This window comes from Mobula birostris, chromosome 13 (genome assembly GCF_030028105.1).
Source record: "Mobula birostris isolate sMobBir1 chromosome 13, sMobBir1.hap1, whole genome shotgun sequence".
In the NCBI taxonomy this organism is placed as follows: Eukaryota; Metazoa; Chordata; class Chondrichthyes; order Myliobatiformes; family Myliobatidae; genus Mobula; species Mobula birostris.
The window spans coordinates 26,271,916-26,344,004 of record NC_092382.1 but is presented as its reverse complement, the minus strand read 5'-3'; the positions used below and the strand labels follow the sequence as shown (position 1 = coordinate 26,344,004).

At 46.0% G+C, this 72,089-nt stretch overlaps 2 protein-coding genes across 2 annotated transcripts in view; both read right to left on the bottom strand.

Moving 5' to 3' along the window:
• Positions 1 to 554, bottom strand: part of LOC140207503 (probable G-protein coupled receptor 139) — a 2,383-nt gene extending 1,829 nt beyond the window's left edge. Inside the window, exon 1 of the mRNA XM_072276028.1 lies at positions 488 to 554. Coding sequence (XP_072132129.1) covers positions 488 to 554 — 67 coding nt within the window. The remainder of the gene's footprint in view (positions 1 to 487) is intronic.
• A 12,489-nt stretch (positions 555 to 13,043) lies between these two features.
• LOC140208618 (NACHT, LRR and PYD domains-containing protein 3-like) lies at positions 13,044 to 61,971 on the bottom strand. Its single transcript, XM_072277423.1, has 12 exons — positions 61,676 to 61,971; positions 47,434 to 47,530; positions 44,837 to 45,382; positions 31,741 to 31,833; positions 30,843 to 31,009; positions 29,753 to 29,924; positions 29,604 to 29,654; positions 14,566 to 16,303; positions 13,946 to 14,032; positions 13,620 to 13,790; positions 13,296 to 13,463; positions 13,044 to 13,131 (listed from the first exon to the last, which is right to left on the bottom strand). Exons 2-12 carry the CDS (start codon positions 47,441 to 47,443, stop codon positions 13,044 to 13,046), a joined length of 3,291 nt encoding a protein of 1,096 aa, XP_072133524.1. The 5' UTR covers positions 47,444 to 47,530; positions 61,676 to 61,971.
• Between the last annotated feature and the right edge of the window lie 10,118 nt (positions 61,972 to 72,089).

The following is a 72,089-nucleotide window of genomic DNA, read 5'->3' as shown; positions in this document are numbered from 1 at the left end:
ATTTGACATCTCCCGATAGTTCCACGTTTAACACAGAAGTGATGTCTACTTTTCTCCCCTCCATCTCACTGGGGTTTCGCTTTCCTTGTTCCCTTCGAGCTTGCATCAGTTTCTTTAAAATTTAAAATACGTTCCGCTGTTGATACAGAATAACACTATGTAGCCCGCAAGAGGTGACAAGCACAGTGGATGATGAGAATTTACTTTCACAGCGGCTTTCCGTTGATAAATCAAAACTGCCGGCCGTGAATCCGCTAAATGTATCCATGCCCCCGAGCTTCCACTCTACATCTGTTTCAAATGCCGGTCTACTTTCAGTCGAGGCTACCGATTAAACTGGAAGGGAATCGCTGAAGGAACACAGGGTTTTGTCACAATGGCTGCATCGCACTCACGGATACACCGGCATCACAACGCTGTCAGTAACCGAACGAGTCCAAAGACCGCGCACATGGATGAGTAAATGTTAATTCGCCTCTGTTCTTACCGGGAACACCAATGACGGCAATGACCATGAACCATATCTTTCTCACACGGTAAAATATTTCAAGCATGTTGTGTGAGATTCAACCTCTTGCAGCTGCCTGCGATCTCGGTGAGAAAACTTTAAGCTGATGAATCTCCGCGGTCATTCATTTACACTTGCTCCAGCACACTGAATATTCAATACTACACAAGGCTGACGTGTCTTCCAACAGCTGGGGTAAAAATAAACATGATCTCGTTAAAGTAAAATCCCAAATTGATGAAGAATTGCAAAATCTCAGACAGATGTCGATTCGGGAAGTCAGTGAATGCTGTTGTGAAACACTCTCAGGCTCACCTCTCACTTTCATAATTGTTATTGTTGATGTTGTCCGTTCCTAGACTCCATGGTGTTTGTCATCATAGACCAGTGATATATTAGACTACAAGACGTATGATCAGAATTAGGTCATCTGGCCCATCGTGTCTGCTCCTCTGTTCAATCATGACTAATCCTTTTTTTTCTCCTCCTCAGCCCCAGTTCCCCACCTTCTCCCTGTAACCTTTGATGTCAGACACAATCAAGAAACTATCAATCTCTGCATTAAGCATCAAAGTTGCTGGTGAACGCAGCAGGCCAGGCAGCATCTCTATGAAGAGGTACAGTCGATGTTTCGGGCCGAGACCCCTCGTCAGGACTAACGGAAGGAAGAGTGAGTAAGAGATTTGAAAGTGGGAGAGGGAGGGGGAGATCCAAAATGATAGGAGAAGACAGGAGGGAGAGGGATGGAGCCAAGAGCTGGACAGGTGATTGGCAAAAGGGATATGAGAGGATCATGGGACAAGAGGCCCAGGGAGAAAGACAAGGGCGGGATGGAACCAGAGGATGGGCAAGAGGTATAGTCAGAGCAACAGAGGGAGAAAAAGGAGAGTGAGAGAAAGTAAGAATGTGTGTATATAAATAACGGTTGTGGTACGAGGGGGAGGTGGGGCATTAGCGGAAGTTAGAGAAGTCAATGTTCATGCCATCAGGTTGGAGGCTACCCAGACGAAATATAAGGTGTTGTTCCTCCAACCTGAGTGTGGCTTCATCTTTACAGTAGATAAGGCCGTGGTTGGACATATCAGAATGGGAATGGGATGTGGAATTAAAATGTGTGGCCACTGGGAGATCCTGCTTTCTCTGGCGGAGGGAGCGTAGGTGTTCAGCAAACCGATCTCCCAGTCTGCGTCGGGTCTTGCCAGTATGTGGACAGGCCCACGAGGGGGGATGCCATGCTAGATCTAGTACTAGGTAATGAACCGGGTCAGGTCACAGATCTCTCAGTGGGTGTGCATCTGGAGGACAGTGACCACCACTCCCTGGCCTTTAGCATTATCATGGAAAAGGATAGAATCAAAGAAGACAGGAAAATTTTTAATTGGGGAAAGGCAAATTATGAGGCTCTAAGGCTAGAACTTGCGGGTGTGAATTGGGATGATGTTTTTGCAGTGAAATGTACTCTGGACACGTGGTCAATGTTTAGAGATCTCTTGCGAGGATAAATTTGTAAGGGATAAATTTGTCCCGGTGAGGAAGATAAAGAATGGTAGGGTGAAGGAACCATGGGTGACAAGTGAGCTGGAAAATCTAGTCAGGAGGAAGAAGGCAGCATACATGAGGTTTAGGAAGCAAAGATTAGATAGGTCTATTAGGAATATAGGGAAGCAAGAAAGGAGCTTAAGAAGGGGCTGAGAAGAACATGAAGCGCGCATGAGAAGGCCTTGGCGAGTAGGGTAAAGGAAAACCCCAAGGCATTCTTCAATTATGTGAAGGAAAAAATGATGACAGGAGTGAAGGTAGGACCGATTAGAGATAAAGGTGGGAAGATGTGCCTGGAGGCTGTGGAAGTGAGCGAGGTCCTCAATGAATACTTCTCTTCGGTATTCACCAATGAGAGGGAACGTGATAATGGTGAGGACAATATGAGTGAGGTTGATGTTCTGGAGCATACTGATATTAGGGGAGAGGAGGTGTTGGAGTTGTTAAAATACATTAGGACAGATAAGTCCCCGGGGCCTGACGGAATATTACCCAGGCTGCTCCACGAGGCGAGAGAAGAGATTGCTGAGCCTCTGGCGAGGATCTTTATGTCCTCGTTGTCCACGGGAATGGTACCGGAGGATTGGAGGGAGGCGAATATTGTCCCTTTGTTCAAAAAAGGTAGTAGGGATAGTCCGGGTAATTATAGACCAGTGAGCCTTACGTCTGTGGTGGGAAAGCTGTTGGAAAAGATTCTTAGAGATAGGATCTATAGGCATTTAGAGAATCATGGTCTGATCAGGGACAGTCAGCATGGCTTTGTGAAGGGCAAATCGTGTCTAACAAGCCTGATAGTGTTCTTTGAGGAGGTGACCAGGCATATAGATGAGGGTAGTGCAGTGGATGTGATCTATTTGGATTTTAGTAAGGCATTTGACAAGGTTCCACATGGTAGGCTTATTCAGAAAGTTAGAAGGCATGGGATCCAGGAAAGTTCGGCCAGGTGGATTCAGAATTGGCTTGCCTGAAGAAGGCAGAGGGTGGTGGTGGAGGGAGTACATTCAGATTGGAGGATTGTGACTAGTAGTGTCCAACAAGGATCTGTTCTGGGACCTCTACTTTTCGTGATTTTTATTAACGACCTGGATGTGGGGGTAGAAGGGTGGGTTGGCAAGTTTGCAGACGACACAAATGTTGGTGGTGTTGTAGATAGTGTAGCGGATTGTCAAAGATTGCAGAGAGACATTGATAGGATGCAGAAGTGGGCTGAGAAGTGGCAGATGGAGTTCAACCCGGAGAAGTGTGAGGTGGTAAACTTTGGAAGGACAAACTCCAAGGCAGAGTACAAAGTAAATGGCAGGACTACTTGGTAGTGTGGAGGAGCAGAGGGATCTCGGGGTACATGTCCACAGATCCCTGAAAGTTGCCTCATAGGTGGATTGGGTAGTTAAGAAAGCTTATGGGGTGTTAGCTTTCATAAGTCGAGGGATAGAGTTTAAGAGTCGCGATGTAATGATGCAGTTCTAGAAAACTCTGTTTAGGCCACACTTGGAGTATTGTGTCCAGATCTGGTCACCTCACTATAGGAAGGATGTAGAAGCATTGGAAAGGGTACAGAGGAGATTTACCAGGATGTTGCCTGGTTTAGAAAGTATGCATTATGATCAGAGATTAAGGGAGCTAGGGCTTTACTCTTTGGAGAGAAGGAAGATGAGAGGAGACATGATAGAGGTGTACAAGATAATAAGAGGAATAGATAGAGTGGCTAGCCAGCGCCTCTTCCCCAGGGCACCACTGTTCAATACAAGAGGACATGGCTTTAAGGTAAGGGGTGGGTAGTTCAAGGGGGATATTAGAGGAAGGTTTTTTGCTCAGAGAGTGGTTGGTACGTGGAATGCACTGCCTGAGTCAGTGGTGGAGGCAGATACACTAGTGAAATTTAAGAGACTACTAGACAGGTATATGGAGGAATCTAAGGTGCGGGTTTATATGGGAGGCAGGGTTTGAGGGTCAGCACAACATTGTGGGCCGAATGGTCTGTACTGTGCTGTACTATTCTATGTCTATAATATATAGGCGGCCAGATCGGGAGCACCGGAAGCAGTATATCACCCCAGCCGACTCACAGGTGAAGTGTCGCCTCACCTGGAAGGATTCTCTGTGGCCCTGAATGGTGGTGCGGGAGGAAGTGTAAGGGCATGTGTAGCACTTGATCCGCTTACAAGGTTAAGTGCCAGAAGGGAGATCAGTGCGGAGGGATCTGGGGGACGAATGGACAAGGGAGTCACGTAGGGAGCGATCCCTGCGGAAAACAGAGGGAGGGTGGGAAAAAGAACGATGTGCTTAGTGGTGGGATCCGTTTGGAGGTGGCGGAAGTTAAGGAGAATAATATGTTGGACCCGGAGGCTGGTTCTCCCCACTGATCTCCCTCCTGGCACTTATCTTTGTAAGCGGAACAAGTGCCCTTAGACTTCCCCCCTTACCACCATTCAGGGCCGCAGACAGTCCTTCCAGGTGAGGCGACACTTCACCTGTGAGTCGGCTGGGGTGATATACTGCATCCGTGCTCCTGATGTGGCCTTCTATATATTGGCGAGACCCGACGCGGACTGGGAGATAGTTTTGCTGAACACCTACGCTCTGTCCGCCAGAGAAAGCAGGATCTCCCAGTGGCCACACATTTTAATTCCACATCCCATTCCCATTCTGAAATGTCTATCCACGGCCTCCTCTACTGTAAAGATGAAGCCACACTCAGGTTGGAGGAACAACACCTTATATTCTGTCCGGGTAGCCTCCAACCTGATGGCATGAACATTGGCTTCTCTAACTTCTGCTAATACCCCACCTCCCCCTCTCACCCCATCCATTATTTATTTTTATGCACACATTCTTTCTTTCTCTCATTCTCCTTTTTCTCCCTCTGTCCTTCTCACTATACACCTTGCCCATCCTCTGGGTTCCCCCCTCCCCCTTTTCCTTCTTCCTGGGCCTCCTGTCCAATGATGCCCTCATATCCCTTTTGCCAATCATCTGTCCAGCTCTTGGCTCCATCCCTCCCCCTCCCACTTTCAAATCTCTTACTAGCTCTTCCTTTTGTTAGTCCTGACGAAGGGTCTCAGCCTGAATCGTCGACTGTACCTCTTCCTAGAGATGCTGCCTGGTCTGCTGCGTTCACCAGCAACTTTGATGTGTGTTGCTTGAGTTTCCAGCACCTGCAGAATTCCTCGTGTTTGCGTTTTAAAATCTCTGCCTTAACTACACCCAACGACCTGGCCTCCATAGCTGCACAGCTGCATGTGGCAACAGATTCCACAAATTGACCACCCATTGGCTAAATAAATTTTTCCACATCTCTGTTTTGAAGGGGCGCCCCTCTGTCCTGAAGCTGTGCCCTCTTGTCCCAGACTCTCCCACCATAGAAACATACTTTTCACATCTACTCTGTCTGGGCCTTTCAAAATTCGAAAGGTTTCAATGATATCCCCACTCATCTTTCTAAATTCCAGCGAGTACAGCCCCAGAGCCATCAAACGTTCCTCATATGATAACCCTTTTGTTCCTGGAATCATTCTTGTGAACCTCCTCTGGACCCTCTCCAATGTCAGCACATGTTTTCTAAGATGAGGCGCCCAAAACTGTTCATAATACTCAAGGTGAGGCCTCACCAGTGTCTTATCCTCAGCATCCACAGCATTGCTCTTGTGTTCTAGTCCTCTTGAAATGAATGCTAACACGGGGTTTGCCTTCCTCACCACCGACTCAACCTGCAAGTTAACCTTCAGGGTGTTCTGTACAAGGGCTCCCAAGTCCCTCTGCATCTCAGATACCTGGATTTTCTCTCCGTTTAGAAAACAAGCAGTGCTTTTAATTCTACTACCAAATTGCATGACCATGCATTTTCCAACATAGTATTTCATTTGCCACATTCTTGCCCATTCTCCCAGTCTGTCTAGTCCTTCTGCATCCTACTTGTTTCTTCAACACTACCTGCCCCTCCACCAATCTTCATATCATCTACCTTTGTATAAACCTGTCAACAAAGCCATCTATTTTATTATCTAAGTCATTTATGTACAGGATAAAAACAAGCGGTCCCAAGACCGACCGCTGCAGAACACTACTAGTCACTGGCAGTCAGACAGAAAGGATCCTTTCATTCCCACTCGCTGCCTCCCACCAATCAGCCAATGTTTTAACTATGCCAGCAACTTTCCTGTAATACCATGGGCTCTTAACTTGGTAAGCAGCCTCATGTCTGGCATATTGTCATTGGGCTGTTCGTCTCATTCTGGGAATTATCTCGGTATTAGATCTTGCAACAGAAATATTAAACAAAGAAAAAGTTGTTTCTACGTTCTTGCCATATAGTGAGGAGCCTTGAACTAACCAATACACACAAAATGCTGGTGGAACGCAACAGGCCAGACAGCATCTATAGGAAGAAGTGCAGCCGATGGTTCGGGCCGAGACCCTTCTTCAGGACTAAATGAAAGAAGAGTTAGTCCTCTGATTCTTCCTATAAATGTTGTCTGACCTGCTGCGTTCCACCAGCATTTTGTGTGTGTTGCTTGAATTTCCAGCATCTGCAGATTTTCACGTGTTTGAGCCTGAAACTAATATCACTTCCAGACTTAACGCATGCAAATCATTAATCAAATTAATCGTAATGCATACAAGATAAAGGAGGGACTCAACAGATCAGGAAATGAATAACCTGTCGACTTTCTCCCCGTCTCTCTCCGACGTCTTTCCACCTACCACTCATGTTTCGCCCCCCAACTCATTCTCCAATCTCTCTTCCGCCACTCTCTCCCTCCTCTGTCTCACGTCTCTCCTCTCTATCGACTTCTCTCCCACCTCTACTCTCTCCCCCTCTGCGCCCATCTCTCTCCTACCCTCCCCCTCTTCCTCACCCATGTCCCCCTGCTCTTCCTCCCTGTCTGTGTCCCCCACCTCCGCCTACCCCACACTCCCGCTCCCCTCTGTCTCCCTCTCCCATCACTCTCCCTCCTCTCCCCCGGCTATCTCCACCTCAACTCCTCGCTCTCTCTCTTCCCTTCTGTTTCTCACTTCTGTCCCATCTCTGTCTCTCACCTCTCACTCTAACCCCATTTCTCTCTCTTCCTCCCTCTACTCCGCTCTTTCCGTCTGGCTCTCGCCTTCTCCAAAGTCTCTCCGCCAAATTATGTCTTCCTTTCATCCCTTCCCCCTCCATCGCAGTGGTCTGTGAGCGGGGTGACGGTGATTTTTCTGGTGAACTGCCTGGTCTCCCTGGTGATGTCCGTCCTCACGGCCATCGTCAACTGCAGGAACCTCGAGTGCTGCGCCGCACGGCCTCCGGTGGTGAGGGGGATCTTCCTGTGCACGGCGGGGTGGACAGCGAAGGACAGGACATAGGTAGGAGAGGAGAGAGGGAAAGATGAAAGAAAGGTGGGAAGAGACGGAAGGGAGCAAGAAAGCGGGAGGGGTAGAGAGAGAGAAAGTTGGAGGCAGAGGGGAGAAAGGAATAAGAGGGTGGGGAGAAGAGGTGGAGACAACGTGGGGACAGAGAAGTGGGGGAAGAGATGGAGAGAGGGGGGATAGAGATGGGGACGAGAGGGGAGTCTCGGAGAAAGAGGCTGAGGGAGTGGGTAATGAATGACGCAGGGGCGATAAAGGTTTTACTCATCTCATCCCCTCTCCTCACCTTCTCTTTCTCCCCTCCCCTCCTCAATCTGATCCCTCCCACCCCCCCCCGCACCTATAGAGGATGGTAATGATCCACGCTAACTAGCCCGAACTGCCAGACCGCGCCTCCATCTTCTCCAGCAAGCCCGTGCCCACTCCTGCCTTTGACAGGCCCCAGTGACGACACGTTCCCCACGGGACAGCCTGAAGGATTCGGGCCGAGTGACACAAGGAGGGTAGCAAAAAAAAAATCGACGCGGGATTTTGGAGATGGGGCAGGGGGTGGTAAACAGTGCCGACTTCTTCCCGTAGCCAAATTCCTCCTCATGGGTACACCGCCACCCCACCAGTTCCAGCTCCCTTGTTACGATTCACCGTCTCCCTCCCTCACCAGCCCTCCACGTCTGAAACACTCCGCTGTCTGTCTTGTCGCTCTCCTCTCTATCATCGTCCATCTCACCCTGGCTGATGGCCATTTTGTGCTGGGTACCACGGACAATCACTCTTGCAGCATCACCGACTGAGTCGCACTCTTTTCCTCACCTTCCACTCGCTTCCTCCCTGTTTATTCAATCTCAACTCTCCGTACCTCCACTCATTTCCTTCGACCGCCCCCCTCCCCCCCACTCTCCCAATTCTCCATTTAAACTTCTGCCGCATGTTGTGACAGGGTGTGACCCTCCCTCTCAGTTCCTCCACCACGAAGTGTGTTACTCCCTCACACTCAACAGCTTGTCACCCTCCTTCCCATCCCATCACTCGCAAACCCCTTCCCTCCCTCCCCTCGCTTTCCTCTCCCCACCACCTCGTTGCTGTGCACTTTATACTTGGTGGTTGCCATTTTGCGATGCCAATTTTCGCCTCTCCTCATCGCCCCCTCTCTCTCTGTTACCCAATGAGTCTCTCCCCTACTCACCTCGTCACTCCTGACACCCTCCTCTCTCTGTCCCCTTGTCCTTTCTCCCAACACCCACCACATGCTGGGTGGTGAAGTTTTTCCGGTGGGAAATTTCGCTGCTCCACCCAATCCCTTCCCTCCATCGTTAAGTGAATCACTCCCCTCTCCCTCCGTTACGACACTCAACTCACCGTCCCATCAGCCCTGACAACGTCCCGACCCCTCGCTCTCCCTTCCCCCGTCCACGCCCCCCTCCTTGCAGCTCGTCTTATTTGCGAAACAAATGTCACCACCCACCTTCCCTCCACTATTGAAGAAGTCCCTTCCCCCACACTCCCCATCTTGTTCCTCCCCACCCTGTCCAATCAGACCCCTCCCTCCCTCCCGTCCCGTTACATCCTCTCCCTCCCCGTCCCATCACTTCCCCTCCCTCCCCGTCCCATCATTCCCGCTCCATTCCTGTCGTTTCACTCCTCCTCACCCCGTCTTTATCTTATCCATGTCGTCCACCACCTTATGATAGGATCTTTCGTCCCTCCGCTTTTCGTCGCCTATTGAGTCAGTGACCTCGCCACGGTCACCGTCTCATCAGTCCACTCCTCGTCCCATCATTCCTCTTCCTCGTGAACGCCTCACCCCTCCTCCCCAAAACCCACATGTATATGTGTATGTGTGAATATCTGAGGTATATACATCTGTTTATTCAATGACAACATTATTAGAAATTAAACATAAATACAATACCCAAGACTATATAAAGCACAAATTAAGATACTGTTATTAAAATTAATAACAGACTCGATCCCCGGATTGTATCCACGGGCACTCCTTGTTCCTTTGCCATAGATTCTGTGAGCGACAGAGGCCATTGTAAGGCAGTGTCTCACTCCATCCCTGGCGGCCACATTAACCAAGGATTCGCCCATTTTAAATCAGCGCGTCCCTCCTTCTCTTGTGCTCACTTCTACCAAAGCCGTCACTCCCTCCCCAGCAGACATTTCCAGTGAAGCGTCGGCCGTTTGAAGCCAACGTGTCCTTCACTCCTTCTCTGCCGCTCACTTTCACCAAGGCGTCGCTCCCTCCTTGTCCCGTTTCAACCCGGCCGAGCGGGGTCTCCTTCACTCACCACATCTCCCCCTTTTCCTCAACAACATTAACGATGGTGACGGCCGTTTTCAATCGGCGTCTCACTCCCTCCCTTCCCGGTGCTCACTTTAAACACGGTAACACTAACCCTAACCTGCCCATCAGAAATTTTTGAGCGAATCAGCGTCTATATTAGGTCAGTGCATCATTCTCTCCGAGTCTACTTTCTTACATCGACCCATTACCCCCTCTCTCTTCTCAATGTCCCACTGTCTCCATTTCGGCCATTTTACCCGGTGCGTCTCTCCCTCCCTGTTGGTCATTTGTAGTCTGTCCATCACTCTCTCCCTGTCGGCCATTGTAACACAGGAATCAGGGACTATTTCAGGTCGGGACGCCACTCCCTCTGACTTGTCAGTGTGTTATTCCCTTCCTGGCATCCATTTTCTCTCAGAGCATCCCTCCCTCCCTGGAGACCATTTTCAATGTGCGAGTCACTCCCTCCCCGGTGACAATGTAAGGTCGGTGTGTCACTGTCTCCCTGGTGATAATTTTATATTCTGGGCTTTAATCTGGAATCCTATTTTTAATCAGCACATAACTTCCCCCCCCCCCCCGCCACCGCTGATAATTTTCAATCAGAGCTTCATCCCCACCCTGTGGGTCATTTTAACTCTGCCTGTTACTCCCACTCTCTTGTTAGTGTATCACTGCCTCCCTGCCGGCCATGAGAAATAAGGTGACCACGGACATCTTAATTCCGCCCATCGCCCCCTCCCTGGCGCCCATTGTCACTCAGCCCATCACTTTCTCCCCGGACACCATTTTCAGTCAACCTTTCACTCCCTCCCCAGTGACCATTCTGAATCCTTCTGTCGTTCCCTCCCTATTCACCATTTTCAATCAAGAGCCCCTCGCAGGACAGACACTCTCGACCACCCTCCACTCGATCGCGCGGACTGTTTATCACAGATAATAAATATATCGCAAACAATAGAGACCGGTCCGACATCTGCATCTCCGGATCCTGTGAGTTATTACTCCGAGCGTCGTGGAGAGGGGAGGATACAGACACCAGGAAAGGTGTGCGGTGACATTCTTGGTGTGGATACAAGAGAGCAGAATCCGAGCGCGGTAAAACACTTGGTGTGGAGACAGAGATCTGTAACCTTGTCTGGCAAAATTTCCAGTTTGAATATGTAGACTAGGTTCCGTGCGTTCTGTAACTTCTACTTTGCTATGTGGAGACAGGGAACAAGGATCAATAAATCACTCAGCATGGGGACGCAGAAACCATAAACCTGTCACGCACCATCTTCATGAAACGGCGGGAGTGAATACGAAAGACTGGGTCCCATTGGGAGTGCGGAAGACAGGAGTGAACGGGAAGTGGTGGGGTCCGTTGGGAGTGCGGAATATGGAGGAAGTGAACGGGAAGTGGTGCAGATGGTGGGAGAAAACGGTGAGTTAACGTGAGTGACGGTGGGAACGGGTAGAGCTCCACCGAGAGTGTGGACGGCGGCAATGAATGGAGAGGGTTGTGAGTGCGGATGGTGGGAATGAATTGGAAAGGGTGGCGTTTGATTGGGATTGCGGCCCAGATGAGTGGATGAGAAAGGACGGTGCCCCTTTGGGAGTGCTGACAGTGGGAGAGGGGTGTGGTCGCATTTTTTGCAAAATCATCTTCATCTTCGATTTCATCTTGACCCTAGATTTTAAATGTGATTATTAACAACTAGGGTTCTAATATCCACCTGTACTCCCCTGCCCGTTTGTGCCCCCTCACATCCGCGCCGTTCCACTATTGTACTCCATGTTGTTCCTCTACTTCTCTCCCTGTCTCTGAGCGCCTCCACATAAATTCACCTCGTGTGTGTGAGAGTAGTGAGGGGGGGGGGGGCGGTGGTCCCATTTCCACAGTTCCAAGTTGAACGCAGTGAGAGGCTCCTCTGTAATCTTTTTCAACATGAGATCTTATCTCACTCCACAGAGAACATTTCTCCGGCTCTGGGCACTAGAGGTCGAGATTGAACAGGCAGAGTGTTCTTCATTCTGTGCCTGATCCCAAGAGTATGTGATGGGGCGGTGTGGAGGGAGCTTCACACTGTGTCTGATCCCAGGAGTGTGGGATGGGACGGTGCGGACGGAGCTTCGCTCTGTGTCTGACCCCGGGAGTGTGTGATGGGACGGTGTGGAGGGAGATTCACTCTGTGTCTGACCCCGGGAGTGTGTGATGGGACGGTGTGGAGGGAGATTCACTCTGTGTCTGACCCCGGGAGTGTGTGATGGGACGGTGTGGAGGAAGATTCACTCTGTGTCTGACCCCGGGAGTGTGTGATGGGACGGTGTGTGTGGAGGGAGATTCACTCTGTGTCTGACCCCGGGAGTGTGTGATGGGACGGTGCGGAGGGAGATTCAGTCCGTGTTTAACGCCAGCATTCCATCCTCCATCCGTCTCGTACTCGGGACCTCAGTGGAATCACGTCTGATATTAACGGTTTGCGGGGTGGAATCACGTCGATTTTAACCGTTTGCAGGGGGGCAGGAGGAGAACAGTTAGCCAGGAAGGCGGGGTCGGGTGGAGATGAGATCCTGGGCACCCAGACTCTGTAAGTCCGACCTCCCTCAGCCTGGAGTTGAGACGCTACTGTGTCAGTGTGAGGAGCTCCGACCCACTGTTACCGTGCACAGGTGGCTTAAGGCAGAAACCCCACCTAGTCCAACACCAAGACTGGAGGTTACAGCGGTTTATTGATTTCATCATGACAAATGTAATTTAAACAATGTGTGAGCTGCTGACGTGAGGGAATAAATATTCTGCTCCCGATTCACTCACAATCACACACAATTAACTGACCGGCGACAGCGGGTGATAGTTGGAATAATCAGTCCCGTTTCTCACCGTCACTCTGCATCGAGGAACCGATGATTATAAAATTACACTTTATGGCCGTGTCCGAGATCGCTGCAGATCCAGGGTCACTGCCGAGGTATCTGTCAATTTAACATTATTATCTCGGCCAGACTGCAGAATGCACCGTCCTCAGCAAAGGGAGCAAAAGGTTTCTCTCCCGGGAAAATCCCAACTCGGGACACTGGTGTTCCAGACTGAGCCCAGGCCCCGGGCTCTTCCTGCCAGTGTAATTCCCCGGGGCCTCACATGGGGGAGTCTCGAACCCACACATCCGGCTGAAGCGGAGTCGCTGGAGATGAGGCAGATATACGTCAGCGCGGGTCCGCATCTGACGTCACAAAGCATGAAGCTGGAGCCAGTTCCGTTAGAACCGGCAGGAATTAAACCTGGAGCGGGACCATTAAAATGGAGGGCTGCGGTTAAATGGGAGGGCGGGGAATGGGCCAAGATATCATCCCATGGGCAAGGATGCTCACACATTCAGATGTTCACACGATCACTGTCAGTCCGGGTCTGGGTTCCTGCAGAGATCCCAGTTCCTTCTTCCCGGTCCTACTTAACTGATTGTTCCCCAGCCTGAAACAGAGGGAAGCATAAAGATGAAATAAACAGATTACACAACAGTGTCAGTAACAGGGGACTGGGGTCAATGTTTCCACAACACCCGCAGACAAATATCAGCAGAAAATCCGCGGATCCGCTGATATTTCATCACATTAAACTTTAACACAAACACTCACCCGATCAACTGCAGACTCGGGAGGGTCAGTATGAGGCGGCGGAGAGAAGGGACAGATCGGTCTCTGAGCGAGTTCCATCCCAGATTCAGCCCCGTCAGTGATGGGTTTGTACTGAGAGCTGAGACAAGATCCTCGGCACCAGAATCGGTGAGATCGACAGCGTTCAGCCTGGAGATGAGAGAGAGAGAGAGGGTGAAGGCACAGAGAGACAGGAGACGGTACAAATCCCCAGTGTTTATCAGTAACACAATTACTGATCACATTAATGTTCAGTGTCAGACACCCAGTGACTGTAAACACAATCTCCCACAGTCTGGAACTTACATCAGTTTCTGTATTTTACACTCGGGGTTCCTCAGAGCCGCAGACACCAGTTTCACTCCTGAATCTCCCAATTCATTATCACTCAGGTCCAGCTCCGTCAGTGATGTGTTTGTACTGAGAGCGGAGGCGAGATCCTCGGCACCAGAATCTGTGAGACCGACATTCTCCAGCCTGGAGATGTGAGAGAGTGAGGGTGAAGGACACAGAGAAAGAGGAGACAGTACAAATCCCCAGTGTTTATCAGTAACACAATTACTGATCTCATTAATGTTCAGTGTCGGACACCCAGTGACTGTAAACACAAATTCTCACTGTCTGGTACTTACCCCAGTTTCTGTATTTTACACTCCGGGTTTCTCAGAGCCGCCGACACCAGTTTCACTCCTGAATCCCCCAGTTTATTCTGCCCAAGGCTAAACACAAACAGACGAATTGATAAACAAAGTGATTCAAACCGTGGGTCTAAGGGAATTTCTCTCACTCAGATATTTCAGGAAACATTTAACCCTTCAGTAAATCACTGATCGGAGTTCCCATCACTGTCAAAGTCCCTCACCGCCCAGCTCCAGGGTATTCACCGATTATCTGTAATTTAGTCTGTCGGTGTGACCCTGTAAACTCCACATAATCTGTCTCATTCCCCGATGGTTAGAGAAAAGTGTTCCTGATCTGAGAGAGTCTGGTGGGGCAGGGGTGAGGGTTGGGAGAAAATCCCACAGTGAGGAAGATTAGTGAATGGGGAAATGTCGACGGGAGATGGTGGAAAAAAAGGGAGGAAGGAGGAAGGGGAAGAGAGAACCCACAGGACGGGGGATGGGTGGGGTGGTCGCATTTCTCACAATTCTTCACAATTCTATTCACTACAGTTTTACCCAAGTTCCTTTCCATTGAAAAAGCACATAATGGAAGAGTCTCACATTTCAGAGTGAGAGATAAATCAAGTTACCTTAACTCCCGGCACTTGTACAGCCCGGGTCCCAGCCGCTGGATTCCTTCACACTGAATGTGGCAGTTCCCCAGGTCGAGGTGTTTTATTGCATCACAGAGTCCGATGACATGAGACAGGACCGCGCAGTCAATCGGGGTCAGCGTCATTCTACTGAATGAAAGTGTTTCGACTGATCCCAGTGCGGCCTGAGCCAGTCCACGATTCTGAGACTCAAACAGGTAGTGCAATGTGTTCAGGAGGCTCCTTTTACCAGATTCACTCCATGTGTTTCCACTCTGACGTTTAACCTCCTCCTTCACCCAGTCAATCACTCGGCAGGTTGTTTCATGAGGAAATGGGCCCAGAAACTCTGCCAGGCCCCGAGCTGTCATTGGGTTGGAGAGACCAGCAACGAAACGGAGAAATACCTCAAATCGCTCGTCTGTCGTGTTGTGGGCTTCAGTGAGGATTTTCTGGATTTTCCTGGGATGTAGAGTCAGGAATTGTGCGACTGCAGCGACAAACTCTTGGATGGTGAGGTGTGGGAATGTGTACACCACGCTCCGGACTGAATCCTCTCTCTCCAAAAGCTCCATCAGGAACCCGGACAGGAACTGGGAAGGCCGAAGATTGTACTTGATCAAATCTCCATCTGCAAACACAATCTTCTTCTTGGACACTCCTCTGAAGGCCATCTGACCAACCCTGAGAAACACATCACGGGGGTTCTCAATCTCACGGCCGTGGTTTTTCAGGATTTTGTAAATATAGTAGGAATATACTTGGGTGATGGTATTGGGGACTCGCTGCGGGTCCCTGACTCTTTGTGTGAAGAAGGGCCCCAGTGCCAGAGCGAGGATCCAGCAGTAGGAGGGGTTGTAGCTCATGGTGTACAGGATCTCGTTCTCCTTCACGTGTTTGAAAAGAGCTGCCGCCACCGACTGATCTTCAAAATACCTGATGAAATATTCCTTCCGTTCCTCACCAACAAATCCCAGGATTTCAGCCATGACACTGATGTCAGCCTTTTCCAACAAATGTAATGCAGTGGGGCGGGTGGTCACCAGCACTGAACACCCTGGGAGCAGCTTGCCCTGGATTAAACTGTACACAATGTCGGACACTTCACACCACCACTCGGGATCTGGGCACTGGTGCTTGGGTTCTGTATCTCTCCGACTGTCAGCAAAATCGATTCTGTGTTTGAATTCATCCAAACCATCGAATATAAACAGCAATCCCTCTGGGTTCTTCCAGACCTTTCTCAGCAAATTCCCAAAGTAGGGATACTGATCCAGAATCAGTTCTCTCAGGTTTATTCTGCAGTTAATAGAGTTTAAATCCCGGAATTTGAAACTGAAGACAAACTGGAATTGTTGGTATATTTTCCCTGTGGCCCAGTCATAAACAATCTTTTGTACCATTGTTGTTTTCCCGACCCCTGGGACTCCGGCCACTGCTGCCGAACTCCCAGATTTGGAATTACTCCGGGAAAAGCTGCTCTGGAACAACTGATCTGTCCGGAGTTTCTCCAGCTCTCTGCGGAGATGTTCCTCTCTCCACTCCTCGTGGTCTCTGCCTCTTGCCAGCAGCTCCTGTTCCACCAGTCTCCGATCTCGAACAGTAGAAATGACCGTGAGCTCAGCGTATCGATCAACCAGCTGGAAAACCTTCACCTTCTCCCTCATCAGGATCGTGTTCACTCTCAGTGTTTCAGTTTGTGCCCGCAGAGTCTCCTTGTGTTTCTGCTGAACATCTTCCATGGGAACAGACAGTGGACAAATTGTGAGATGCCTCAACTCAGAACTCGGTATTTAAGTACACAAGAGTTAGCTCAAAGCTATTACATTTAATTAGATTCATCAACGGAAATTCGTACAGTGAAGTAAATTCGATCGACGGGTCCCTGACTGGACAGGGAGGCACGGTCTAGAAAAACACCAGATCGTCACATTTCCACATTAATTGTGCTGTGAAGGTGATTATTTCCCTGGTAGTTTACTGACCCCGACTGTCCCGTACTGGACACCATCCCACTACTGCCACAGCTATCATTGCCATTGTCGAAGAACTTTGAAAGCCCAGTGTTGTTGTGGCGCATAGAGATGGAAAAAGATAATGGGCATTTTCTCAAATTAACAGGTCGGGGAATCACAGCTCCCCCCTCTCGATCATTGATTCAAAGTAGCAAGAAGTATCTTTGTTGATCAGCACATACTCTGTGGGTGGGCGGTTGCGGGAGAAAATGTCAATGTCTCGTTCAGGATATTGAGACAGTCAGCATTTTGACACAAAACGCAGACGGTTTTCCCCTTCCATCATCACAGATGCTGCTCAGCTCACTGAGTTCCTCCAGAAAATGGGTTGAGACGGCAGATCTGCAGTACCGTGTCGCTTAAAGAGTTTGTGTTGTAAATACTCAACAGATTCAAGATACACAAGTGTAAAGGAGAAGGAAATAGTGATTATTCCGGATCTGATGTAGCACAAAAAACTCAGATAAAGAAAGTAATGAAAAACACAATAAATATAAATATATACGATACAGGAGTCACTCTGCCTTAGGTGTTTGTGACAAAATAAATAAATAAATAAATAAAATAGTGCTAGTGGTTGGGTGGGGGTTGTTAGTTGTGGAGGGGCGGCTTAGTCATTGGAGGTGTTGATCAGTCTTAATGCTTGAGGAAAGTAACTGATTTTGATACTGGTGGTCCTGCTGTGGATGCTACGTCACCCTCCCTCATGGGAGAGGGGCAAACAGCCCACAGGCAGGATAGGTGGGATCCTTCCTGATGCTGCTGGCCCTTTTCTGGAGCCTTTCTGTATATACGTCCGTGATGGAAGGTAGGCTGGAGGTGCCGGTGATGCTTTGGGCAGTTTTGACTGCCCGTTGTAGACTTCCAGTCCGCCACAGTTATGCAGCATGTTGGCCTGTCTTCTGCAGCACAGCTGTAGAAGGACGCGAGTGTAGATGTGAGTACAGGTCAGACAACGTCTGTGGAGAGGGGAGAACGTGGAGATGCTACTGGTCAATGACTTTTAATGCAGGTTTGAAAACCATGCTGATTACAGGTCGGGTGATAAAGAAGATAGCAGAGACCGAGGAATTTCGGTAGCGGGTGGTTCGGGATTTCAGTTATGAAAGGATCTGCATAGAACACAGAACAGCACAGGAATAGGCCCGTCGGCCCACAACGTTTGTGCCAGCATGATGCCACAGTAAACTCATCCCACCTGCCTCCGGTGCTAATTATTCCCCCCATTCCCTGACCGCTAATGTGCCTGTCGAAATCTCTAGCCTCTGCCTACATCTCCACTCTTGGAAGCATATTGCAGGCACCTGCCACTCTGTAAAAGAAACTGCACTGTACATCGTTCCCCCATCTCACCCCAGATGCATAACCTGTATTATCTGATATACCTACAACGGAAACACTCTGCCTATCTTCCCTTCCCAATTTTATAACCCAATATATGGGTTCCCTTCAAACCTTTACACTTCATATAAAATAGTCCAAGTTTGTCTGCACACTCCTTAACGTTTATGCCCTCTAATGTGGGATGTGAGTGGCATTTCTCTTCAACACCCACTGAGTCCTTCACACCATTCCTGTAATGGGGACGGAATTTCACCGATACTCCAAGTGCAGCCAAACCGACATTTCATACAGCTGTGACGTAGAGATTCATCTTCAGAGAGCTGTGGACATGGGTATCAAGATCGCTCTAGATATGAATGATGTCAGGGTCGTGACCTTTACTCTATACTTCCCCCATACATTTGATCTCCTGAATTGCATCAACTCACATCTCTCTGGATTAAACTCCATCTGATGTTTCCCCTTCCACATCTACAACTGATCTATATCTCGATGGATTCTTTGACACGCCTCTTCGTTCTCCACAACTCAGTTACCCATTTCAGTGTCATAAACTTTATCTTTCCCCTTCGGACTAAATTTATAGCATCTCTCGTCAAGATCCGCAGGCGCCGCCATCGTTGACTTTAATCCATTTTGATCCCTATCCCAATTCTGATCAGATGATATTTAATGGACCCCACATGCCAGATAGGGATTTACCCAATAACAGCTGCTCCCGAACTAGTCCTTTACCATTTAATCTGCCTTCCCCCAATTTAAATTTTCCACACCCCACACCGCATAAGCTATAGACCTCTCTTTATTCATAACCATCTGGGAACAGGAGTTGTGCTCAATTTTGCCAAAGGCTCTCCCACTGAAACCCGAGCATTTTGTAGGTTTACTTCCCAATACCATTTGCAGCATGTCCTCTCCTCTAGTTCGGGCATTACACACATGATTTCCAGAACACATCCCACCATTGGAGATTCCTAAAATATTCTTTCAGTAAGGAAACCTGGGGCAGAGTATGTTAGGTCATCAGCAACACAGGGGAAGTTAAAATTACCCACTACAACAAATATGCCGCTTTTGCATCTTTCCAGAATTTGCCTGCACATCAGTTCCTCTATCTCCTGATGACTACTGGGGGATGTTTAGTTAAAAAAAAAACATCAGTAATTGTATCTGTCTTATTGTTGAGCTCTGCCCATATTGCCTCAGTGCTTCAACTCCCCAGTATGCCCTCTCTGAGTGCAAAAATATCGGAACTCTGGAATACTGAGCAGCAAATTCTGTCTCTCTCAATCAGGTCTTCATAAAGGCTACACAATCACACTTCCATTTACTGAACCCCTCTCAAGGTCCAACTACCTCACCCACCACACTCTCTCCACTGAGCTAAATATTTCAGACCCAACCATCCTATTATATTCATTTACCCGTCCCAGCCAGCCTTACAATGAGGTTTATTAGCTTGAACTGTATCTTCCCTAGACCTGACTATCCAGGAGATAATGTAGCTGGACAAGTGTTTGGAGTGTCAGTGGGAGAACATTATGGACATAGAGACCATCTGTCTCAGTTACGGAAAGGGATGGCGATGCCCCCAGTATTGATTTCCTGAATTAGGGGAAGGCAGATGTCAATGTAAGACAGGGTCTGGATGAAGTGTGGAACCAGTTAATTGCCTCTACACTACAGCTGAATACAAACTTTTAAAATGACATGTAAAAGTATTTTAGGACTCTGCCAAGGTTGTACAGGATTTCACAGTTTGAAGGGCTTGTGAGATCTCAGAGTGCGTCAGGAACCTTGCAGCGGTCTGTGGCGTCTCACGGTGTGTTGGGACCCTGCCAAGGATGTGCGGGGTTTTACGGTGTATCAGGACCCTGCTAAATATGTGTGTAGTTTCACAGTGTATCAGAATCCTGTCAGGGGTGTGTGGAGTCTCACAGTGTGAAAGGAACCTGCCAAGGATTTGTGCGCTCTCCATAAGACCATAGGATATAGGAACAGGATTACGCCATTCTGTCAATCGAGTCTGTTCTGCCATTCAATCATGGGATGATTCCTCCAGTTATCCCCACTCCCCTGCCTTCACTCTATACCCTTTTATGCCCTAGATAATCAAGAAACTATATATCTCTGCCTTAAATACACCCAATGACCTGGTCTCCATGGCCGCTCGTGGCAACAAATTCCACAGATTTACCACCCACTGACTAAAGTAATTTCTCTGCGTCTCAATTCTAAACGGACGCGCTTCAATCCTGCAGTCATGCCCTCTTGTCCTAGAATCCCGTAGCATGGGAAATAATTTTGCCATATCTAATCTCTTCAGGGCTTTTAACATTCAGAATGCTTCTATAAGATCCCCCCTCATTCTCCTGAATTCCAGGGAATACAGCCCAAGAGCTGCCAGACTTTCCTCATACGGTAACCATTTCATTCCTGGAATGATTTCCGTGAATCTTTTCTGAACCCTGTCCAATGTCAGTATATCTGTTCTGAAATAAGGAGCCCAAAACTGCACACAATACTCCAAGTGCCTTCTCACGATTGCCTTACAGAGCCTCAAAATCATATCCCTGCTCTTATATTCAACACCTCTAGAAATGAATGTCAACATTGAATTCACCTTCTTCACCACCGACCTGGAGGTTAACCTTTAGGGTAACTTGCAGAAGGACTCCAAAATCCCTTTGCATCTCTGCATTTTCAATTCTCTCCTCATCTAAAATAATAGTCTGCCTGTTTATTTCTTCAACTAAAGTGCACGACCATACACTTCTCAACATTGTATTTCATTTGCCACTTTTTTGCCCATTCCCCTAAACTATCTAAGTCTCTTTACAGGCTCTCTGTTTGCTCATCACTACCCGCTCCTCCACCTATCTTTGTATCATCGGAAAATTTAGCCACAAATCCATTAATACTGTCGTCCATATCATTGACATACATCGTAAAAAGCAGCGATCCCAACACTGACCCCTGTGGAACTCCACTGGTAATCGGCAGGCAGCCAGAATAGGATCCCTTTATTCCCACCCAGCCAATGCTCCACTCATGCTAGTGACTTCTCTGTAATTCCATGGACTCTCATCGTTCTAACCAGCCTCATGTGCTACACCTTGTCAAAGGCCTTCTGAAAATCCAAGTGCACCACATCTACTGCATCTCCTTTGTCTACCCTGCTTCTAATTTCCTCAAAGAATTTCAGTAGGTTTTTCAGGCAAGATTGTTCTTTCACGAAACCATGCCGGCTTTGGTCTGTCTTGTCATGTACCTCCAGCTACTACATAATCTCATCCTTAACAATCGATTCCAACAACTTCCCAACCAGTGATGTCAGGCTAACAAGTCCGTAGTTTCCTTTCCTCTGCCTCCCACCCTTCTTAGAAAGCGGGATAACATTTGCAATTTTCCACTCATCTGGTATAATGCCAGAATTTATCAATTCTTGAAAGATCATCGTTAATGCCTCAGAATCACTCCAGCTACTTCCTTCAGAACCCGAGGATCCATCAGGTCCAGGCGATTTATCCACAATCAAACCATTGACCTTCTCCGTCGTAATTCTGACTGCACAAACTTCACTTCCCTGACATTCTTGAATGTCCGGTATACTGCAGACGTCTTCCACTGTGAAGACTGATGCAAAATACTCATTCAGCTCCTCTGCCATCTCTGCATCTCTCGTTACAATATCTCCAGCGTCATTTTGTATTGGTCCTGTATCTACCCTCGACTCTCGTTTACCTTTTATATATTTAAAAATAAACTTTTAGTATCTTCTTTGCTATTAGTCGCCAGCTTCCTCTCATAATTTATCTTTTCCCTCCTAATGACTTTCTCAGTTTCCTTCTGCAAGTTTGTAAAAAATCTCCAATCCTCTATCTTCCTACTAGCTCTGGCTTCCTTTTGATTACTTTGGCTCTGACCTCGCTTGTCAGCCACGGTAGTGTCCTTCTTCCCTATGAAAATTTCTTCCCATTTGGAATATATCCGTCTTGCACTTCTCTAATTCTTCGCAGAATCTCCAGCAATTGCTGTTCTGCTGTCCTTCCTGCAAATGCCCCTTTTCAGTCAACTTCAGCCAGTTCCTCCTCATGCCGTTGTAATTTACTTAATTCCACCGAAATACCGACACATTGGATTTTATTTTTTTCCCTCTCAAATTTCAATGTGAACTCAATCATACTACGATCACTGTTCCTGAAGGGTTCCCTAACCTTAAGCTCTCATCACCTCTGGATTATTGCACAACACCGAATCCAGCACAGCCAATCCCCTACTGGGCTCAACAACAAGCCGTCCTAAAAATCCATCCCTTAGACATTCTACAAAATTTCTCTCTCGAGGTCCAGTGCTTACCTGATTTTCCCAATCCACTTTCATGTTAAAATCCCCAACGATTATCAAGACATTGCCTTTCTGACACGCCTTTTCTATCTCCTGCTGTAATTTGTAGTCCACATCCTGGCTGCTGTTTGGAAGTCTGTATACAACTGCCATTAGGGTCTTTTACCCTTGCCATTTCTTAACTCAGCCCATAGAGACTCCAGACCTCCCAATCCTATGTCATCCCTTTGTAAGGGTTCAATATTATTTCTTATACACAGAGCCAAACCACCACGGCCGCCCCCCTTCCCCCCCCCACATACTAAACTATCCTTCCAAGACACTTTATATCCTTGGACGTGCAGCTCTCAATGGCAGCCATAGAACATAGAACATAGAATAGTACAGCACATCACAGGCCCTTCGGCCCACAATGTTGTGCCGACCCTCAAACCCTGTCTCCATATAACCCCCACCTCAAATTCCTCCATATACCTGTCTAGTAGTCTCATAAACTTCACGAGTGTATCTACCTTTACCATTGACTCAGGCACTGCATTCCACGCACCAACCACTCTCCGAGTAAAAAAAAAAAACCTCCCTCTAATATCTCCCTTGAATTTCCCACCCCTTACCTTAAAGCCATGTCCTCTTGTATTGAGAAGTGGTGCCCTGGGGAAGAGGCGCTGGCTATCCACTTGATCTATTCCTCTTAATATCTTGTACACCTCTATCATGTCTCCTCTCATCCTCCTTCTCTCCAAGTAGTAAAGAACTAGCTCCCTTAATCTGTGATCATAATCCATACTCTCTAAACCAGGCAGCATCCTGGTAAATCTCCGCTGTACCCTTTCCAATGCTTCCACATCCTTCTTAAAGTGAGGCGACCAAAACTGGACACAGTACTCCAAGTGTGACTTAACCAGATTTTATAGAGCTGCATCATTACATCGCGACTCTTAAACTCTATCCTTCGACTTATGAAAGCTAACACCCCATAAGCTTTCTTAACTACCCTATCCACCTGTGAGGCAACTTTCAGGGATCTGTGGACATGTACCCCCAGATCTCTCTGCTCCTCCACACTACCAAGTTTCCTGCCATTTACTTTGTACTCTGCATTGCAGTTGTCCTTCCAAAGTGTACCACCTCACACTTCCCCTAATTGAACTTCATCTGCCACTTCTCAGCCAATTTCTGCATCCTATCAATGTCTCTCTGCAATCTTTGACAATCCTCTACACTAGCTACAGCACCACCAACCTTTGAGTCGTCTGCAAACTTGCCAACCAGCCCTTCTACCCCCAACATCCAGGTCGTTACTAAAAATCACGAAAAGTAGAGGTCCCAGAACAGATTCTTGTGGGACACCACTAGTCACAATCCTCCAATCTGAATGTACTCCCTCCACCACCACCCTCTGCCTTCTGCAGGCAAGCCAATTCTGAATCCACCTGGCCAAACTTCCCTGGATCCCATGACTTCTAACTTTCTGAATAAGCCTACCGTGTGGAACCTTGTCAAATGCCTTACTACAATCCATGTAGATCACATCCACTGCACTACCCTCATCTATATGCCTGGTCACCTTCTCAAAGAACTCTCTCAGGCTTGTTAGACACGATCTGCCCTTCACAAAGCCGTGCTGACTGTCCCTGATCAGACAATGATTCTCTAAATGCCCATAGATCCTATATCTAAGAATCTCTTCCAACAGCTTTCCCACCACAGATGTAAGGGTTACTGGTCTATAATTACCCGGACTATCCCTACTACCTATTCTGAACAAGGAGACAACTTTCGCTTCCCTCCAATCCTCTCGTACCATTCCCGTGAACAACGAGGACATAAAGATCCTAGCCAGAGGATCAGCAATTTCTTCCCTCGCCTCGTGGAGTAACCTGGGGAATATTCCGTCAGGCCCCGGGGACGTATCCGTCATAATGTATTTTAACAACTCCAACACCTCCTCTCCCTTAATATCTACATGCTCCAGAACATCACTCATATTGTCCTCACCATCATCAAGTTCCTTCTCATTGGTGAACACCGAAGAGAAGTATTCATTGAGGACCTCGCTCACTTCTATAGCCTCCAGGCACATCTTCCTACCTCTATCTCTAATCGGTCTTACCTTCACTCCTGTCATCCTTTTGTTCTTCATATAATTGAAGAATGCTTTGTGGTTTTACTTCACCCTAACCGCCAAGGCCTTCTCATGCTCCCTTCTTGCTCTTTTCAGCCCCTTCTTAAGCTCCTTTTTTGCTACCATGTATTCCTCGATAGGCACATCTGATCCCTGCTTCCTAAACCTCATGTATGCTGCCTTCTTCCACCTGACTAGATTTTCCAGCTCACTTGTCACCCATGGTTCCTTCACCCTACCATTCTTTATCTTCCTCACCGGGACAAATTAATCCCTCACATCCTGCAAGAGATCTTTAAACATCGACCACATGTCCATAGTACATTTGCCTGCAAAAACATCATCCCAATTCACACCCGCAAGTTCTAGCCTTATAGCCTCATACTTTGCCTTTCCCCACTTGAAAATTTTCCTGTTCTCTCTGATTCTATCCTTTTCGATGATAATGCTAAAGGCCAGGGAGCGGTGGTCACTGTCCCCCAGATGCACACCCACTGAGAGATCTGTGACCTGACCCGGTTCATTACTTATTACCAGATCTAGTATGGCATTACCCCTAGTCGGCCTGTCAACATACTGTGACAGGAATACGTCCTGGACACACTTAACAAATTCTGCCCCATCTAAACCCTTGGAACTAATCAGGTGCCAATCAATATTAGGGAAGTTAAAGTCACCCATGATAACAACCCTGCTATTTTTGTACCTTTCGAAAATCTGCCTCCCAATCCGCTTCTCGGCATCTCTGCTGCTACCAAGGGGCCTATAGAATACTCCCAATATCTATCATTTAGCCAAGTTTCAGAGATGGCCACAACGTCATATTTACCAATCTGTAGCTGAATTTCAAGATCGTCTATTTAATTCCTTAAGCTGCGTGCATTCAAATACAACATCTTCAGTCCAGCATTTGATGCTTTCTATTTTAACTGCACCACGCCTCTATTGCCCTGTAACTCATGCCACTGGCTGTGATCAAGCCTCATCCCCTGCCCGTTCTTTCTATCATCTCTGCTGCACACCATCTTTGATTTATTTCTGTTTTCCCCATTCTCAGCCCTATCACTCTGCTTCCCAACCCCCTGTCACATTAGTTTAAACCCTCCCTCATAGTCTCAGCGTGTGTCAGGACCCTCCCACGGATGTTTTTGGGTCTCACAGTGTGTCAGGACCCTTCCAGAGTGTGTGCGATATCATAATCTGTCAGGAGCCTGCCAAGGTGTATGGGGACCCACAGTGTGTCAGGAACCTGTCAGGGATATGTGGGGTCTCAAAGTGTGCAGCACCATTACAGCAGTGTGTGGTGTTTCCCCAGTGTGTCAGGACCTGAAAAAGGAGTACAGGCAGTTAGGATGGAAGGACGGAAGAAAGCTGAGAGGCAGGACAGGAATACAATGAAGTGGCACATACCAGTAAATGTGTGGCTGAAGATTTGGAGTTGGGGCAGGGATTCAGATAGCTGGATAATTGGGACCTCTTCTGGGGCAGGTGGGACCTGTATAAACGGACAGGTTGCACTCGAATCCAAGTGGTACCAAACTTCCTGTGGCAGGTTTACTCGAGCTGTTGGAAATGGTTTAAAACAATATGGCAGGAGGATGGGAACCAGTATGATAAAGCTGAGGATGACAAGTGCATGACATGGGTACAAATGCAGTCAGGGCAAATAGTTAATTTGTACCCCAGAGGCAAAGTTCAAAAGGGTGAAGAATGCAGGACTGAAGGTGCCGTATTTAAATCCGGGTAGCATTCAGAATAATGAACTCGTGGCGCAATTAGAGATCGGTCGGTATGAGATTGTGGGCATCACTGAGTCATGGCTGAAAGAAAACCATAGTTGGGAGCTTAATCTGAAAAGATAAACTTTGTATCGGAAGGACAGACAGGAAGGTTTATGTGGTGATGTGCTGGTAAGAGGTGGAATTATATCTTCAGAAAGAGGCGTCTTACAGTCAGAGAGTGTTGAGTTTTTGTGGGTGGAGTTAATAAATTGCAATGGTTAAAATGCATTATGGGAATCTTATACAGGCCTTCAAATTGTAGCCAAAGTGGGGATAAAATTGCAAAGGGTGCTTGAAAATGCATGTAATAAGGGTAATGACAGAATTGAATTGGGGGCTTCAATATGCAAGAGGTTTCTGAACATTAGGTTGATCTCTGATCGCAAGAGAGGGAATTTGTTGAATACCTACGAGAAGGAATTTTAGAGCAGCTTTTGCTTGTGCCTACTTGGGGAAAGGTTATCTTAGATTGGGCATTGTGTAATAACTCAGATATTAGTAACATAAGGGGACCCTGAGGAGGCGGTGTTCATAATATAATTGAATTGATACTGCAGTTTCAGAGGGAGAAACATAACTCACATGTTTCTGTATCACAACGGAATGAAACTAATTTCTGAAGCATGAGAGAAGAGCTTGCAGTGGAGGACTGCTGAAGGATACATGCGCTGATGACAGCAGAGCAGAGATGGCTGGAGATTCTGGGAATATTTCACAAACCGCAGGATAGATCTGTCCCATAGAGGAATAAGTTCTCAAACAGCAGGGGTAGGGAATCGTGGCTGACAGTGGAAGTTAAGGACTGCATAAAAACCAAGGGAAGGACAGATAAGGCAGCAAAAGTGAGTAGGAAGTTCGATTACTGAAAAGGTTTTAAAATCTAACAAAAGTGGTGTATAAGATGATGAGAGGCAGAGGCTTTCCCCCCAGGGTTGAAATGGCTAACACGAGAGGGCACAGTTTTAAGGTGTTTGGAAGAAGGAGATGTCAGGGGTAAGTCTTTTTTATTACGCAGAGGGCAGTGAGTGCATGGAATAGGCTGCCGACAACGGTGGTGGAGGCGAATACGACAGGGTATTTTAAGAGACTTCTGGATAGGTACATGGAGCCTAGAAAAATAGAGGGCTATGGGTAACCCTAGGTAATTTCTAAAGTAAGGACATGTTAGGCACAGCTTTGTGGGCCGAAGGGCTTGTAGTGTGCTGTAGGGTTTCTATGTTTCTATGTTTCAAAAAGGCTTCTAAAAAGCTTTAAGAAGGGAGGGAGACAAAAGAAGGGAAATTATGGGCCAGTTAGCCTAACCCCAGGGGCTGGGAAAGTGTTGGAGTCTTTTCTAAAGGATGAGTTTTCAAGGTACTTGGAGACTAATGATAAAATAAGTCAGAGTCAGCATGGTTTCTTAGAGGAAGTAACAAGCACAGTGGACAAAGGAAAGACAATGGATGTCATGTACTTACTATTCAGAAGGCGTTTGATAAGGTGGCACATTTGTGTCTCCTTAACAAGATAAAATTGGATGAATGTGCCAAGAAGTGGCAGATGGAATGCAGTGTTGGGAAAATGGTGAGATTTCGTTTTTGATAAAAAGAACAATAGCGTGGATGAATATCAAAACGGGGAGAAGGTTCAAACATCAGATGAGCAGAGGGATTTAGGGGTCCTCATGGAAGATTCCCGGAAGGGTAATTTCCAGGTTGAGTCACGGTAAAGAAGCCCATGCAAACACAGTGTCTCAGGAACTTGCCAGGGTTGTGTGGTATCTCCCAGTGTGTCAGGATCCGGTCAGATATATGAGGGGTCTCGCAGAGTGTCAGGATCGTGCTAGTGGTAGGTGGTTTCCTAGTGTTTCAGGACCCTGCCAGGGGTGTGTGTGCGGCCAGCATTTTGTCAGGACCCTACCAAGGGTGTGTGGGGTCTCCCAGTGTGTCGGGATCCTGCTGGGAGTGTGCGGACTCTATCCAACGTATTCGGCTGAGATATGGAGCGCAGGAAAAACATTGATTGTTGAAATAGTTACTTTAGAGAATGTGACAGTCGTAGCAATGATGTTCTTCAATAATCATTGACAGAAATTGTTTCGTATTTGGGAATAGGCGTGGGTATTTCACTGACGTGTCTGATCCCTCGGTAAACAACATGGATAACAATGAAGAATAAGTTTGCAGGCAATTTGCAGAGATCTACCAAACTGAGGGGCTTTATTCTCTGAATACGGATAAGAAAAACAATAACAGAGGTAACAGAAGCGTGAGAACTTTGTAAACTTCCTGATTTGTCTATCTCTGGTCCCATACGTAAATTGGCATCTTTGGAATTTGTTTCTTGGAAATGACAGCGGCTGAACCACTGTTCTGGCCAAGATTCCTTATGTTTCTGTGCAAGAGCTTCGAAAAATCGGATAAAAATGGGCTGCTTTCAGATTTTTTTTTAAAGAAACTTGGCTTTCCTACTCTCCTCTCCTCTGTTAAATGTGCATTTGAGTGATCCAACTCAGTCTGAGAGTATGAAGCGTTACAATCTCTTCAGCTCATGCACTGCCGCGGGCTCTATTTTCACTGAAACAACGTGCTTACGCATGTAGTGAGCTCTCATCCAGACGGCCACAATTTCATTAATTGCAATATTATTTGTAGATACTTTCAGTCATTTGCACATTCCCTGCCGCACCACAACACTCGGTTTCTCTGTCCTAATTCCCATCTCACCCTTCCACAGTGTCCATCACACAACACAGACACACATGAATGTCAGCTTCTGTGGACTGAGCAGAGGATTTTCTCCCGAATCTCAGCCTCACTGACACTGTCTCCTGATGGAATTCCCAGGATTATTGAGTGGGAAATTAAACTGGGTAACTCTAACAGTGTTTGCACGAAGGGGGTGCAGATGTGAACAGAGTGGGGTTCATTTGCTGTTTTGGGGTTGAACAGAGCAGTTGGGTGTTACATGATTTTCTCATTAAATGGATGCTCTCATTGTTATTTTGTGACGAGAGCTTCAACGGACTCCCAATTCTAAAAATGACAACCTGTAGGATCTGAAGAAATTTGGAGAAGTGCTCCAGGATAAGGGCTCTTCCACGGGTTGTGTCGCTGTAGGGGAAGGATTTCATCTTTTGGAGTGAGGAAATTTCTGTGAATTTCACTCCTCCAGATCGTCCTCTTTTCCACTCTGGCCCCGGTTGAGGGACCTGTCATTGCAGGACCCAGAGAGGAGTGATCCCTTTCAGAAAACTCCCCAACTCTCTGAGTTGTTCCTCATGCTGTCCTGTGAATACTCTCCCTCCAGCAAGCATTTGCCATGTGTCTCCATATGCATTGTGTCACAGTGCCAACATTTACCTGGTCAAATTCCCGTAGCTCAACAACGACATGGCCCTACACAACATCAGCCAGTGATGGTAACAGCCGTTTCTTCACTTACCTTTCAGCTCTCTGGGAATCGCCGGTACAGGTCGATGGACTGGAACACAATCTGTTCGGATTTAAACAATTTGAGGAATTGAAATGTGTAAAATTATAAAGTGGGTAGTGTTGAACTCGAAAATTATATTAACTGTGATATTATCTCACCATGTTCCTGTATTTCGTTCAGTATTTTGTCCAACTTTGGGACACCAATCCGCATTTTCACAAAGGTTTCCCACATCACCCTCCGGGCGCGGGAACCTTTCTCCATCACCAGGCTCAGGAGGAGTTTAGAACTGTCCGCCCGCTCTCCCTTATCAGCGAGATCAGAGATTTTCTGTGAAGAGTAACAGTGAACATATTGGGGACTGACAGATTCACACTGAGAATGAGGAGTAAATGATGTGCTCTGTAACAGGATCACACTGAGCAGTTACCCGGACGGGTGCTGATCCTGTCTGGACATGGACTGTACATTCGGAGTGCAGAGAACACGGAGGGACATTCACCGTGAACCTGGTCTGCCAGTCAATGAGATGCTGGCTGGTCTGTGACCGCTTCATTGATGTGGCTCCAAATCCGTAAATAATTCCTCACCGGATTTGATGGTGTAGAACAAAAATCAGAAAATAATGATCGCAGAGGAAGAAAGAAGTCAGGAGAGATTTTATAACAGTGAGCAGTTGCAGAGAAGTTGCAGAAAAGGTGACGTAATTCATCTCCTTAATCAACCTGTTCCAACATGACAGCGGATTACCGGCTGACACCTGACGCCTTTCCTTTGCCTTTTCCAGTGAAGGTTTATTCAGTGATTACACATTACAACATGGCAGTATTCCCCGATTCACACTGTTTGCAGTTACAGATTGTAACACAATCATCTCCACCCAGAACAGAACACACTCCAGCTCCTGTGGCAAGCACTGATGATGTCCCGGTTCTCACTGACATCCTGCCGTCACGCTGTACGGTCTTCCCAAACGGAAACTTCTCGTCATATTTCCATTTAGTACTGTAAACTCACACAACTGTTACCTGCTCAACTCACTCTGAACACTGAGCAGCCACCCACCAGTCCGCGGGGTCTTTTCACCCCTTTCTATCACTGGTTCAGAGTCACATGTTTGTAATTGCATGTACAGTATTTATTTTCCAGCTGTTTGTTTATCTAATTTCATATCCGATGAGTCAGAGTTCCGACACCCATCAGTCCTGTGATGTGTGAAAATTCAAACCCATTCTCCCTCCCACTCACCCGATGTTCCTCTCCACTGAACTGATTCTCGGCTGTTAACGCCAGGCTCACTCCGTGCACCCCTCCTTCCATCGCCTGCTCCAGCCTGTCCCGGTAGAAATCCGTCAACTGCAGCAGCTGGAAATTGTTCCAGCTTGCCAGGAGCTCAGTGATCACTGAGCTCGGACATGTGAAGGAAAATGGGGAAACAATTGAATAAATTATCAACGTCCCATTAGACAGCAACTTTCTCTCAGGAAACTAAAATTGGTGCATGAGGTCATGGAACACAATCCGAGATGGGAAGGGGTAGACAGGTGTGGGGCTGCGGATGAGGAGCATTGATGCGGCCAGGGGGTCGGAGAATCGGGGGTGTAGGAGGGGGTTTAGTTCCATCTGTTGAACCTTCTTCGTCCCAGGATTATATCTCTCTGTCTGGAAAGGACTCTGTTTATTCCTGAGAATATAGTAACCCATCACCATCACTCCCTGGTACTGCCCATCACCACCGCTTTGCTCTGAGTCACTGTCTGCCTGCCTGGTCAAACTCTTCCTCAGAAAAATCTCTGGAATATCTCACAAAATGCAGGAGGTACTCAGCATGTCAGGCAGCATCTGTAGAGGAGAATAAACAATCAACGTTTCGGGCCAAGGCCCTTCATTGGGACTGAAAATGAAGGGGACAAAATTCCAGATATTGCCACATTACTTTCTATTCCTTGTGGTCCTGATCTTAAGCGTAAAATGTTTATTCCTCTCTATGGATGCTGCCTGACCTGCTGAGTTCTGCAAATGTTTTGTGTGTCTTTTTGCTGCCCAGAACTTTCAGCACCTGTGGAATGACTTATCTTCTAGAGTAACTCGCTATTTTAATGTCCATCACAATCTGTTAGAGGAGCAGGAGCAGACGCTAACATACCCGTGTCCTTTCCCGATGTTGACGTCACTGGAACTCCTCCACTGCTCACATCTTGACCCTTTTTGACGACGGGAGTGACCAGTTTTTGCTGCTCTGTAACAAAAAAAAAATAAAAAAATAAAAAAATAACGGAAGGGTCAAACGTTAATTAGGGTTTAAAGGAGAACACCGTTTTGTTTATAAACGGAGGCAAACACTTCCAAACATATTGGGCCTGCCCACTGAAGCCATGGCATGGCCTGGTCCACCTGCGCCCGTCCACCCACAGTCACACAATGCACATTTCCGCTGTCTTCATGGATTGTACACTGGGCCAGGATTCTCCAGGGTATCTACTCGCCTTATTGCAGGCAATTCCCTTTTAGGGAGCAAACTTGCGTCCTGGACCGGGAGGGATGTGTTAACAGAAAGGCAAGGCAGGTTGAGCTGACAGCGCCCGCTGCTTTGGTCCTCCTACCACTGGTGGCGCTGTGGTGAGTAATGGACAGCTATTACAGCAGTGTGGGGTGAAACATTTCTGCTGACCAATGGGACATCTATTGCTCTTGTCACTGAATTATACAGATTTCTTAGTCAGAACTGATTCTCATCGTCTCCTTTCAGTTTAACATCGCCTGGCATTGACACCTATAGCAATATATGATTTGTTTCTACATAGAAACACTCTGACATCCCTATCAACGCAATCCCACCCACAGCATCAAGACATCTAGTCCTAAACCGTTACAGTTTCTCTAGCAGGACTTTAAGACCATAATTATCTTCAGTACTCCGATCAAAATTTCTTTGAGCATATCACCTGGTTATTATCAAATAGTTACATGGCACATTGTTAAACACAATGTAGGCGCCATACATCCAAAACAACATTTGGCAAAAATTCTTTGAAATAAATAAAACAAAATGCTGGAATTATTCAACAAGACAGAGAGTGTGTTAATATTTTTGGTGGAAGACCCTGTATCAGCACTGAGCCTGTCTGTAGGAGCCACGTATCTGTTCTCTATCTACATTGTATTCTGTGTGGCGTATTTATGATGCTTCTTATGGTAACTAGCAACGCGGAGGGAATCAGTTACATATTCGTGCTTTGTTCCATGGGGTACACAGCTGGCGACTGACGGATGTCATATATTTTGTTATTATCCTCTCAAATATGCTGAACTTACACTTGGGTACACTTCAGTTACATCGCTTCACGATTGCATGTTTGCTGATTGCTAATAAAGAATGGAATACATATCACCGACATTTGTAACAATTATCACTGTAGCTGACGGGAGCCATGAAAATATAACAAACCTGTGGGGTCGCCAGCAACAGCAACTTGGTTTTGTTCGAATTCACCACCACATTCTCAACAGATGTTTCTCAATCTGCCGATCATTTAAAACATTCTGATGTACTTAATGAATATTTTGCTTCAGTATTCACAAGTGGAAAGGACCTTGGAAATTGTGGGCGTGACTTACAGCGGACTGAAATGCTTGAGTGTATAGACTTGAAGAAAGAGGATGTGCTCGAGCTTTTGAAAGTCTTTAAGTTTGATAAGTCGCCGGGACTGGATGAATTATACCCCAAGCTGCTGCGGGAACTGAGGGAGGAGATTGTTGATTGTTGATTAAATAAATAAAACAAAATGCTGGAATTATTCAACAAGACAGAGGGTATGTTAATATTTCAGGTGGAAGACCATGTATCGGAGCTGAGCCTGTGTGTCGGAGTCATGTATCTGTTCTCTATCTGCATTGTGTATTTATGATGCTTTTTTTTATGATCCGCATCAGCCGGGGTTTGGTAAACGCGGAGGGAATTAGTTACATATTTGTGCTGTGTTCCATGCGATACACAGCTAGGAACTGACCGATGTCATATATTTTATTATTATCCATTCAAATACGCTGAACTGACACTTGGCTACACTTCAGTTCCATTGCTTCGCGATTGTATGTTTGCTAATTGCTAATAAAGGATCGGATACATATCACTGTTGTTGCCAATACTGAAAGAAGAAGTGGAACATACTATGAAGAAAATGTGAAAGGGAAAATTATCGTGTCCAGATAACTTTCTGGTAAAACTGCATGAAGCGCTAGAAGATTTTGGTGTAGAAAAATTAAGACCTAGACTTCAAGACCTATACTTCTGTTTCATTGACTACACAAAAGCCTTTCACACAGTGAAACTCCAGGTCATCATGAAAATGCTTAAAGATGTTAATATCGACGGAAAAGATCTAAGAATTACTGGCAACAAAGTGCAGCCATACAGATAGACAACGAGATTGGTGAATATCAGCCAATAAAGCGAGGAGTCAGACAGGGTTGTGTTCTATCACCAGAGCTGTTCTCCCTGTACAGTGAAATCATCATGAGAACCATACAAGACCTACCTGGAATAAGCATAAGAGGATACAATATCAACAACCTCCGCTATGCGGATCATACAGTACTGATAGCAAACAGTGAAGTAAATTTAAAGAAACTAGCATCTACCATCAACACAGAGAGCGAAAGACTTGGCCTAACCTTAAACAAAAAGAAAGCTGAAGTAATGGTAATATCAAAGAAAGCTGATATCCAAACTGTGGGATCGTATTGGTAAACGAAATCCTGAAACAAGTTCACAACTTCAAGTACCTTGGATCATGGGTAACATCTGATGGCAAATGTGAAACAGACATAAAAGCAAGAATAGCAATGGCACGAACAGCATTTACAGAAATAAGAAACATCCTAACGAACAAGAAAATAATGATTGACATCCGCCTTAGAACTGACAGCTGCTACATTCTCCCTATATTGATGTATGGCTGCGATTCATGGACCATCACAAATGCAATGGAAAAAAGAATCAATGCAGCAGAGATGTGGTTCCTCAGAAGAATGCGATGCATATCATATACGGACAGGATAACCAACGAAGAAGTTCTGCAAAGAACGAAAAAAAGACGTACATTACTTTTAAAAAACTCAGAAAACAACCATCAAAGTTCTTTGGACTCTTCATGCGAAGAGAGACATTAGAACATTTAGGTACAACTGGAAAGCTGGAAGGAAGAAGAAGCAGAGGCAGACAGAGAATGAAAATTATAGTTGGATTAACATCATGGTTAGAAACAAGGGAGGCAACAACTACAATTCGGAGGGTCAGAGACCGTGATGGATGGAGAGACATGATCGCCCATGCCGAACGGTAAGGCACCTAAATAATAATAATAACATATCATCGACTTTTGTAATAATTATCATTGGAGTTGAGGGAACGTCATGCAAGTATAACATATCATTGGGGGTTGCCAGCAATGTCAAGTTGATTTTGTTAGAATTCACGCTACATTCTCAACAGATGTTTCTCAATCTGTAGGTTATTTTAAATATTAGATTATTAGATTACCTTAGATTATGAAGACACTCAGTCCTCGTTTATTGTCATTTAGAAATCATGCACTAAGAAATGATACATGTTGCTCCAGATGATATCACACAAAAAAAGGACAAACCAAAGACTAACGCTGACAAGACCATATAATTATAACACATAGTTACAGCAGTGCAAAGCAATACCATAATTTTCTCTTCGGATCAAGAAGACAGCGGTATGAGGCTAAGGATTTCCAGCGAGAAGACATTTTATTTCCCGGAGTAGGAGAGAGGCCAGACTGCGCAGGCGGGTGACGTCAGCCGGTTGAGCGCGAACAGTTCAAAAAGAAAACCGCTATATCCTGCGGGCAGTGTCGGAGCGGGCTGCGGAGTGAGAGGGTGCAGAGTGAAAGGGTTTTGGCTCAACGGACTTCGACCGTTGAGTCTCACAGTAACGGAGTAAGTTACAGTTTTCTGGTATTTAATACAAACAGTAGCATTAGAGGTATGCATCTAGCATTAGTGTTGTGCTTGGAGTGCCAGGTTGGGGACCCTGGGAGACCCGCAGCCTCCCCCAAGGATACATGTGCACCAGGTGCACTGAGATGAGGCTCCTGAAGGACCGTGTTAAGGAGCTGGAGATGGAAATTGATGACCTTTGGCTAATTAGGGAAAGTGAGGAGCTGATAGGTACTACCTATACAGAGGTAGTGGATAGCACCCCTGTGACAGTCCCCCTCAGAAATCGATATATTGTTTTGGATACTGTTGAAGAGGCAGACCTGACAGAGGAGGACCACAGTGAACGAGACTCTGGCATTCTGCCCAGTGCCGAAATCAAGAGAGCAAGAAGAAATACGGTAGTTATAGGGGATTCCGTCATAAGGGGGATGGACAAGAGATTCTGCGAGCCGGACAAGGATACCCGGATTCTGTGTTGCCTCTCTGGTGCCAAGGTACGGGATGTCTCAGATCGAGTCCAGAGTATTCTGAGGAGAGAGGGCCATGGTACATGTTGGTACATGTTGGTACCAATGACATAGACAGAAAAAGACAGGAGGTCCTGAAGAAAGGTTACTGGGAGCTAGGAAGAAAATTGAAAAGTCGGACCTCCCGAGTAATAATATCAGGATTGCTGCCTGAGCTGCACGCTAATGATGCTAAGAATAGCAGAATTAAGCAGCTGAATGTGTGGCTAAGTAACGGGTGCAGGGGGCAGGGCTTCAAATTCTTGAATCATTGGGATGTATTTTGGGGAAGGTATGACTTATACAAAAAAAGATGGATTACACCTGAACTCAAAAGGCAGTAATATCCTGGCGGGATTGTTTAATATAGCTCTTAGGGAGGGTTTAAACTAAGTCGGCAAGGGGAAGGAAACCAATCTGTTAGGATCGAGGAAGAGGAAAATAGAAATAAGTCAAAAATACTGTGCAGCAAAGATGGCAAGAAGGACAGGCCGGTAAATGTACAGGATAATTTGCTGCAGAATAGAAATATAGCAAAATCGGCAGCAGATACTGATCTAAATGTACGGTACTTAAATACACGCAGCATTAGAAATAAAGTGGATAACCTTGCTGCACAGCTGCAGGTTAAAAGATATGACATTGTGGCCATCACCGAGTCATGACTAAATGATGGATGTGATTGGGAGCTGAATATCCAAGGATACACAGTGTATAGGAAAGAAAGGAAGGTAGGTAAAGGAGGTGACGTGGCCCTGGTGGTAAGTAACAATATCAAAACAATAGAAAGAAGGGACATAGGATCTGAAGAGGCAGAATCCTTGTGGGTGGAATGAAGAAATGGCAAGGGTAAAAAGACACTAATAGCAGTTATATACAGGCCTCCAAACAGCAGCCGGGATGTGGACTACAAGTTGCAGCTGGAAATAGAAAACGCGTGTCAGAAGGAAAATGTCAAGATAATTATGGGGGATTTTAATATGAAAGTGGATTGGGAAAGTCAGGAGGCCTTCACCTCCGGAGATTCCGGACCACACAGTTACAGCGGCAGCGAAGTGGACGTTTCAGAAGTTTCTCCAGATGTTCCGCCGTGTTTTCACGTGTCTCCATCAAATCAGAATTGTTCACGGTACCCTACTTAACACATACAGATATCATTCACCGCAGAGGCCGCGCACGCTGCGTCACGCCGCCATCTTCTCCTCCGTCCTGAGGAGAATTCCACATCCTGCGGAATATTCTGAGGTATTTGAGTGTATAGGCATTAAGAAAGTGTATGTGCTGGAGCTTGTGAAATGTATTAAGTTAGATATGTCGCAGGACTGTAAGAGATATACCCCAGGCTACCATGGGAAGCAAGGAAGGAGATTGCTCAGCCTCTGATGATGATCTTTCCATTATCAATATGATGGGGAAAATACTAGCGAATTGGAGGTTTGCAAATATTGTTCCCTTGTACAAGGAAGAGTCTAGAGATAACCCAGTAAATTATAGAGCAGTGAATCTTACTTCAGTGATGGGCAAGTTGTTAAAGAAGATTCTGAGAGGCAGGATTTATGAGCATTTGGAAACAAATAATCTGATTAGGGATTGTCAACTTCGCTTTATCAAGGGCAGGTCATGCTTTACGGACCTGATTGAACTATTTGAGGACGCAACAAAACACTTTGATGAAGGTAGAGCAGCGGATGTGGCGCCTATGGATTTCAGGAAGGCATTTGACAAGGTTCCCCAGGCAAGGCTCCTTCAGAAAGTAATGAGGCATGGGATCCAATAGACGTTGCTTTGTGGATCCAGAATTGGCTGCTCACAGAAGGCAAAAGATAGTTGTAGATGGTTCGAATTCTGCATTCAGAACGGTGACCAGGGGTATCAAATTTCAAGACAGAATATAGTATTAATGGTCAGACTCTTGGCAGTGTGGCGGATCAGAGGGATCTTGGGGTTTGTGTCCATAAGACACTCAAAGCTGCTGTGGAGGTTGACAGTGTTGTTCAGAAGGCGTATGGTGTGAGTGCTTTCATCAGCTGTGGGATTGATTTCGAGACCTGTGAGACAGAAACAGAAACACAGAAACCCTACAGCATAATACAGGCCCTTCGGCCTAGAATGCTGTGCGTACATGTACTTACTTTAAATATTCCCCGGGGTTACCCACAGCACTCTATATTTCCAAGCTCCATGTCCCTATCCAGGAGACTCTTAAAAAACCCTATCGTATCCGTGTCCACCACCGTCGCTAGCAGACTATTCCACGCACTCACCACTGTGTGTAAAAAAAAACTTACCCCTGACATCTCCTCTGTACCTACATCCAAGCACCTTAAAATTGTGGCCTCCCGTGTTAGCCATTTCAGCCCTGGGGAAAAAAAAGCCTCTGACTATCCACATGATGCTTAAAGCCATATAAGACCATAGTTAGACCTCACTTGGATACTGTGTTCAGTTTTGGTCACCTCACTACAGGAAAGATGTGGACACCGTAGAGAGAATGCAGAGGAGATTTACAAGGCAGTTGCCTGGATTGGAGAGTGTGCCTTATGAGAGTACGGTGAGTGAAATTGACCTTTTCTTCTTGGAGCGATGGATGATGAGAGGTGACCTCATAGAGGTGTATAAGATGATGAGGGGCATTGATCTTGTAGATAGACAGAGGCTTTATCCAAGTTCTGAAATGGCTAGCACGAGGGGTCATATTTTAAGGTGCTTGGAATTAGGTACAGAGGGATATCATGCAGATACAGGTGGGTGCATGGAATGCATTCCCAGCAAGATAGTAGATGCGAACACAATAGGGTCCTTTCAGAGACTCTTAGATACGTATACAGACCTTAGAAAAATAGAGGATTATACTGTAGGACAATACTGGACATTTTCTAGAGTAGGTTACATGGTCAGCACAACATTGCTGGCTAAAGGACCTGTAATGTGCTGTAGATTTCTATGTTCTCTCTTTTCATGTTTTATTGTTTCACAACGTTCAATGACATTTGATTTAATGTGTCTTTTCTGACAATGATCAACATAAAATACTTACGTAAGTCAATGTGAAAACATCTATTTAAAGTGATCTAACTCAATTCCAAATATAAAACACAAAATAATTGATTGTATAAATATTCATCCTCTTTTAATGTGACACCAAATCAACACTGTTGCAGCCAATTGGTTTTATAAGTCACATGATTAGTTAAATAAGATCTGTTTTTGGACACCTGTGTGCAGTCAAGTTGTTTCAACCGATTGTAGTAAAATACACCTGTATCTGGAAGGTCCAACTGCTGCTGAGTCAGTATCCTGGCAAAAAAAAAAAAAACCCGAAAACAAAAGAACACACCAAGCAGCTCCGCAAAAAGGTTATTGAAAAGCTTAAGTCAGGAGATAGATATAAGAAAATATCCAAGTCACTGAATATCCCTTGCAGTACAGTTAAGTCAATCATCAAGAAATGGAAAGAAAATGGCACAGCTGTAAATCTGCCTGGAGGAACTGTCCTCAGAAACTGAGCAACAGTGCAATAAGAGGACGGGTGAGGGAGGCCACCAAGAGACCTATGACAACTCGTGAGGATTTACAAGCTTCAGTTGCTGGGATTGTAGAGACTGCGCAGACAATAACTGTTGCCCGGGCGCTTCACCAGTCACAGATTTATGGGAGAGTGGCAAACACAAACGCACTGTTGAAAAGAGAAAACTCACATGAAATTTCGGCCAGAGTTTGCCAGAAGGCATCTGGGAGACCCTGAAGTTCGAAGGTCTGATTAACTCAAAATTGAGCTTATTGGCGCTCAGTCTAAATGCTATATTTGGTGTAAGCAAAACACCACACTAGAGACTAGAATACTACAGCACAGTACAGGACTTTCGGCCCTCATATATTCCTAAAAAAAGTGTACTAAACCCAGACTACTCCGTAACCCTCTATTTTTCTTCCATCCATATGCCTATTCAAGATGCTCTTAAATATCCCTAATGTTTTAACCTCCACCACCATCCCTGGCAAGTCAATCCAGGCACCCACAACCCTCTGTGTAAAAAACTTACCCCTGATGTCTCCCCTAAACTTCCCTCCCTTAACTTTGTACATATGACCTCCGGTGTTTGCAATTCGTGCCCTGGGAAGCAAGTACTGACTATCCACCCTATCTATGCCTCTCATAATCTTGTAGACCTCTATCAAGTCCCCTCTGATCCTTCCATGCTCCAAAGAGAAAAGTCCCAGCTCTGCTAACCTTGCCTCATAGACGTGTTTTCCAATCGAGGCAACAACCTGGTAAATTTCCTCTGCACCCTCTCCATAGCTTCCACATCCTTCCTCTAATGAGGTGACCAGAACTGTACACAATACTCTCACTGTGGTCTCACCAGAGATTTGTAGAGTTACAACATGACCTCTCTACTCTTGAACTCAATCCCCCTATTAATGAAGCCTAGCTTCCCACAGGCCTTCTTAACTGTCCTATCAACCAGTATAGCAACCATGAGTGATGTATGGATTTGAACCCCAAGGTCCCCCTGTTCATCCACACTCTTACTTAACCGACCATTAACCCTGTACTCAATCTTCTGGTTTGTCCTTCCAACATACATCACCTCACACTTATCAGGTTTGAACTCCATCTGCCACTTTTCTGCTCCACTCTGCATCCTGTCTGTATACTCATGTGACCTTCGACAACCTACAGCTCCTGCCACTTCTCCAATCTTCGTGTCATCCGCAAACTTACTCACCCATCCTTCTGCCTCTTCATCCCGGTCATTTATGAAAATCACAAAGAGCAGGGGTCCCAGGACAGATCCTTGCAGCACTCCACTAGTCACCGACCTCCAGGCAGAATACTTTCCTTCCACAACTACCCTCTGCTTTCTTCCTTGCAAGCCCCTTTTTTATCCAAACAGCCAAAGTTCCACTGATCCCATGCCTCATGACTTTCTGGATGAGTCTCTCGTGAAGGACCTTGTCAGATGCCTTGCCAAAATCCATGTAGTGCACATCTACCGCCCTACCCTCATCAATTTCTTTTGTTACCTCTTCAAAAAACTCCATTAAGCTCGTGAGGCACGACCTTCCCTTCACAAAGTCATGTTGACTATCCTTGAGTAGACTGTACTTCTCCAAGTGCTCGTAGATCCTATCATTAAGAATCCTTTCCAATAGTTTGCAGACCACCGACGTAAGACTCACTGGTCTATAGTTCCCAGGTTTCTCCCTATTACCTTTTTTTAAACAAGAGAACTACATTTGCCATTCTCCAATCCTCTGGCACCTCCCCTGCAGCCAAAGAGGATTCAAAGATGATAGTTACTGTTCCAGCGATCTCTTCTCTCACTTCCCACAGCAACCTGGGGTATATCACGTCCGGCCCTGGGGACTTAGCGATCTTGATGTTTTTAACAAGATCCAACATTTCTTCTTCCTTAATGTCGACATTGCCCAGCGCACAGGCCTGTTCTATTTGACCTCACCCTGATCAAGGTATTTTTCACTTGGGAATACTGAAGCAAAGTATTCATTTAGGACCTCCCCTCCCTCCTCCGCCTCCAGGCACATGTTGCCTTCTTTGTCCTTTAGCGGCCCCACCTTCATTCTTGTCATCCTTTTGTTCTTCACATACACAGCACGCCTTGGGGTTCTCCTTAATCCTACGTGCCAAGGCCTTCTCATGCCCCTTTCGAGCTCTCCTAAGTCCTTTCTTAAACTCCTTCCTGGCTACCCTATATTTCTCATGAGCCCCTCCTGCTTCCTGCTTCTTATATCTAACATATGCTTCCCTCTTCCTCTTGACGCGTTGTCTAATGTGTTTCGTCAGCCACGGTTCCATTTTCCTGCCTTTTTTCCCTTGTCTCAGTGGGACAAACCTATCCTGAACCCAGCACAAGTTGTCCCTAAACTTCCTCCACATTACTTCTCTGCTTTCACCCTGTTTCACATCTGTTTCCAAATTACTCTTGCTAGTTCCTGCCTCATCCCTTCATATTTAGCCCTTCCCCAGTTAAGCACTTTCCCATTTTGTCTGTTTTTATTCTTTTCCATAGCTATGCTGAAGCTAAGGGAGTTGTGGTCACTCTCACCAAAATGCTCCCCCACCAAGATATCTGCCACCTGACCAGGTTCATTACCGAGAACTAGATCCAGTATGACCTGTCCTCTCGTCGGCCGGTCCACATACTGTGTCAGGAATCCCTCTTGAACACCCCTGACAAATTCAGCCCCATCTATCCCCCTTGCAGTCAGGAGGTGCACATCGTCAAAATCACAAGATTCCTACCATGAAGCATCATGATGTGGGGACATTGCACAAGTAGAAGGCCCTGGAAGGCTTGTGAAGGTAGAGGGTAAAATAAATGTAGCAAAAAACAGGGAAATCCTGGAAGAAAATCTGAGGTAGTCTGCAGGAGAACTGCGACTTGGGAAAAGATTTTTTCAGCAGCAAAATAACCCCAAGCGTAAAGTCAAAGCTATATAGGAAGAGCTTAAAAACAACAAAGTTAATGTCCTGGGGAGGCTAAGTAAGGGTCCAGACCTCAATCCAACTGAAAATTTTTGGCTGGACTTGAAATGTTCTGTTCACTAACGATTCCCACGCAATTTGACAGAGCTTTAGCAGTTTTGGAAAGAATGGGGAAAAATTGCAGTGTCCAGATGCACAAAGCTGATAGAGACCTATCCGCACAAGTCAAGCCTGTAATTGCTGCCAAAGTGTCATCTACTAAATAGGACTAGACATGCGGGATGTGTATACTATTTATCTATAGTATAAAATTATATATAAATAAATGCCAATAAATCTCACGACATATATCTGTGATAGTAAGCCTGTTTCTAATTCTGAGAAGTTTTACCTGACTGTTGCGTATTTTTGTTTATGTCTGTTAATCCTCTTCCTCATACTGTGGTAGGTAGTGTTAATTTAAGTGCACTGGAGTGTTATTTCAGTCCTTTTTTTTTAAGTAAGTTTTCCAGATCGGTTTCAGACCAAGATATTATGCCAAAAGAATACGTTAATATAGGCAGAGCGAACATGTTTATTGCCTTTGTTATATTGTTACTATTCAGCTCAGTTTAGCAGATTTTCTTAAGCTTTGAAGGAAATTCTGTTGAAACAGTTCTCTTTATCACATGATGATCAATTTTCTTTGTTTGTTGATATCCTTAGTATCGTCATGTTTCATAGCCATCCATCTGTTGTATTGAATGCTGATGCTTTGTCATACGCTATAAGCTCTACAATATTTTTTGTAATTTTTAATGTTCTGTACTTTTCTAGTCTAAAGCTCACGTTTAAATCTTTGGACATCAGTTCCATTATTTGAATTAATTGTTTTAGCTTTACTGATGCAAGAGTGAATAATTTCAAATCATTCTGTACAGTAGATGTGTCAAGGTATACTTCTTTTGTTTTTTTTTTTCCCCTGCTTTAATATCCGATTTTTGTCCGATTCAGTAAATTAGAGAGCGGGTTTAAGGCTAGACTAAACCATAGCAGGCGTTGTGTTTTGCTCTGGAAAATGCCTCCATTTATTTTGAAAACAGTAGTTGTTCCTTTGAGGTTGTTAATAGGGTGATTACTGTCTGCCAATGCTTCAGATGTTCTAAGTATCAGGTGTATATATTAGGAAGTTCTTTTAACCGTGAATGAGGGACAGAATCAAATGGTTGTTGATAGACAATATAAAATTTAAAGATTTCTGCTTTCCCCAAGACTTGATACAGAATTAGATAATATATTACCAATTGTTTCTTAAATCTGTTCATACATTAACAGTATTCTTTCTGCTCTTCTGTAAGTATATTGTGGTTCGCTAAGTGAGTGGTTATTAGATATGACATGCACAATGTTACAATTTTAAATATAAAATTGTCTCATTATTATTAAGAGCTAATAAGAACATTGAATAGTGACCATTCAATAGTCTTATAAAATGCAGAATTAGAGATGTCCTTTTGGCTGGCGGTACTTCCATTCAGCCTTTGATATCCTCTGCCCCACGGGAGTATGAAAGAGAGAGTTTTGCGGTGGGTTAGGGTTCAGCAAACAAGGCTTTGGGTGGGGGAAGTAGTGTTTTGCTAACTGGATGGAGTACTTCCAGGAGGTGACAAATGAAGTTACACAGTGGATATTGTCTACTTGGATATTAGTCGGGTGTTTGACAAGGTCCCACATCGGAGTCTCATACAGAAAATTAACATGCTTGGGAACTGTGGTGAAATGGCCTTTTGGATTCATAGTTTTCTTCTTCATAGCAGACAGTTGGTAATGAGGCTTAACCTGGCTGACGATCTTTGACCAGTGATTATCCACAAGGAACCACACTGGTATCAGCCATATATGTCCCCCTCTCCAAAAGTGGCCTCAAAAACCTACCCAACAATGCTCTTGGAATTATTTTACCATAAGGACCACTTTACCAGAAACCAAGCCCTCCCACCCCACCCACTCACCTCTTTCAATTTAGGATTGGAATAAATGTTGGGGCTGTCAATGAGAGTCGCTTCCCAGAGATGCTCTCAGCATCCTGGCGAAAACATTTCCCTGAATTCATATCCCAGAAATGCTCTTTTATCTGGACAGCTGCATTTCCTCTAATGCACATCCTGGAAATCCTCGGAAGAGGTAATAGATTTCCTGTAGTGGGATAACGGGTGCCCCACTACACCACATGTACCACAGCCACACATTTCCCCTCTCCCCTGACCATCCCTCCAACAAGGCCTCCCTCCTCCCTGCCACATTCTGTGAACACATCACCCTCAGATTTTACTCACTGATTCCTTGCTGTTGGCTTGACAATTCTGTATTTAACGAGGCAGTCGACTTACTTGTGCCGGTGCCAGGATCCTGAGCAGCGTCTCTGGACTGACAGACAGTCGCCTCACTTGTACTGGTTCCAGGGTCCTGCTCTGTGTCTCTGACGTCACTGTCTCTGGGCTGACAGACAGTCGCCTCACTTGTGCTGGTTCCAGGGTCCTGATCAGTGTCTCTGACGTCACTGTCTCTGGGCTGACAGACAGTCGCCTCACTTGTACCGGTTCCAGGGTCCTGATCAGTGTCTCTGACGTCACTGTCTCTGGGCTGACAGACAGTCGCCTCACTTGTGCCGGTTTTAGGGTCCTGATCAGTGTCTCTGACGTCACTGTCTCTGGGCTGAATTTGCTCTCCCTCCTCTGCGGCCGGACCACATTCAACTGAGACATTGTTCTCAATCTGACCCTGCTTTGGTGCATTGTTTCCGGTGTCCCAATCATCTTCATTCGATGAACCGCCTCGTGAAAACCTCTTGAGTGCTTTCCTCAGCCGATTTAATTTCCCGCCTGAAATAAATGATGAATTACAAGTTATACTGGAGTGATTTAGAGCTCAGCAAAACAAGGATTCACAAAGGGTGGCTACAATAAGACCATAAGATATAGGAACATACTTAGGCCATTTGGCCCATCGAATCTGCTCTGCCATTCAATCATGGCTGATCTTTTTTCTCCTCCTCAATCATATTTCTCGGCCTTCTTCCCATAACCTTGGATGCCCCACATACTCGCCTTACACTTTGACATACAGTATCCTGTCTCCTGGGTCACAGACTGACCATTGCCTTGATACGCACACTGTCCAGTCCCCTGGTTCACAGACTGACCTTTCCCTTAAGACGCACACTGTCCTGTCCCTTGGAGGAATCTTTTCTGTACCCTTTCCATCATAATGACATCCATTCTGTGCCCTATCTACGTGTATGAACTGCTCCAGGGAATCGTGCATCTGTACCCTTGGTTCCCCTCGTTCTACAACAATGTTCAGGGCCTTACAATTTACAATACAACTCCTGCCCTGGTTTAACTTTACAAAGTGAACGCATTCCTTGGAGCACTTTCCATGTTCGACTCAGTCTCCTTGTGAGTTTACATAACCCCACTATACCACCAAGTTTGACGTCATCCACAAACTATCGAACGACATTAATTTTATCTACGAAGTCTTTAATTGAAAGAACAAACAGTGGACCCAATACCCACCCACACCACAGTTACAAGCCTCCAAACTGACTAGCCCTCTATTATTAACCATCTGATTCCTTCCAGCTTGCCAGCTCCATATCCAGTCGGCTGTTTCGCCCGCAAGAAAATGAATCTCAGTGTTTTTTTTTTTACGGTGACATACATGTACTTTGATTATAAATTCACAATGTACTTTGATTATAAATTCGCAATGAACTTTGAACTTTTAATACTCCAAAGATTACGGGTAAACAATGTGTGGGGTTGACAGCATGTTTACCGTCATTAGCTGCAGCACAGAATACAGGCGCAGAAAGATCTTGTGACAAGGTTATAAACTGTTTGTTGGACCAGGTGGAATAGCGTGTGCGTTCTGGTAACAATACTACAGGAAGGTTATATTAGTACTGGAGAGATTGCAGATTGAATATTCAATTACAAAATATTTAATCGGATGAGAACATATTCTGTCTCAGAGAAAATCATCTTCCTTCATAGATGTTGCCTGATATGCTGAGTTCCTATATCATTTTCTGTGTTATCCGCTTTAGTTCCCCTCTGGAAACGCCGTCTGAATCACATTAATCCTAATCACCAATGACATTGCATTGTCCCGATAGCTTTCTTTGATTCCATGTTTGTCTCCTGTTGTTTTATATTTCCTGTGCCATTGAAGCTCCTTAAACTTTTTTTTTGAGAGACCCACGTTCACCATTTGTCCACAGACCTGTCATTCATTGGGGTATTAAAACATCGAAGCAGACCACACATTTATCTACAACGAGCTACATCCTGATTCTCAGCTATTCTCGCTCGGCTACAGAAAACAGATTTCAGAAACACACCTCAGCCTCATCTCCTTCGCACAGCAGTCATGAAAACCAGGCGGGAGTTGATAGCTACCCTTCCAAAACCTGCAATGTTGTGTTATCACACAATCTCTGAAATCCCTGAAATGCTCCAATCATCTGGCTCTGAATTGTGTAAATGAAAGTTGGAGATGTCTGTCACCTCTAAACAGGCCCTGGTGTGCAACAAACCCTGAACCTGGACTTTTACATAACAAACAACACAACACCGCTGTCGCATTCCTGTATGTTTGACTCTCAACCACCGGATTCAGGGTTTCTGGCTCCTTTCACTCAGGTGAAGCTTTGCCTGGTGAGCGGAGTGATTCGACCATTACTGGTGTCAGGTCCCTGCGCTGGAACTGTTGGACTGATCGATTACACAAAGCCGCTTTACCAGTGGCATCAATGACACTGCTTGATGAAACTTTTCTCTGCCCTGTTAGCGCCTATGTAAGTTTCGTCATCTGAAGTATTGTGCACCATAGGGCAGAGGTTTAATGATAAAGATCCCAGTGAACATACCTGTAGCCATTCTGATTCTGACTGACGATTGTTGATTGTTGTCGTCTTGTTTACACTTTGGTCGCGGTGCAGGACAGCTCCACCTGCTGGCGATGCCCTGAATTACACACAACAAGCAGACAGTGAGTCAGAGAGAGTAGGATTACTTTGCAAATATGAGAGTATCTACATCCCCTGTATCAGAGCAGCAGTTCGCTTAGGGAGCAAACATTCCCTTTTAACATCAACTCCCACACCACATCTGTATGTCTGTGCAGTGATATCTGGTGCATCCTACTGACAGAATCACAGAGCAACAGAGCGCAGACACCGACCCTTCAGCACAATGGGACAATGACAACCACAGTGCCCACAGAGATGGTCCCAATTTCCTGTGTTTGGCCCATTTCCCTCCTGGCCTCTTCACTCCACCTACACATCCCAACTGCTTCTGGAATTATACAATTGTGCCTGCCTCATCCACTTCCTCTGGCACTTCCCTCCACATTATCACCAGCCTCTGTATGCAACCGTTGCTGCTTGTGTTGGCTTTACAATTTATTTACCATTCCTCTGCCATTCAGATCCCCTATAAGCTACGATAATCTTCACTGTGAGCACCATCTACTAATTTTGTGTCATCTGTGAACTTACTGATCAAGCCTTGTACATTCACATCCAAATGTGTGTAGGATAGTAACTGTTCGGGAACCTGGTGGTATGCGTCTTGAGACACCTGTACTTTGTAGCTGATGGCAGCAGTGAGAAAAATGTATTGCCTGGGCAGTGAGGATCTTTGATGATAGATGCTGCCTTTCTACAGCAACATTTCATCTAGATGTGTTCAATGGTTAAGACCCGTGACATATTGGCCAAGTCCACTAACTTTTGTAGGATTTTCTGCTCAAAGGCATTGGTGTTCCCCGACCAGTCTATAATGCAGCCAGTCATCAGACCTTCCATCACACATCTGCAGAGGTTTGCCAACGTTTGCCAACAAAGATCTTGTTCTAGATGCTGTTGAGGGGGAGGATCTGACGGGGACGCCCAGGGTGACCGGGTCTCTGGCACTGAGCCTGGCGCTGTTGTGCAGGAGGGAAGGAGGGAGAACAGAAATGCGGTTGTCGTAGGGGATTCCACAGTCAGAAGAACGGACAGGAGATACTGTGAGCCTGATAGAGATAACTGCGTGGTGTGTTGCCTCCCAGGTGCCAGGGTACAGGATGTCTCGGATCGGGTCCTGAATATTCTAAAGGGAGAGGGTGAGCAGCCAGTTGTCTTGGTACATGTTGGTGCCAATGACATAGATAGGACAAGGGAGGAAGTCCTGAAGAGAGATTTCTGGGAGTTAGGAAGGAAGCTGAGAAGCAGGACCTCCAGGGTAGTAATCTCGGGATTGCTACCTGTGCCACGTGCTAGCGAGGGCAAGAATAGTCGGATCAGGCAGATGAATGCGTGGCTGAGAGAGCGGTGCAGGGGGCAGGGCTTCAGATTCTTGGATAATTGGGATCTCTTCTGGGGGAAGTGTGACATGTTCAAAATAGACAGGTTACACCTGAATCCGAAGAGGACCAGTATCCTGGCGGGAAGGTTTAATAGAGCTGTTAGGGAGGGTTTAAACTAATTTGGCGGGGGTTGGGAACCGGAATGATAGAGCGGAGGAAGGGGAAATAAGAAATAAATCTAAGATAGTGAGCAGTAAAGATGTCAGGAAAGACAGACTGGTGATGGGGCAAATTTGTAGCCATTGGGATGAGCTGTAGTGCAATAAAGTTGCAGTGAAATCAAAGCGAAAAGTACCAAATACTGGTCTTATGCTGTTATACTTAAGTGCACGCAGCATAAGGAATAAGGTGGATGATCTTGTCATACAGCTACAGATTGGCAGGTATGATATTGTGACCATCACTGAGACCTGGCTAAAGGATGCATGTATCTGGGAGCTGAACGTCCAAGGATACACTGTGTATTGGAAGGATAGGAAGGTAGGCAGAGGGGGAGGTGTGGCTGTATTGGTAAGAAATGATATTAAATCATTAGAAAGAGGTGATATAGGATCAGAAGGTACAGAATGTTTATGGATTGAGTTAAGAAATAGCAGGGGTAAAAGTATCCTAATGGTAGTTATTTATAGGCCTCCAAACAGCTGCAGTAATGTGGACTACAAATTACAACAGGAAATAGAAAAGGCTTGTCAGAAGGGCAGTGTTATGATAATTGTGGGGGATTTTAACATGCGAGTAGATTGGGAAAATCAGGTCGGCACTGGATCTCAAGAAAGAGAATTTGTAGAATGTCTGTGAGATGGCTTTTTAGAACAGCTTTTTGTTGAGCCCACTAGGGGATCGGCTGTACTGGATTGGGTGTTGTGTAATGAACCGGAGGTGATTAGAGAGATTGAGGTGAAGGAACCCTTAGGAGGCAGTGATCATAACATGATTGAGTTCACTGTGAAATTTGAAAAAGGAGAAGCCGAAATCTGATGTGTCAGTATTTCAGTGGAGTAAAGGAAATTATAGTGACATGAGAGAGGAACTGGTCAAAGTTGACTGGAAAGAGACACTGGCGGTAAGGACGGCAGAACAGCAGTGGTTGGAGTTTATGCGAGAAGTGAGGAAGGTGCAAGACAGGTATATTCCAAAAAAGAAGACATTTTCGAATGGAAAAAAGGATGCAACCGTGGCTGACAAGAGAAGTTAAAGCCAACGTTAAAGCACAGGAGAGGGCATTCAAGGAAGCAAAACTTAGTGGGAAGACAGGGGGTAGGGAAGTTTTCAAAAGCTTACAAAAGGAAACTAAGAAGGTCATTAAGAGGGAAAAGGTGAACTATGAAAGGAAGCTAGCAAATAATATCAAAGAGGATACTAAAAGCTTTTTCAAGTATATAAAGAGTAAAAGACAGGTGAGAGTAGATATAGGACCGATAGAAAATAATGGTGGAGAAATTGTAATGGGGGATAAGGAGATAGCAGAGGAACCGAACGAGTATTTTGCATCAGTCTTCACTGAGGAAGACATCAGCAGTATACCGACACTCAAGGGTGGCAGGGAAGAGAAGTGTGCGCAGTCACAATTACGACAGAGAAAGTACTCAGGAAGCTGAATAGTCTAAAGGTAGATAAATCTCCTGGACCAGATGGAATGCACCCTCGTGTTCTGAAGGAAGTAGCTGTGGAGATTGCGGAGGGATTAGCGATGACCTTACAAAAGTCGATACATTCTGGCATGGTTCCGGAGGAGTGGAAGATTGCAAATGTCACTCTGCTATTTAAGAAGGGGGCAAGGAAGCAAAAAGGAAATTATAAATCTGTTAGCTTGACATCGGTGGTTGGGAAGTTGTTGGAGTCGATTGTCAAGGATGAGGTTACAGAGTACCTGGAGGCATATGACAAGATAGGCAGAGCTCAGCATGGATTCCTTAAAGGAAAATCCTGCCTGGCAAACTTATTACACTTTTTTTGAGGAAATTATAAGTAGGCTAGACAAGGGAGATGCAGTGGATGTTGTATATTTGGATTTTCAGAAGGCCTTTGACAAGGAGCCACACATGAGGCTACTTAACAAGATAAGAGCCCATGGAATTACAGGAAAGTTACATACGTGGATAGAGCGTTGGCTGATTGGCAGGAAACAGAGAGTGGGAATAAAGGGATCCTATTCTGGTTGGCTGCCGGTTACCTGTGGTGTTCCACAGGGATCAGTGCTGGGGCCGCTTCTTTTTACATTGTACATCAACGATTTGGATTATGGAATAGATGGCTTTGTGGCTAAGTTTGCTGACGATACGAAGATAGGTGGAGGGGCCGGTAGTGCTGAGGAAACGGAGAGTCTGCAGAGATAATTGGATAGATTGGAAGGATGGGCAAAGAAGTGGCAAATGAAATACAATGTTGGAAAGTGCATGGTTATGCCCTTTAGCAGAAGAAATAAACGGGCAGGCTATTATTTAAATGGGGAGAGAATTCAAAGTTCTGAGATGCAATGGGACTTGGGAGTCCTCGTACAGGATACCCTTAAAGTTAACCTCCAGGTTGAGTCAGTAGTGAAGAAGGCGAATGCAATGTTGGCATTCATTTCTAGAGGGATAGAGTATAGGAGCAGGGATGTGATGTTGAGGCTCTATAAGGCACTGGTGAGACCTCACTTGGAGTACTGTGGGCGGTTTTGGTCTCCTTATTTAAGAAAGGATGTGCTGACGTTGGAGATGGTACAGAAAAGTTTCACTAGAATGATTCCGGGAATGAGAGGGTTAACATATGAGGAACGTTTGTCCGCTCTTGGACTGTATTCCTTGGAGTTTTGAAGAATGAGGGGAGACCTCATAGAAACATTTTGAATGTTGAAAGGCATGGACAGAGTGGATGTGACAAAGTTGTTTCCCATGATTGGGGAGTCTAGTACGAGAGGGCATGACTTAAGGATTGAAGGACGCCCATTCAGAACAGAAATGCGAAGATTTTTTTGTTAGCCAGAAGGTATTGAATCTATGGAATTTGTTGCCATGGGCAGCAGTGGAGACCAAGTCATTGGGTGTATTTAAGGCAGAGATTGATAGGTGTCTGAGTAGCCAGGGCATCAAAGGTTATGTTGAGAAGGCATGGGAGTGGAACTAAATGGGAGAATGGATCAGCTCATGATGATATGGTAGAGCAGACTCGATTGGCCGAATGGCCGACTTCTGCCTCTTTGTCTTATAGTCTAATGGTCTTATGGTTTTTGATGACGTACTGAATCTCCACAGACTCCTGAGGAAGTACAGGAGCTGTCGTGCTTTTTTCACAATTATATTTATATGATGGGTCCAGGAGAGGACCTCTGAGAGTGACCCCCCAACAATTTCAAGCTACTGACCCCCTCCAACTCTGATCCTCCAATGATTACTAGCTCAAGTTCCTCTGGCTTCCCTCTCCTGAATTCTACAATCAGTTTTTTTGCGGACTTATTCATATTGAGTGAGAGGTTGTTATTATCACACCACTCAGCCAAGTTTTCAGTCTCTCTCCTGTATGCTGATTCACCACCCTCTTTGATACAGTCCACAGCAGTGGTGTCATCAGCAAACTGATATATGGTTGTGGAGCTGTACTTAGCCATACAGTCACAGGTTTCAATCGAGTAGATCAGGAGACTAATTACACATCCATGTGGTACTCCTGTACTGATGGAGATTGTGGAGGAGATGTTTTTGCCAATCTGAACTGAGTGGGGTCTACAAGTGAGGAAATCCAGGATCCAATTGTACAAGGAGGTATTGAGGTCAGGTCGTGGTGTTTAATGATTAGTTTTGAGGGGATGATGGTTTTAAAGGTACTCTGATAATTTTTACTTTGAACTTCCTCAGTGTCCTGTATGAGGCAAATGACATCGAGCTGCAGCTCCAGTTCCTTATCTCATTCTCTGAGGAGTTGCAGTTTGGTGCAACTGGTGCAGATGTGGTTATCTGGACGGCTGGAGGTCTCCCAGAATTTCCAGTAATTTCTCTTTTGGATTTTGAATGATGCACAAACACCGACTGTTCGCAAGATGCTTGTGAAATCCTGAAGATATTTTGAAGAAATGCAATGCCCGTATTCAATAATTTTCTCTTCATTCCAATACAGTTCCTACAGCCAATGTTCACAACATCCATCCCACCGCCCCCTCTCCCCACCTCACTGTCAATCTGTTACATCTGCTCCTGAGGTCACTTGTCTCTTCACTGAGGGGCAGAGATCAGACAGCCACAAAAAACAAAACAAAACAAAACAAAACAACATGCAACACTCTTTCGTGGGCTGTTACTGAATAATGGCTCACCAAAAATAAACGAAAAAGCGAATAACAAAGCTCTACATCATATGCTGAATTTAATTAGGACCAAGAGTAACTCGGCAGCATTCCGTAAAAATCAAATTAAAGTTGTAATGGCTCCTTTTACCCTGCCTCATGCTGCGTTTAATTCGACCTGTGCTGGTGGTCCTTCCCTCAGCTCAGTGCCCCAGGGGGTGAGAGTGCTCTCCCAATCCCGACCCCCGCAGACTATCCCAACACAGAATGGAAAGGAAACTGCCGCTCATCCAGAAACAGTGAGAATGTGCTGTGGGGGGGGGGGGGGGCGGGGGGGGGGTGCTCGAAATGAAACCCGCAGATGCTGCAGATCTGCGGTAAAATTAGAGGGGGACACAGGTTGAACAACATGGGCAGTGGATGAGGAGATGGAACCAGATGGGAGAAGGGATCAAGGACGATCACGGATGGTCCTGCAGCAATAAACAGATACTGAATTAATAGTAGATACTACTATATAAAGGATTCTAAAATGACCTAGATAGAACAACAGGAAATTTGGCATATCCCCTTCTCCCCTAACCAAATGTTATCAACGTACCATGGAAATTATCCCATCCGGATACTTCACACCTTCGTCTGGCTACTGCCCTGCCCATGACTGCAAGGAACTGCGGAGAGCTGTAGACAGAGCTGAGCACATCGTAGAAACCAACCTCCCCTCCATGGACTCTGTCTACACTTCCCACTGCCGCAGTTAAGCAGGCCGTGTACTCAAAGATACCCACAACCTGGGACATTCGCACTTCTCACCCGTTCCCCATCGGGGAGAAGCTGAAAAAACCTGAGACCACCAGGCTCAAGGATAGTTTCCATTCTGTTGTTATAAGAGAACTGAATATGACCAGTGTGATCAGATGGACAGCTGACCACACTGTGTTACTTGAAGTGACCTGACACTCTCTGCACTGCGCTTTCTCTGGACCCATAATGTTTTCTAACAATGTTATTGTTTTACCTTCTATCACCTCAATGTACTGTTTAATGAATTGATGTGTGCGGATGGTAAGCATGACTAGATTTTCAGTGAACCTCTATATATGACAATAATCAACAGATTCCTCATTTTAATGGTGTGGAAATTATTACACAGCCTGGGTTGCCGGGTTGGACCTTCTGCACGACGAGTTAAGTGAAGTTTAAAAAATCCTTTTAGGAACCCAGATACATGGAAACAATTATAGAACTCAGGTATCAATCCAGGTGAAGTTTGGATCCTCTACAGGGCCAGGTGATGGAGATAAAGTTCCCAGGATACATCTCAATGGATGGGTTCAGTCCCGGCTTGACCACCTGATCCCGCTCCTAGGACCACAGCACCAGGGGCTGAGCGGTGGCTCATCTCAGGAGGTTCAGTGTGAAGGTCCCACAACCCGGACCCACCCAGCAGGTTCTGTCCGGGAAGCTGGGGGAGGCAGGCTGTTCAGTGAAATAATGGGAATCACTGCCCAACACCGCTCGGGACCGGCCTCAATTCTCACCTACGGGATCTCATTGGTCTCGCCCTGCAGAGAATGATCTTTCCCCTGCCTCCCCACCCCAGGGGGCGAGGTCACTCTCCTGATCCGAATCCCACAAACAATCCGCCGCATCCATCCACACAAAAATCACTGCCCATTCCACGACTGAGCATGCGCAATGTGATCCTGCGTCATAGAGCGGGGGCAGAGCCTCAGAAACAATCCTGCCGATGCTGCCGATCTGCGGTAAAAAAGGGAGAGGGAAACAGATCATGTGATGGGTGCAGGGTTTCTCACTTAAACCCGTGACTCTGCTCCTCGATCCTCAAACACTGCCTGATCCACCTGCCACATTCTCCACATTTCAAATTAACATCAGCTACATTTTTATTTTTTCTCTCTGTATCTTCGCCGTCCCATCCCTGCACCTCCTGGGCCAGAGAGACAGAGGCTCGATTCCCATTACTGTCCAACAGACAATTCAGACCCAAAAAACAATTGTGCAGGTTTCATTCAAACCATTTCTATGTTTACAAACACTAATATCAATTCACATTCCCCCGGGGTCACTGGACAGGGACATTGAAACATCAAGAGCCAAACAGCAGGAGGTGTCCATTCGGCGTCTCGAACCATCAACAGGATGATGGCTGTTGTCCCACCTCAGCCACGTTTCGTCCCAATCCTCATTCACTCGATCCCTTCGGTCTCCACGCATCTGCGGACCTCTGTCACTATTTCCGCCTTTCCACCTCCCCCCTCTCCTGGATCCACCTCTCACTCCCCAGCTCTTGCTCCATCCCCACCCCTCTCCTGTTTTCTCTGACTATTTCCCATCTCCTCTCAGTCCAGAGTGTGAGTCTCAGCTCAAAATGTTGACGGCCCATTTCCCTCCACAGATGCTGCCCGACCCACTGACTTTCTCCGGCCGTTTGTTCCTTGGTCTGTATAACCCGTGTTAGTATATGGAGCAGCATTTTACTCTATATTCCAAGTACAATCTCAACAAAACGCAAATAATTGTTAAAGTCATTTTCAGTCTTATACCAATGAGTCTTACAATCAATACGATGTACTTGTGACCTCCCTTCCTACTCACAGCGCCTCAGACCCTCACCGTTTAATCACACTCAGTGTTTTTGTTTCTCCTACAGAAGTGGGTGATCTCACATTCCCCATGTTAGGCTCCAGCTGACCCGTTGTTCCCACTCACTCTTTTTACCTCCGTTACGCTGAAATCTCTCGATAATAGACACGGAACATAGAACAGTACAGCACAGGAACAGGCCCTTCGGCCCACAATGATAGCTCAATTAATTACATTTGCTATCAAATTGTTAACGAATCAAATCCACTCTGACTACAAAATGTGCATATTCTTCCGTTTTCCTCATATTCGTGTGGCTATCAAAACGTCTCTGAAAAGTCTCCGATGTGTCTGACCTACCACCACCCCAGGCAGCACATTCCAGCGACCCACCACTCTCTGTGTATGAAACACTTGCACCTCACATCTCCTTTCAAACTATTCTCTCTCTCACCTTAAACGCATGGCCTCTGGTTTTAGACATTGCCACCACTGTAAAAATATATTGTCTATCTACTCTATCTATGCCTCTCATAATCTTATAGATGTCTATCAAGTCTCATCTCAGCCTGCACGGCTCCAGAGAAAACAACCCAGGTTTGTCCAACCTCTCATTACAAGCTCATGCCCTCTCATCCGGGCAATATCCGTGTCAACTTCTCTTCTGCGCCCTCTCCAGAGCACCGACATCCTTCCCAGAATGGGGCGACCAGAACTGTATGAAATTCTCCAGATGTGGTCTAACTGGAGTTTTCTGAAGTTTGAATACAATATTTTGACTAAAAAAGACAACCATGCCATTTGCCTTCTTAACCACCGTGTCAATCTGTGTAGCTACTTTCAGGGAACGATGAACTTGGACTCCAAGATCCCTCTGTTCATCAACACTGTTAAGAGTCTTGCATTTAACAGTGTACTGTCTATTTCCATTTGACCTACCGAGGTGTTAAGATGATCATCACTACTCAAATCTAACTGAAATTTTCTCAAGTGCACAAGTAGGGGAAGGTACAGCTACAGAGAAACGCTGATTTGTAGCAGCGTCACAGGCAAGTACATTCAGATAACACACGGAATCTCTGTTAATATCATATAAAATATCGTTTTATATCATTACCAATATATAAATATAGAGTTTTGTAACGTGATAAATTTATAAATATACATTTTGTGACAATAACGAACTTAGAAATGTTGAATTTGGTCCGTCAGTCAAAATTCTTGACACAGTTTGGAAACAACTGGGCTCCAAGCACCGGTCCCTACAACACCCACTCGGAAATCCTTCAGTCTGGTTATTCCTTCTCTTTAAACACACAGACATCAAGACCAGTAAAAGGCCACTCGGCCCCTGCAGCCCGTCCTGTCAGTCAATAAGATCCCGGGCCCGTCCATCCTTGCCGCCCCCCCCCCGCCAACACCACTCTAATCCCCACTTAGCCCGGACTATTGGCCCCACTTACAGGTCAACACTCTGCCGGTGTTTGCCCCTCAATGTGGAGAATCCCTTTGCTCGCCACCACCGTGGGCTCAGACGTTTCCATATTCCACCCCCCCCCCCACCATTTCTGCCGGGATCCCTCCCTCCCCGGGGAGCCGGCATCAAGCCGATGGGCCAAGTGGTCTCCTCCTACCTCTCAGCCATACATCAGACTCTGTCTGCAGAAGACGCTTCACAAACGCCCCCAACTTCCCTCGGAGGGAAATGGAAATAAATCAGAAAGCGGACATTTACTTTGGGGTTTGTTGCGCTTTGACGGAGAGTTTGACTCGGGAACGGAAGAGCGGTTCAATGGCGGTAACACCGTCACGGCTGCTCCGCCTCTCCGCTATTGGGTGTAACCAGTGATTGACATCTCTTCTCACCAATGGGAATAACGTAGCTTGTAAACACTTTGTTGACAGCGTCGGTGGGGGTGGGATGACGTGATTAGTACCTCAGCCGTTAACCCGTCTCAATGCAGCTGGGCAGCGCGATTGACTGAACTGGGCTTTCCTCCTTGGAGCCACGGAGGATGAGAGGTAATCTGATAGAGGTGTATAAGATGATGAGAGGCATTGATTGTGTGGCTCGTCAGAGGCTTTCTTTTTCCCCCAGGGCTGAAGTGGCTAACACGAGTGGGCACAGTTTTAAGGTGCTTGGGAGTAGGTAGAGAGGCGATGTCAGGGGTAAGTTTTTTTTAAGCAGAGAGTGGTGAGTGCGTGGAATGGGATTCCGGCGACGGTGCTTGAGGCGGAAAAGATAGGGTCTTTTAGGAGACTCCTGGATAGGTACATGGAGCTCAGAAAAATAGAGGACTATCGCTAACCCTAGGTAGTTCTAAGGGCCCATATTTTGCTGTTGGCTTTCTGTTTCTGTGTGTGTGATGTAAAGTACCGCAAACGTGTCATCAAATCCCGGTGTGGGAGAGCACTTGTATTTTAAAACACCTGAAAGTCCGTTCAATATGGTTTCAGAGCGACGACAAAATCAATCATGGGATTCACTCGGCTGTGTGGTTGTTGGAGTGGGCAGCGTGCTGCTTGTCTTGAGTTTGGTCACAAAATCCCACTTGTTTGGGGAGAACTATCTAGGCAGATCTGGCTTAGAGAGTTTAATCAGTGCAGTGTCTCGCTGTTCAGTATTTTGAGACTGTAGGCTAGAATTGCCTGCCGGGTCTACACACAGTGTATTAGACACCAGAAGACCTCTCGTTCGTGCAGTTTTTAAGTCCTGCTAAACAAAACACTGTGACAATGTGAACCATAGGTAACCCTTCCTCTAAAAGCCAGGGGATCATTCAGAGAGCTGGTCGCTGAGAGGAATTATGTTTGTTAATTGTTCAAGTTCGCACAGAGTCCGATGGATGGAGTTCATGTGGAGGTCGTGCGTGTCATAGTAAAAGGGCCGGTCAGCCGAACCCTCTCCGTTGTCCAAACGGCTTCCGACCAATGGTGGCTCCGCAGGATCTCCGGCAACTGATGGCCATCTGAGGTCCTTAGACCATTGGTGGTGCTGAGGGGACTTGGCTAGGGGTCGTGGAAAGACACACGGAGTCTGCAACAGGATTAACATGCAATCGGGAGCTTGCCTCTCGGTCCAACACCGTGATCTCCAGCTCACCGAGTTAGTCATAAATTCCGTCCCCTGACGCAGCTGGGGCATACAATTAAAGCAAAATGTTGGATGTAAATAGTTCATGAATTTAATGTATGTTTTCAGCTCAACCATATAAATAAAAATATATCTCCCTTCGAATGCAGTCATTATAGCAGCTTACATTAATTAAATTGTCAGAGCTTTTCCAGTCAACATACCGATACGCATAACTGGACCACACGGCCCCTCAAAACCAACGATAGAGATAATGAAATCACTGCGGATCTGATCTAAAATTTCATTCCACATTCCCCCATGTCCATCCCTGTAACCCCCTGTTTATCAAGAGTCTCGGCCTTCAACAGAATCACAGCCTTTGCTTCCACTGGCCATTGAGGAGAAGAGTTCAATACACCCTCAATCGACACAGGACCAACAGATCTATTCGTCTGAAATTAGAAATTCTGGAAACGGAACAGGTGTTTGCTGTACTGGTTTCGCACACTTGCTTTGAAACAGGTGGCCGTTGTTCTGGAGCTCTTCTTAATCTTTACCTAACCTGTCTAAATTGTCAATTGTGCAAACACGTAACGTAGGAAAACATAAAACGTAGAAAACCTACAGCACAATACAGGCCCTTCGGCCCACAAAGTTGTGCCGAACATGTCCATACCTGAGAAATTACTAGGGTTACACATAGACCTCTATTTTTCTAAGCTCCATGTACCCATACAGAAGTCTCTTAAAAGATCCTATCGTATCCACCTCCACCACCATTGCCGGCAGCCCATTCCACGCACTCACCACTCTCTGAGTAAAAGACTTACCCCTGACATCTCCTCTGTACCTCCTCCCCAGCACCCTAAATCTGTGTCCTCTTGTGGAACCATTTCAGCCCAGAGGAAAAGAAACCTCTGACTCTCCACACGATCAATGCCTCTCATCATCTTATACACCTCTATCAGGTCACCTCTCATCCTCCATCACTTCAAGGAGAAAAGGCCGAGTCTCTCAACCTATTCTCATAAGACATGCTCCCCAATCCAGGCAAAACCCTTGTAAATCTCCTCTGCACCCTTTTTATGGTTTCCACATCATTCCTGTAGTGAGGCGACCAGAAGTGAGCACAGTACTCCAAGTGGGGTCGGACCAGGGTCCTATATAGCCGCAACATTACCTCCCGGCTCCGAAATTCAATTCCACGATTCATGATGGCCAAGAAACCGTACGCTTTCTTAACCACAGAGTCAACCTGCGCAGCTGCTTTGAGCGTCCTATGGACTCAGACCCCAAGATCCCTCTGATCCTCCACACTGCCAAGAGTCTTACCGTTAATACTATATTTTACCATCATGTTTGAGCTACCAAAGTGAGCCACTTAACACTTATCTGGGTTGAACTCCATCTACCACTTCTCAGCCCAGTTTTGCATCCTATCAATGTCCCGCTGTATCGTCTGACAGCTCTCCACACTCTCCACAACACTCCCCAACCTTTGTGCCATCAGCAAACTTACTAAGCCATCCCTCATTCAGGTCGTTTTTAAAAATCACGAAAAGTAATGTTTCCAGAACAGATCCCAGAGGCACAACACGGGCCACCGACCTACATGCAGGATATGACCCGTCTACAACCACTCTTTGCCTTCTCTGGGCAAACCAGTTCTGGATCCAGAAAGCAATGTCCCCTTGGATCCCATGCCTCCTTACTGTCTCAATAAGCTTTGAATGGGGTACCTTATCAAATGCCTTGCTGAAATGTATATACACTACATCTACTGCTCTTCCTTCATCAATGTGTTTAGTCGTATCGTCAAAAAATTCTAACAGTAGGAACACAAAATGCACCCCCGCCAGAAGTGGCTTAAAAAAAAAAATATCTCCTTGATCGCTGATCCAATGCACAGACAACTGGTTGTTTTGAAATAAAGATCCGAAATAAATATCAGAAGCTGAATTATTCTCACCTCAATTCCCAGAGAATATTTTGACAATGTGAATACGGTGTATCGTTTTTTTTTTACAAATAGCCCGCCCACCGCCCCACACGGATCTCTCGTAACCATGGCAACACACACAATGCTGGAGGAACTCAGCAGGTCAGGCAGCTCTACGGATGGGTGTAAACAGTCGACGTTACGGACCGAGTCCTTTCAACAGGACTGGAATGGAAAGGGGAAGCGGGCAGTTGATTGACTGATTTGGAAGGTGCGGCTTGTTGTTCTGTGAGACTCGGTGCTCAGGGTTTGCGAGCAAGCAGCTTCCCGTCCGTGCACATTCCTGAGAACAGGGAGCGGCCGTTCCGCTGAAATCAAATCCAAACCGCTTCGACCGAGCACTGTTGTTCAAATGTGAAGAAAGTTTAATGTTGCATTTAACTCTTGCTGCTACATGGCGCGATGTAAAGAACATTACATGTAGCCTCCAAGCTGACTGTACTTTTTTTTTTCCATACTGTCTGGCCTGCTGAGTTCCTCCAGCATTTTGTGCGGGTTGCTTGGATTTCCAGCATTTGCTAACTTTCTCTTGTTTCAGAGAGATCGGTGACGGGTCACTGCCCCGTGGGATATTTCGCATGTCATTACTGGGGTGAAAGACGCCTTCTGCTCGCACTCAGTAGAAAACACCCTGGAGAGTATTTCTGGTTAATGGCAAAGACCTCGCTTCTCTGAATCCATTTGGACAGTAATTGACTCGTTAAGATGAACATGTCAGGACTCCCTTCTCCCACTAAATTCACTCCCGATCCTGACCAAAGCCGAGCCTCGCTGTACACACTGAATAGTTGTACAGAATCACAGACAACACTTACCTCTGATGTTGTAACCAGATGGCCTTCAGTGTGGTCCCGGGAAATCAGTCTGACTACCCGGGTGACCGACAATCTTCGCGCACCGGTGTTCTCACCCTGTACGGAGAGCTGAGTCTGAGCTGCTGCTCCCGAGGCCACTCGGCTGTGATGTGTCCGTGGCTCATTACAGATGGACGGGGCCGGGTGAGCCGGGGTAGAGCGGGACTGCCGCAGTCCGGGTCACACTAACTCTCAACACGAGGAATTCTGCAGATGCTGGAAATTCAAGCAACACACATCAAACATTAACTCTCACCGGCTAAGGACGGGTCTGACAGCGGGAGGAGGCGGGAGCGGGATCAATGTAGCAACCCTAAAGATGAAAACAAACAGGCTGCGTTAACCTTTCTGTCCGGATTTCCGTGTAGGTCTCTCCTTTTTCTTTCAGCGCAACCAGCGGGGCGGAGTTTCTCTGTTTAACTCAGCGAGTCCCAGGCTGCGAATTTGACCCAGTACCGGTTCTGACAGGGTCTGAGCTCCACCCTACTGCCCGGTCTAGGTACAGTTTCAGCGCAAACGTCCCTCACCTGTTCAGGTACAGGGAGCTGTCTTTCTCCTAGCCACAGGCCTACATAGAGAGGTAGCTATTTATTAGCACTCTCTGCCTTCTCCCACAATGTCAATTTCTACTCTAATTTATTACCTCACTCTGAATGCCAAACAAATGAATTTTCTTGGTCAACCACTCAACGCGGGAACTTCTCAAATGCAAAATAGACAATATCGTCTGCCTTGCTTTCATCAACTTTCCTCGTAAGATGGTCTGGAAAGCAGAACGTCATGCTGACAATCCCTAATCTGTCCTCAAATGTTCAAATACTCATATATCCACTCCTATCAATAACTTTCCCACTACTGATATCAGGCGCGCCGGCCCATTTTTTCCTGCTTAATATTTTTGAACATTTCTTAAACAGCAAAACAAAAATAGCAATCCCCCAATCCTCTGATACCTCACCTGTCGCTGAACATAATTTTAATATATCGGCTGCGGCCACTGCATTTTCCGTACTTGTTTCACTCCGGGTCCAAGGGATCAACTTGTCTGTCACTGGGGATTTATCCACCCTAATTTGCCTCAGGTCATCAAACACATTCTCCTCTGTAATCTGTGTCGCGTTCGTGACCGATTCCGCCTTGTCTCTACAGATTTTATACATTTCCTGAGTAAATACAGATGTACAAAGTCCCTTTAAGAACTCCCTCATCTTCTTTTTGTCTCCAGGCCTAAATTACCATACTGAAACTCCAGAAGGTCAATTTTGTCCCTTGCAATCCCTTTGTTCTTAATATATTTGTATAATCCCTTAAGATTCGTCATCACCTTGCCTGCTAGGTCAACCTCGTGCCTTTTTATAGCCATCTTGGTTTCCTTCCTAAGTGTTCTCTGAAATTTCCTATTCTTCATGAGTACCTAATTTATCCCTACCTGTGTCTCCATGCCACACACCTCCACTTTTCTCTTTACCAGGGCTCAATGTCTCTTGAAAACCAAGATTCCTAAAAGCTTGTACATTTACTTTTAGTTCTGACAGGCACATACAAGCTTTGAATCAGTATTTCACCTCTCATGTTCTCTCACTGACACAGTTCACCTTTGCCAGAAATCAAACTGTTCCAATCCACACTTTCTGATGCCATCAAAATTGTCCTTTTTCCAATTTAAACTCTCAACAAGAAGTAAAGCTAATATTTTCTATATTTCCTTTGAATATAAAGAGGTTGTGATCACCGGAATCAAAACGGTCCCCTACATAAGCCTGTGTCACGTGTCCTGTTTCATGGAGGAATTTAAGGTGGGGGCTTATATGGGAGCAGGGTTTGAGGGTCGGCACAACATTGTGGGCCGAAGGGCCTGCACTGTACTGTACTTTTCTATATTCTATGTTCTATGTTATTCCCTGATTAGAGATCAAGCATCACTCACAGACACTCTCGTTGGAACTTCTACACACTGATTAAGGAAACATTCCTGAACACCTTTGACAAACTCTAATATCTAGTTATTTTACAGTATTTGATTCCAACTCCATATGTGGAAAGTTAAAATCTCCTACCCTAAACAAATTAAGTTTCTTGCAATAATGCGATCTCTCTGCAAACCGGTTGTCTAAACACGTGGTTTATAGTCCATTAACTCCATCGTACCTTTTCTTTATTCCTCGGTTCCAGTCATGAAGCCTCGTTAGATTCGGTAATTAGGGAGACAGAACGTAGATATTGGGACGGAAACAGAGAAGCGGTGGTGCAGTGACAACCGCATCGGACGCAAAGGCCCAAGTTCGAATCGGGCCAGCTCCTGGCACTCTTTCCATCCGTGCTGTGTTGAGCCTTCAGCTAGCAACTCGGCCTCATGTAAACAGCAGTCACGTGCTAAGGAAAGTGCAGAAAATGTCGCCCGCTGTGCCACAAGGTGTGAGAAGGATCAACAGAAGAGACACCAGGAGGGTGAGTTTCCTGCCGGCTGCTCGGACCCATGATGTATCAGAACGTCTGCAGGACATTCTCAAGGAGGGGTTAGGGAGACAGCCAGAGATCGTGGAGCATTTTGCAGCCAATGGCATAGTCAAAAAAGGGAAAGACATCCTAGAGAGTGCGTACATAGAGTTGGAAAGAAGATGAAGAGCAGGACCTCCAAGGTTGTAATCTCCGGGTTACTCCCTGTGCCATGGCAAGTGCAGGTAGGAATGGGGCGATTGCACGGATGAACCAGTGGCTGAGGAGATGGTGCAAGTCGCAGGGTTTCAAGTTCTTTGATCATTGGATCCTTTTGTCGGGAAGGGATGACCAGTGCAAGAAGGGAGGCTGCACCTGAACTGACGGGGAACCCATATCCTGTCCGGAAGGATTGCTGATGCTATTCAGGAGAGTTTAAACTAGTTTTGCATGGGGCTGGGACCGAGAGATCCAGGTCATTAAGGGAAGCATCGGACGAGAAGGTAGGTCTGAGGGAATATGCTGAAAAGCAAAATCAATTTAACAGGTACGGTTGATCGGACAGCCTGAAGTGTGTATATTTTAATACCGGGAGCATTATGGGTCAGGGTGACACTGCAGGCATAACTGAACCTTGGTTGAGAGATGGGTAGAAATGGGTGATTAATGTACCAGGTTTTCGAAGTTCTATAAGAGATAGAAGAGGCGGTGAAAGTGAAAAGAGGGGAAGTGCCGACTAAACAGGGACAATATCTCAGCTGCACTCGGGAGATATATGAAGTGGTCTGACACTGAGTCCATTTCGGTGGAACTGAGGACGAGGGAGGATGTAATGTACTACAAACCCCCTAATAACCACTGGAACATGAAGGCACAGTTATGTAAACAAATTAAGAAAATTTGTAAAATTAATAAGGTTGTTGTCATGGTGCATTCCAACGTCTCTAATATGAACGGGGTCCTACTTAGTGTAAGGGTTTAGCTGGGGTAGAATTTGTTAAGTGCAACTAAATAAGGGCATTAGGAAATCCAAGCGAGTTATGAACAGTCCTTGGCAATTTGGATTAAGGTATGCCTTTATAGAAACCTAAGGCATTCCGTACAGACATCAGTGGGACTACTCAAGGATAAAGGGGAAATATTTGCTTGGATACAGAGAATGTGAGTGAGGTATTTAATGAATATCCTGTTTCAATATTTATGAAGAAAGAAGATATGGAGCGTTAGGGCGTTTCGAAGTCAAGGAGGAGGAGGTGTTGGGCTCCTAGTGAGTAGTATTAAGACTATCAGACCAGAAGACATAGGAGTAGAATTATCGAATTTGGCCCATCGAGTCTGCCCGCCATTTAAACATGACAGATCCTTTGTTACCCCTCCTCAACCCCACTCCCTGGCCTGTTCCCCGTAACCTTTGATAGTTAAGTGTGTCCCCAGAGCCTTATGGGGTTTACTCCAGTTTATTGAAGGGGGCAAGAGATGAGATTGCTGGGCCCTTGACCAGTAATGTTCTGTCCTCTGCGAGGTTCTGGGGGGCCGGCAAGGCGCTGATTTTGCAACGCTCTTTATGAAGGGAACAATGGAAAATCCTGGAAACTATGGACCGGTGGGTCTCACGTCAGATGGAGCGAAGTTGCTGAAACAGATTATTTGGGATGGGACTTCTGAGAATTTGGAAAACACGGCCTGATTAGGGAGCACCAGCTTGGCTATGTATGGGGGTAGGTCGTGTCTTACCAAATTGATTGAGATTTTTTGACAAGATGACAAGAGTGATTGATGAGGGTAAGGCACTGGATGCTGTTTACATGGACTTTAGCAAGCCATTTGACAAAGTCTGCCATGGGAAGCTCATCCAGAAGACAAGGATGCACGGGTTCTGCAGCGAATTCGCTGTTTGAATTCAGAACTAGCTTGTGCATTGATGACAGGTGGTCGCGGCTGAAGAGACTTATTCGAGCTGGTGGTCTGAAATTAGTGGAGCTCCGCAGACATCTGCGCTGGAAACTCTGCTGTTTATGCTGCTTATAAATGATCTGCATGAAAATGCAGAGGAGTCAGTTAGTACATCTGTGGATCATACTAAGACAGGTGGAATTGTCGATCGCGTAGAAGACTGGCAACAAATACAACGTGATATAGAACAGTTACAGATGTGGGCTGAGAAGTAGCATATGGAATTTAACCTAGATAAATATGAGGTGTTGCACTTCGGTAAGGCAAAATGCAAGGAGACAGTACACTATTAATAGCAAGATCCTTAACAGAATTGCTGAGCAGAGAGATCTGTGATCCAAATTCATAGCTCCTTGAAAGTGGCTACACAGGTCGATAAGGTGGTTAAGAAGGCTCATGGGATGTTTGTTTATATTCGTCGAGGCACTGAGCTCAAAAGTTAGGAGATTATACTGCAACTTTACAAAACTCTAGTAAGGCCACATCTGGAGAACTGGTACATTTCTGGTCACTCCACTAGAGAAAGGATGTCAAGGCTTTGGAGAGGGTGCATAAGAGGTTTACAAGGATGCTGCCCTGTAGAGAGGGATGAGCTATCATGAGAAGCTGGATAAATGGGCTGTTCACTGGAACTCAAAGTTGAGGAGAGATCTGATAGAGGTTTAAAATATTATGAGTGGCTTAAATAGAATTTACATGGGTTATCAATTTCCCTGGATTGAAATGTCTCATACCAGAGGGCATGCATTGAAGGCAGGAGGGGGTAGCTTCATGGAAGATGTGAGGGGTAAGATTCTTTATTCAGAGAATGTGCTGCTTGGTATGGAGGTAGAGGCAAAGACATCAGAGGTTTTTAACAGACTTCTGGATAGGCACATTGATGTAAGGAAGATTGGGGGATATGGACATGGTGTAGGTTGAGAGATTAGTGATTGGGTGCTTTGATTTGCTTCTTAGGTGCTTTGGCACTGCATTGCGGGCCACATGGTCTGTTCCTGTGCTGTTCTGTTCTATTTTCTATGTGGACGAGTTCTCCAGGCCGTCCTGACTGAGTAATGACGTGATATTTTCCCTGATAGAAACGCCTCCAGCCCCCTTTAATCCCTCCCATTCTGTTGCGTCTAATTCAACGGACCCGCGGAATACCGATCTGCCAGTCCTGCCGTCCTGTAAACAAGTCCAATGGCTACAGTAACTCATCTGCCTGTCCACCAATAATTATTGTATTGAAATATTAGTCATATCACCATCAGCACATTATCATATCGTACTTAACCTTTTGATTCCGCACTCTCGCCACTCCTTACTCCCTCCCCTCTCCCCCTTTAACTCCACTTCTCTCTCTCTCCTATTCCACTCCCACACTGTCTACCTCTCTCACTCACCCTCTCACCATCATTCACTCCCTTTCTCTCACAATCTCCTCCTCTAACTCACCTTCTGTCCCTTCTCTGTCCTCTGCTATCTCCCCCTCCTGCCCTCTCACTCTCTACTCCTCTCCCTCCCTCTCCTCACCTCTCACTCTCTACTCCTTCTATCCCTCTCCTCACCTCTCCCTAGCTCTTTCTCTCTCGCTTCCCCTTCTCTCTCCCTCTACCTGCCCCAAATAGTGAAACTGATCTGCAACTTTCCCCTCTCCAACTTCAACACCCACACCCGGGCCTTCCCCTCCCCCTGCTCACCCCTGAACATCCACATCACTGTGCTCCTTCCCCTCACTCTCACCTGTACATCCACATCATTTAAAAGTGTGCTGGCAACTGTGACTGGGAATAGTGCAGGTTCCAGATATTTGATAAATTTCTTATTGTGGAATGTCGTAGTTGGGAATGCCACGGGCTGATTTGTTTAAAGGCATCGTGAAAAATACTTATTAAAACAGTAGCAGTTCAATTTTTTAATCGCATTGTCCTGCAGCAGAAATGGGTAAATACAATATTGAAGTGACATTTTTCACACCCACATGAGGGTGAATTGTCAATCTGGTCCGATTCGATTTCAGCAGAAAGGCCGCTCCCTGTTCTGAGGAACGTGCGCGGAGAGGAGGCTGCTTACATCGAGATCCTGAACTCAGTCAAACAGAAAAACAACCCGCATCTTCCAACTCAATGATCTGGCCTTTTCCTCATTCCTTTCCAATTCCACTGAGGGGCCTTGGCCCGAAACATCGATTTATTGTTGAGATCCATAGATGCTGCCGGACCTGCTGAGTTCCTCCAGCATCTTGCGTTACCATGGTTACGAAAGATCGGCGAGTGGGAGCGTGTGGGGCAGTGGGCAAGGCAGTGTGAAGCTACTTCAAAACTCATCTATGCTGTTGGAATATTTTTTGGGGGGAATTAGGTGTGAATAATTCAACTTCTGATATTTATTTTGGACCATTATTTAATCAGCCCGTTGTCTGTATTTTGCATCGGAGACCAAGGAGTCACAGAGTCATAGAAAAATAGAGCACAGAAACAGGCCCTTCGGCCGAGGAATTTAAACTGCCTGATCTCGTCAGCCTGCGCCAGGGCCAAAGCCCACTATACACTGACTATCCAAATGATTAATCCTATCGACCCAGCGCCGGAGACATAGCCCACCATACCCCTACCATCCAAACGACCAGTTAAACAGTGATATCGTCTTCACATGCACTACTTTTGTTGGCCGCTCATTCCACGACCCTCTGAGTGAAGATGTTTCCGCTCATGTTCCTCTTAAACTTTTCATCTTTCACCCTTCCCCCATGCCCTCTGGTTGCAGTCCCACTCACCCTAAGCGGAAAAAAAAGCTTGCTTACGCTTACCCTACCGATATGCTTCATAATTTTGTATACCTCGATCAAATCTCCTCTCAATCTACCAACCTATTACATCTGTCCTTATGACTCTGGTCATCCAGACACGGCAACATCCTGGTAAAATTTTCCAGTACTCCTACAACCTTATTCACATCTTTACTGCAGGTAGGTGACCAATCCTTCACACTGTACTCCAAAGTCTTACACAAATTCAACATCACACCCCATCTACAGTCCTCAATACATAGACTTATGAAGGCGAATGTTTGAAAATGTTTTCTTTACAACTCTATCTACCTGCCACGCTACATTCTGTGAATTATGGAACTGTGACCCCAGATCCCTTTGTTCTTCCACACTCCTCAGTACCCTATCGTACACTGTTTCAGTCCTACCCTGGCTGTTCCTACCAAAGTGCAACACCTCGCACTTGTCTGCGTTAAATTACGTTTGGGGTTTTTTAGCCTTTTTTTGCAGCTGGTCCGATTCCCGCTGTAAGTTATGATAACCTTCCTCGCTGTCCACTACACCCCCAATCTTGGCGTTATCTGCAAATCTGCTGATCCAGTTAACTACATTGTCATGTAGATTGCTTCTTTCGATGACAAAGAACAACCCAGCCAGCACTGTTCTCTGCAACATTTCACTAGCCACAGGTCTCCAGTCAGAGAGGGAACATCTACTGATGCTTTCTGGTTTCTCCCACCAGGACAATGTCTTATCCAGTTTATTGAATGCCGAGTGACTGGACCTTCTTGACTATCCTCCCATGCGAGACCTTGGCAATTCCCTTCTAAAGTCCATGAAGACCATACCACTGACTTGTCTTCATCAACTTTCATGATAATACCTTCAAAAAAAATATCTATAGGATTGCTAAGACAGGACCAACTACGTACGAAGCCATGCTGACTATCCATAATCAGTCAAATATTCATATATCCTATCTCTTAGAGTAGCTCCCAATATCTTTCCCACTACTGATATCAGACTCACCTTCCTATGAAACTCTCACAGAGTTTTAGGCCCTTTCTGAAACAGAGGAATAACATTAGTTATTTTCCAACCCTGAACTACCTCACCCGTTGCTCAGGATTAATGATTTAAATATCTATTCCAGGCCCCCTGCAATTTCTGTACTTGCCTCCCACAGTCTGACGAAGGACCTTATCAGGCCCTGGGGATTTAGCCTCCCCAATTTGCTTGAATAAAGCAAACACCTCCTCTCCAATCTGCATAGGATCCAGGACCTCAGTACTTATACAGACTCTGTATCCGTCTCCTGAGTAAATACAGATGCAGAAAATCCATCTCTTCCATCTCGTCATCTCCCCCACCTCCTTTGTCTCCATGTATGGTTTACTGTTCTGATCTTTCAGAGGACCAATATTGTCCATTGCAATCCTTTTATTCTAATCTGTATAATCCGTTAGTAATGGTCTTCACCCAAAGCATTCATTCAGCACACTTGATTTATTTCTAAGTGTTACCTTGCATTTCGTAAACTCAATAATTGCCTATCTGCCTATACCTACTATGGAACTCCTTTTATCTCGTAACCAGAGATGCAATATCTCTAAAAAAAAGGTTCCCTAAAGAAGTTATCCTTGCCTTTTATTGTGACAGGCACATACAAATATTACACGCTCAAAATTTCACCGTTGAAGGTCGCTCACTTATTAGAACGCCTCTGCCAGAACACAGCCCGTCCCATTCCACAGTGGCCAGGTCATTTCTGATGCCATAAAAATTGTCCTTTCCAAATTTTAATCTCAACCCACGCACATACCCTTTTCCATATTTCCTTTGAATCTGGTGGCATTGTGATCACGAAATGCAAAGAGTACCCCTACACACCCCTCTCTCTTTGCCGCCCATCTCACTCATTCCTCTCTCCTATGCTTCCCGGATACTCACTGTTCTTGCTCACTGCACTTCGCTCTCACCCCTCCCACTCGCCTCCTCGTGCACACCCCTTCCTCTCTCTCACCCAACCCTCCTCACACCCCTCTCCATCATCGTCTCTCCCATTCTGCTGAACCGTCTCCCTCCACTCTCTCCCTTCTCCCCTTTTTCCACCTTTCTCTCTCCTATCCTTCTTACCCGTGACTCACCCTCTCTCCAACTCTTTCTCATCTCTCCCAGCCGCGCTCGCTACCCCTCTCACTTACCCTCCCCCGATGCCTCACACCCTTCCTCTCAAACTCTCCCTCTCTCTCCGCCCTCGATCTGTCCCTTCCTTTCTCTCCCCTTTCCCTCCAGCTGTTTTACTGCCCCCTCTTTCTCTGCCTTCCCCCTCTCTCTCGCCCTCTCCATGTCTCCAATCTCCTTAACACTTTCCCACTCCGCCCGCTCTCGACGCAACTTCATCTCCCCCCTCTCCAACTTCCACACACTCCTCCTGCCCCTCCTCCGCCTGCTCACTCTTCAAACCTCACTCTCCTCCTTTCCACCAGCCTCTCCCTCCCCCTCACCCTCACGGTTACAGCAAACATCTAAAAACTACTGGCAACGGTAACTGGGAACACAGCCAAGTTAATGTTGCGCTCAGGAATGTCACGGACTGATTATTTGCAGGAATCCTGAAAATACTTGTAGAATAATTGCAGATGATGCGAGTCCGAGGGGAACATGAAATGCTGGAAACTTGCAGCAAACACTCGCAGCTCTGTAACGTGTAATGTTGCAGGTTAGAGACCCCAGGTAAATTTATTAAAGGCACATTAATGGTTCTATCGGTCTTCCCAGCAGCAGAAATGGTTAAATACATTATAAAAGTAAATGATTTCACACCTGAATGACAGTGAATTGTCGAACCGGTCGGATTTGATTTCAGCAGAAAGGCCGGTCCCTGTTCCGAGGAATGTTCGGGTCCAGCAGATGCTTCCACACAGACCCTGAGCTCCGAGTTTCACAGAACAACAACCCGCATCTTCCAAATCAATCTATGATCTGAGCTATTCACCCTTCCTTTCCAGTTCCACTGAAGGGTTTGGCCCGAAAGCTCGACTTATTTCTCCGTTCCATGATGCTGCCGGTCCTGCTGAGCTCCTCCAGCATTTTGTGTGTTACCATGGTTACGACAGACCAACGCGTGGGGCAGAGAGAAAGGGCAGCTTGAAAAGTCTGCAGAACATATCCTTCTTGTTAGAATTTTATTGGGGAATTAAGCTGTGAAAAATTAAACTTCTGAAAATTATT

Bases quoted from the DNA above. Each gene is read 5' to 3' on its own strand.
- LOC140208618 (XM_072277423.1), bottom strand. The intron at 29,655-29,752 runs GTGAGATAATAT...AAATCCGAACAG, and splicing joins GAACGAAATACAGGAACATG to ATTGTGTTCCAGTCCATCGA. The intron at 14,033-14,565 runs GTAACTTGATTT...GTTTGTGTTTAG, and splicing joins TACAAGTGCCGGGAGTTAAG to CCTTGGGCAGAATAAACTGG.